The 72,089-nt window shown below is 36.1% G+C and overlaps 3 protein-coding genes across 3 annotated transcripts; 2 read left to right on the top strand and 1 right to left on the bottom strand.

Annotated features, from left to right (window-relative positions):
* Nucleotides 1–6,292: 6,292 nt before the first annotated feature.
* Nucleotides 6,293–8,438, bottom strand: LOC121297444 (D(1) dopamine receptor-like). Its single transcript, XM_041223769.1, has one exon. The coding sequence runs from the start codon at nucleotides 7,851–7,853 to the stop codon at nucleotides 6,456–6,458; it is 1,398 nt and encodes a 465-aa protein (XP_041079703.1). The 5' UTR covers nucleotides 7,854–8,438; the 3' UTR covers nucleotides 6,293–6,455.
* Nucleotides 8,439–31,099: 22,661 nt separating this feature from the next.
* LOC121297538 (sideroflexin-1-like) lies at nucleotides 31,100–42,231 on the top strand. The gene is made up of 11 exons (XM_041223892.1): nucleotides 31,100–31,215; nucleotides 35,594–35,765; nucleotides 36,152–36,322; nucleotides 36,690–36,788; nucleotides 36,908–37,026; nucleotides 37,568–37,616; nucleotides 38,210–38,337; nucleotides 38,967–39,016; nucleotides 39,235–39,284; nucleotides 39,630–39,677; nucleotides 40,122–42,231. Exons 2-11 carry the CDS (start codon nucleotides 35,602–35,604, stop codon nucleotides 40,216–40,218), a joined length of 975 nt encoding a protein of 324 aa, XP_041079826.1. The 5' UTR covers nucleotides 31,100–31,215; nucleotides 35,594–35,601; the 3' UTR covers nucleotides 40,219–42,231.
* Nucleotides 42,232–45,285: 3,054 nt separating this feature from the next.
* On the top strand, nucleotides 45,286–68,678 carry LOC121296862 (janus kinase and microtubule-interacting protein 2-like). Its single transcript, XM_041222735.1, has 22 exons — nucleotides 45,286–45,409; nucleotides 56,296–56,542; nucleotides 56,873–57,370; nucleotides 58,025–58,234; nucleotides 58,642–58,740; nucleotides 59,143–59,289; nucleotides 59,451–59,591; nucleotides 59,934–59,990; nucleotides 60,098–60,220; nucleotides 60,678–60,806; nucleotides 60,947–61,030; nucleotides 61,455–61,517; nucleotides 61,616–61,714; nucleotides 62,617–62,715; nucleotides 63,175–63,228; nucleotides 63,605–63,670; nucleotides 63,918–63,986; nucleotides 64,310–64,387; nucleotides 64,838–65,041; nucleotides 65,441–65,506; nucleotides 66,603–66,677; nucleotides 66,857–68,678. Exons 2-21 carry the CDS (start codon nucleotides 56,414–56,416, stop codon nucleotides 66,651–66,653), a joined length of 2,466 nt encoding a protein of 821 aa, XP_041078669.1. The 5' UTR covers nucleotides 45,286–45,409; nucleotides 56,296–56,413; the 3' UTR covers nucleotides 66,654–66,677; nucleotides 66,857–68,678.
* The last annotated feature ends 3,411 nt before the right edge of the window (nucleotides 68,679–72,089 follow it).

Here is a 72,089-nt window from a genome sequence, read left to right as displayed (position 1 = left end):
TTGTAAAGATTTAATATTTACATGTTTGATGCTTTTTTTGTTTTTGGTTATCACTTGAGCTTGCTCACAGACAGGAAGGTGAATATGGTAAATGGTTTAGAATAGCAATATAAAAGTTTAGTGCAGTATTGGTATACCCATAGAAAGAATAGTAAAACACAGCTGTAAAGATGGTACTGGAGACACAGTGCTTACCATGTTTACTGCTCCAAAGTTATCCTTTTCTCACGTGCAAAGCAAGGATGGTTGAAAACATGTTGAACAGATGCAGTAAACCACAGTGCAGCAAAGCATAGGTGTGTGAGGGAAGCTATTTAGACCCAATCGTGTCTTGTTTAACTATAGCTAAGCTCTTTATTACACCACTTAATTTGATAACCAGATCATATAAAGGAACATGGTGTTCATGAGGCCTGGGTGATTACTCAACACACTGCCTGAGGCGTCATTCTTACCAAGTTCAGCTGCAGTACATTTCACCACATTATTCTTGTATGCATTTCTAAACATTTACAGCATTCAACCATCTTATCTTATAAAAACAGCCATTCCAAATTTATCGGATTGTGTAACCCAATTAGGCACAGTGGTTAATAGTGCATTAAGAAAGGGTGTTTAGGTATGGATTAAGATGTTCAATAGATTATATGGTTCATTAGCAATTACAGTTAAATTTTGCGACACGATTTTTATATATATATATTATATTTATAACAATATATATCTCAATATATATGTATATATATTATATATATATATATATATATGTAGATCCTGTATATTATCTGCACCTTCATGCAACCAGATACATGACGTTAGTCAAGGATGCATTTGTTAAAATGTTGAAGTCAAATATCCTTCAAAATCTTATGCCAAAGCACTTGAAAGATTAGAATAAAGATTTAACTTTTTTGGAAATTGACCATGGGTGAGTTTAATGTCAAATATCTACAGCTATTTGAGGGGTAGTAGATGAGTAGTGTCCTACTGTAGCTTTCACAGCCCCTGAAATAAAAAGTGAGGGTGAGAAAGGACACGTAAAATAGCAATGTCCCTTTATGGAAAGGTGCACAAACTCTAGATTGTATATATGTACAGTGAGGATAATAATATGTACTGCTATACAGTATGGTATAAGTGGAGGTATTTAGACCTTACTCTGTTGATATTGAATAAGGTACAATATTAGCATTAAATAGTTCAAAGTTTTCTAAATTGCCAATAAATTTGGCTATAAGCACATACATTGATTAAATCAATTCATGTCATAGAATTCCACTTGATTCAAACTGCATTTGTTTGCATACAGTAAGCATGAAATAAAACCAGGATGTTTGTTTTTGTTTTTGTTCCATCTTCATGGAAAGATGTACATCCATGAGTTATCCTTTTAACTGGCCTGTTTGATTTCTTCTTCTTCTTCTTCTTCCTTCTCTTCTTCTTCTTCTTCTTCTTCTTCTTCTTCTTCTTCTTCTTGCAGAGAAACTAAATTGATGTCTTCAGTTTTCAGTTTATATTCTGGTTCTCTATTAAAAAAATGTATATCTTAAATAAAAATACCTTAATTTTAATACGACTACTATTTTTTGTTAAAACTTCATGATCTAAAATACACCATTCATAAGACCTATAAACAACCACTTGTATTAAAACAGTAGTCATTTTATAAATTCCTGAGGTTTTAACAACTAAGACCTTGTCAAAAGTACAAACCTTCAGTTCATTTTAAGGACAGGTCAATTCACCTATTTAAGACCATCTGAATCACCTCAATGAGCGCTGTGAATGGTTCTTGTATTACAATCTACGATAATACCCTCAAACTCCATTCAAATACATGTAAGAACTTGAAATGTGTGAATTAGCCCCGTAGCAATACTTCTCAAAGAATTTGTATAGGTTGAATAATGCCAATAATATTTGTTATCATTATTATTTCACCTGAAATGTAAACTGGATATTTAATTACCAAAAATGACCCCAGAACAAATGATGAGACAAGACCATGACTGTGAGCTCTGATCTGGTTGGTTTCCCTTCTTTTGACAGAGATGCTGAATTTGGCAAATGTTCCGAGGCGCTTTTGTTAAACTGTCTTTGCCAATTAAGTAACTTAATAGAGAACATACAATATGCCAAACATCAACAAGCACTGTAAGATGCGAGGCGGCGGGTTGGATACCGTATACAGTATGTTAGGAACCCAAGATTTAATGTGGCCCCATCAACTCGGGATTTGTTGTGGAATGACTCCATCAGCTTGAGGTTAAGGGGAGGGTTTGACCATTTTATTTATCCACTACCATATTTCTACTTCCAAAATATCCATTAATAAAGGCTCAGTGAATAGCAAATGATTGATCTATTGTATCCCACTCATATGATTATCTATCCAGGGATGCCAAAGTACTCAGAACACAAGGGACCTGACAGGGGTTAATGGACAACAAGTGTCCTCCCACCCCTAAATGCTCTGTATTCCTAGAATATGCATATTATTTCAGGGGATGATTTTTTAAAGAGGGAAAGAGTATCTATTGCCAACAATAAGCACTTGAAAGGTAAGCACTGAATCACAAAAGGACAGTACTGCATCTGCAGCCAAGCCCCACCCCTTGTTCGCTGTATTTTTCACATACCTCTTTATAGACATGCATACTGATAAATCCTCTCCTGATCACTCGTTTTATCACCAAACTCCTCAATAATGCAATCCAAATCATTATTTTATTACTATAACATCTCAAAAAGCTCTGCAAACGTCTGTGATATTCTTGGAGTGCTGGATGCAGAAGCAGCTATCTCCATTGTTTGTTTTCGTGTTATCTCTGTGGTGCATGGGGCTATTAGATACTCCCTTTTTTTCGGCTTCATTTGGCTCCTATCGGTCTCACTCAGCCTAGAGACCTGTGCTGTACATCTTTTTGATGATGTCGGACAGAGTCCGACATCTGACTGGAAAGGGTTAATCTAATCAGAAGTGTGATATTTAACTTAGAACAGAATATATTTCACCACATTGTTAATCGCAAAGGACAGAATGAGCCAGGAAAAGCCACTGACAGAAAAAAAATTTAAAGCAGCGATGTGAGTGTGTTTTTACTTGCGGTAATGTTATCCTGCCAAGCATGTTTCCAGCCTGCAAGGTTCTCTTTTTGCAATTACCCAAAATAGCATGTTGCAGTTAGTCTGTTTATTTTTTAAATCCTCATGTGTAGTAGTTGAGTTAATCGTCCCTTCCCCCTGTCAATCACACAAGGTCAATACTCTTGCTTCGGGTTCCGGTTCAAGAACACGGCGATCAGCATGTAAATAGTACCTTGTGTGTCTGTAATAAAAACCACCTTTCTCTACAAGATAAACGTCTGCTCCAAGTTATTACAACATGCTAAGCATTTGTTCTGGGGCAAAAACAAAAAACATTTGAATCAGTCTCAGTCCGTTACTGTCGAACAAATGATTTCAAAGAGATGGCATTCACTCCAATTGGATTGATATCTGTGCAACTGTTCTATTGTCAAACTTCATTGTGTGCATAAAAACAGGCTTCATAAAACTGATGAGGTAAAGCTTTGTGGATAGTTCCTTATTACATATCTCCATCTAGTTCCATTCTGACTTGTTTGAGCCATTGACTTGGAGTTCCTGGAGAGACCAAGATATATTGAGCAATAAATGAATCAATAAATCTTCATGTTTATGTGTTGTATATGATACTAGGTCACTTTCCACTGCTGCTATGGTAAAACCATACACAAGATGAGAGTCCACCAATCGGTTCTCCATGTAGAAATGCTGTGTTTTGCTGTCCATTCCAATTATGAAAGCCCTCCTCAAGATGAATGGTCTGACCATTATTAGGCACCTATTGCACCCCCTATCAGTCATGTTGACAGTGCTAGAACCTTGTTTAATATTGCTTGGTGACTCCAACTAGCAGACTTATTTGCTCCATGAATTGTTTTAACACAGCAGCAGAACAAAGTGGCCGATTGACTAAGTGGTTCCAATTCGGTGTGTTAGTTCTCAAGTAATTCCAAAGTTCCAGGTTTTCCACCCGTTTTCTTTTTGTTTCTTTTTCATTGTATAGCAGTCCGGTGATGAGCATAGACTCCAGAGCAATCAATATTAGAAACACGCTGTTTAAAGTATCAGAGGCTGTCTGTAATGGGCTGTCTAATGTGCCATGGAAAACAATGCATGTTTAAAACAAACATTTAGTTCCTGGTTGAAATAAAAACCCATACAGTTGGGAACCAGGGTTGAAAACTACTTGCTTTAGTTATATGGTTAACATTTGTTTCTTTTATAGAACCGTTTAACGTTCAACAGTAGGTTATTAGCAAATATCTAGTCTTTTCCAAATTTCTGAAAATGCAATTCTACCTTATTAATAGTAATTGTCAATTCCTTCATTTTACTTTTGAAATGTTAAATGAACCTTCCCCGATGTCATTGCAGATCAAATGTATATTGTTACCGATCACAGCGAGATCACTTGTAAAATGTGATATGGGCAGTGCTGTGTGGGTACACTGTCATTATGGTTTCTGTCCAGTTCCTTGTCAGTGAGATAAGATGAGGTTAAAAGCTTAAAAACCCAGGACACAAATGAGCCCGTCTCTTTTGCACTGTGGTTTAGACGCCAGTATGCACCCAGCCTCCACCTTTTTACAAATGCAATTCCTGTTTCGTATTTGTGTTTTTTGCAAAGGCTTCCAAATAAGATCGAATGCAGTGATCTACAATGAACATACATTTTTATTCTGTAAATCTGATAAGGGCACAGACATTGTGTTACAAACTGTAAACTGGGTAAGTCATAGTAACTTTGGATAAGATTTCCCAGTGCTTACCTTTTTCCAACACATATACTTTAGGCATTTTATTAAAGCCCTGATTGCTTCACAAGCCTACACTCCAAGACTGCACATACAGTTTGCTACAAACAGTGATGGAGCTTTTGACTCAGATGCAAAGCATTTGTGTTCACATCTACATTTTAACATCTACCAGTACTTTGCAAATATAAGTAACAGCAAAAAACATGTGGTTGATTGTTGAGGTAGGGGTGCCAACTTGGGCCGTCAAAATTAGTCAGCTAAACCTATCCACCTTTTAACTGTTAGAAACAACAACATATACTTCTTTCTAGCATTACAAAAGGTTGTCCCCATAAGAATGAAATAATTCCAAACTGGTAAAAGCCACAGTACTCATAAAAGCAACCACAGTCCTCCAACATTTTCTACTAGTCTTGACTCTAAGGATTTATATACTCCTCTTATTGTCAGATAAATGGGGTGCATTTTATTTTGGCCAATTTTGTTTTTCAGTACAGTAACAGATTGGATAATTGTTACTCAGTACTAGCAGATATCTAATTTTACTCTATGGGACCCTCTTTACTCCTTTCACACAACTTTAAGGACTATTTTAAGCAAGGTTTTATTGGGGAATGTTGTTTTAAAGGTAGTTTTGATTCATTAAATGTATATTGCCGATTGTGAAAAAGTGAAAAAGTATAATTTCATTATCACTTTTCAAATCACACTTTAACCAAATACAATTTTTATGAGCAATCTTTAAAAAAAACAGTCCAAAAAATTAACTTAAAAGAGTTGAATTTTATGAATAGAGCCCTATATATGTTACACTTTGTATATTAATATTCAAGTGTTACTTTTTAATAGCTCTGTGGAAGGTGGGGGTTATATGTCACATATTTAGGTAAATAATCTTTTTGGCCTTACAACAATAAAGTAGTTTATGCTTAATGAGAGAGGTTATGGTTAATTGACAATTATCATACGCCCCTGTTGACATCTATAGACTATCTCTAGCAAACAAGCAACTGTCATAACTATTAAATCATCTGTAATAAAAATAGAAATTAATATAAAAATAAATAGTAATACATATCACAATTCACTGCAAAATATTCCAATCCATTTAACCTAAAATAGGAAAAGTATTGAAAATATACTGTATATATTTAAATCACTGTTGACCTAGCTAACATGAAGTTTGCTAATTTGCTACTGTTTTGACACCCCCATGTTTTATGGACCAGTAATTGTATTTTAAATATCTCAACACATGCAAGTTTTTCTATTTATTTAATTATGTATTTTTTTTTTTACCACAAATTACATTTTACTGTATTGTGTTATTATTATTATTATTATTATATTATTATTATTATTATTATTATTTATTATTATTATTATTATTATTGTACAAATGTATAAAGTATTTTGCAGATTGTGTTTTGTTTTTGTTTTTCTGTCAGGATAAAGTGCTGTAGTTTTTTTAACATTCTGTGTACTCCAGAGTCTTTGTTATAAATCAGGGCTTAATTAAAAACTTCAGTTAGGCTTTAATGCAATAGCTGCATTCAGACTTTATTGTTGAAGTTGTTTAAAGATAATGTCCCATGTTAATGTGTTGCGGTCTCAAACGGCACTGTGTTGATTTTGTTCATGTTTTTGCTGTCCATTTTGAGTTATAGGGTTGATCTTTTCTAAAGAAACATCAATGTCACTGTCCAAGGTACCTGAAACAGCTGGAGACAATCTGTCCAGGGTCTTAATCCCAGAATTGTCCTCCTCTTTCCCTTCAGTTTTATCTTCCTGGCAAAGAATGGAGTGCGGGATCAAGTAGGTCACATTTTCTTCTTTAGGGATGAACCCTTTTGGTTGATAATGGAAAGACGATACAGCTGCCCCATTGTTGTTAATGCTCACAGTCTCTATGACGTTGCTTGTGGGGCACAGCCTGTGGCATCCCAAGAGAACAGAGAAAGCCTTGCGAAAATCCGCATTAAAAGCATAGATGATAGGGTTCAGCGAAGAGTTAGCCCATCCAAACCAGACAAATACATCAAAGGTGGTGGAACTGATGCAAGGAAAGTCTGCAACTCCACTTGGCAAAGTATGTTCACAAAAGGGCACCATGCAGTTCAGTATAAAAAACGGCAACCAGCAGCACACAAAGACCCCCATTATAACCGACAGTGTTTTTAAAACTTTGGTTTCTCTTTTGAACGACATTTTAAATGAGCTTTCTGAGTCCATAGTGCTGCTGTGGCGATTCTTGGCGTGTTCTGCAGCCCTCTCCAAAGCAGAGATCCGCCTGATTTGTTTCTGTGCAATTCTGTAAATCCGAGTATAGGTGACTAACATGATTGCAACTGGTATGTAAAAGCTAATCAAAGAAGAAGAGATGGCATAGGTTCGGTTCAGGCTTGAGTCACAGTTATCCATCAGCGAACCTTCATAGCTGACATTGAATGCCATAAAGCTGGTAACTTGAGCCTTGTGCCAGTTCAGTTGCACTGGAATGAAAGAGATCAGCACTGACAAGGTCCATGCAACACTTATCATGATAAAAGCCACTTTTTGGGTCATCTTTCTCTCGTATCTGAATGGGCTTGAGATAGCCCAATATCTGTCCACGCTGATGATACAAAGGTTTAAAATAGAGGCCGTGGAACACATTATATCAAATGCCACCCAGACGTTACAGAAGGAACCAAAGGGCCAAAACCCAGCTATTTCTGTCACAGCTTTCCAAGGCATCACCAAAATTGCAACTAACAAATCAGAAACAGCCAGGGATATTACAAAGAAGTTAGTTACTTTAGATCTTAAGTGGCGAAACTTTGTAACAGCAACACAGACCAAGGTGTTTCCCAGTAGAGTTGTCAGTATCAACAGTGACAGAAAGCAGCCAGTCAAAACTCGAACTGAGGAGTCTTTTTCTGCTATATCACTATCCGTGACTGCTGTGATGTTAAAACCCATAATTTCTCCTCCAAAAGCAGAAGTCATAACTCCCCTGATGCAATACATGTATTTACTGTATAATAATAATCAAGGACCATGTTGCGTAGCATGCGGATGCATCCTCTTCAGTGGGCAAAGTAGCATGATTTGCAGCTAGTTATTCCTCTCCATAAAAATTAAAATCCTAAATGAGCTCCAGTCAAGAAGCAAAAAAACACAAGAAGACAATGTCTACCTTGTTAAAGGAGTCGCTTTTATTTCGTGTATTTTCCGTTATCCAGTTGGATTTGTATAGGATCCAGCGCAGAATGTAAGCCAGTCTTCTCTACATATGCCCAAACCTACTTAATCAGCAAACAGTGGCTTAGGCAGTCATTAGCCTTATATATGATGTTACTGAAATAGACTATCGATCATATTTGCACTGCGTTTATCTGATTTATTCTTGTTCGCTGAGGCGTGTCTGGGTTGATCAGTTTGACCATGTTTATCTGCTCCCGTGGTGCAGCCTGTGCCGTTCGAAGAGGTAGCCGGTCTGTTTTCAAACTGGACATGGTGTATTCGCTTCTATGTCACTAATGGGAACCAATCTGTTTTCACAGAAAACCAGGAAACGTATTATTTATTTACGAATTTATGTGCTTATTTGTTTAAACCTGTAGTACTCTCTCTCTCTCTCTCTCTCTCTCTCTCTCTCTCTCTCTCTCTCTCTCTCTCTCTCTCTCTCTCTCTCTCTCTCTCTTTTTAAAACTGTGATTAAGCTTAAACAGTCTCAGATATAGTCAAATGTCTCTTTTTTTCTCCAGTAGGATAGTTCAATACATAACACCGACTGTGGCTGTTTTTCGTATAAATTGCACTTTTGATCAGGGAGTCGTGTATTAAAATAACAATGAATGCATGCTTTTTAGTTTCCCTTGTTTTGGATGGAAAAAAAAAACAACAACACAATAACTAAAATGAGAAAGTGCATTGTTGAATAAAGAAAACAGTCTTCTTCCATAAAATGCGTTTTCAATCCTTGTTATCAAATGCCACAACCAAGTTAGTGATGAGGAAGAATGTCCAACAATGTCATTTTCAAATATGTTTGTGTTTTCCTTTGTCTTTATTTGATTCCAGACGTAAAGTTCACAACTCTTACCTGCAGAGTTGTATTGAGATGTCACGTTTCAGTGGAGCGGTGTTCAGCTTGATTGATATGTTAAAATCCAGTCCTGGCTCTCATCATAGCGGTTTGAAGTTTGCATTTGGCTTGCACAGAAAGATTGGAGAACCCCGCTAGCGGGAGGAAAGGCAGTGCAGTAAATTAAAGGTAACCTAGCAAATTATTTTAAATAAATACTACTGCTATATAAATCCAAGAAAGCCCCAAACATCCGCGCCACAGTACCAGAGATCTTCTACCTAAGGGCTCACAGCTCATTTCTGTTCAGTGCTCTCTAAGTTACAATACAGCAACATCTGCCGGAGTAGCCTGCTGCCCCGTTCACACTTCAATTCTGACGCCTCTTCAGAGAATTTTTTTTTTTTTTTAAGAGTAGAAAGAAAGGCAGTTTAGAAATAATGAGCTGCAATATTCAGATAAAAGGCACGGTTCAAATAGAAACAGAACAGAAACGATAGCACTGAATTTGAAGAAGAAAAAATATATTGTTATGCATGTGCAGCAATGTGAATTTAAGCAAATGCAAACGAATAAGACGCTATTAAAAAAAATAAATAAATAAAAAAAAAAAAGCTGCTGCATGTTTTTTGTTTTGTGTTTTCTTCTGGAAAACAACATATATAAAGTGCAATATATACAGTGATCTACTGTACCTAACAATGTAATGTACAGCGGTTTTCATAGGCTTCTAAACAAGCAGGTGTACCAGCATTGATAAACGAGTACATTTAATGTTTTGCTATTAAAATACAAAACACAGAAGCGTTACTTACAAATAACCTATTTAGATGAAGGATTATTTATATGTACACAAACTGCACCTTTGAGCTTTGAGTTATTTTCGCCGTGAGTATACTGTAGTTGAATGAGGCCATCTAATGGGCAACGATGAAATCTATTGAAACCAATGGAAACCCCATAAATAGCAAAGCAAGGTCAATCATTTAATTCCTAACTCATTACTCATTTGAACAGGTTCATAAATAATAATACTATTTTTATTTATATTTGTGTTAGTTTATAGGGAAATATAGAGGTTTGAAGTTATATACAATAAACAGGTACACTAGCCTAACAAACACAAAAGACGTCATAACCTTCTACAAATGAAAGCATAATATAAGTATGATTAAAATATATTTGAGATAATTATTATTATTATTATTATTATTGTAGTGAACCCTCGCTCCCGCAGGCAGGTGCATCATACAGGGCGGGCGCGAACCCGGGATCACGCGCACTAAAGCATAACGCCGATACCACTGTACAAAAGAGCCAGCTCACCTACCAGCCCTGCTGCTGCCTACCCCCGTGCACGCTGTATTGCTGCCTACCTACCCCCGTGCATATATTATAATAATAATATAATAATAATATTATTAATTATATTATAATGATTATTCTATTTAATAATAATAATAATAATAATAATAATAATAATAATAATAATAATAAATCCTCAAATTTTCCAATAATTTCTCCCTGCCTTACTCTCATTAACTACAATGCCCACAATACCATAAACAGCATTTCTACTTTAAACATGCTGTATTCAAACAATTCTTTATTAAACAGGTACCACAAGCTCATGTTTTTCTTTGACAGCTCCTCCTAACACCTTGACACCACCTTTGGCAGGCCATCCGAGCTCAAGCTGAGAGCCACCAGCAGTGCTGCTTGTTCTCAAATCTGTTGACTTTTTTTTTTTTTTTTTTTCCCTGAGCTTTTCTTATTTGCGGTGTGTTTGTTCTAACTTCCACTGCTTTTGATCATTTCAAAGCGGATGGAGTGGGTTGTCCTATATTTCGGCATGAGTGCATAGTCCCACTTATATTCAAACAGCCCCCCTTGTCTTTTTGAACTTTCACATATAATTTTGAAACTATATTGGAACCCATTTACTGTACAGTAAGTAGGCTGCATGAAACTGATGTAGTCATTTGTTTAGAAATGAGTGTGCAATGATTTAATCAGTTGAAAAGTGCATTGGTAATCGTAAAAAACACAAAGGAGGTATTTGATTAACAATTCAGCATAAGTTAGTCTTCTTTTCTTTCTGCTTTATGCTTTACATTGACGATATACACTCTATATATATATATATATATATATATATATATATATATATATATATATATATATATATATATATGTGTGTGTGTGTGTGTGTGTGTGTGTGTGTGTGTGTGTGTGTCTCTATTTTCTTGCTTCTGTTTTCACTTCATCCTATTAGATTTCATGCACACTCTAAAAGATAAATAACATGAGCTGAAAATACAGTTCTATTTATACACTGAAAACCCCCGCTTGCCAGCATCTTTGAAAAAGTTATACATTGTGCGATGAATGCATCTGTGAAAGCCTGCAGTATCGTTCGTGGGTCACTGAATTCTCCATTAGCCTTCCTTTTCTATGAGCCTAACAAGCAAAGAAGCTTTGCTTGTAAAATTCAAAGAATTTTTGTTAATGTACAATATTTGAAGTACACACCTGTTTGTTAATGCACAGTATTTGAAGCACAGATGTTTGTTATGTACAATATTTGAAGCACACATGTTTGTTATGTACAGTATTTGAAGCACACATTTTTGTTAATGCACAGTATTTGAAACTAGTTTAGAAACTAAAAAGTAAAAGCCTAAGTATAATGAAAATGTTAGACAAACTCCAGTAATGGTAGTAGTATTCACACTATATATCATAATGTATAAAGTCGCTTGGCTTAGGGTATATCCACACATACTGGATGTGCTGACGTTTGCTACAGGCAGGGAACGAGACATGGGGAACACAATAGGGCAATCACAAATGTTAATAGGAGGTGGTGTTAAAAGAGGATTAGGTAGCTAACTGACAGACACGTCTAATTGCTATTGAATGAAGCTCCTAGGGTTGCAAACTTAATTAAAACAGAGGACGTATTGATACAATATGGCTCGGTTTATTACAGAAACCTATAATTTCCCAAGAGGCCTTTTTTACTAACAGAAACAAAATGAATCAAATCGTACCCTAAAACCAAACCTTACTCTTAAACACTACTAACAGTCTTATTCAAGTTGCATGGCAATAAAATAATAGAAGAAAACAGTATTTATTTGATCTAGTAACTGTAATTCTGTGATGCCATATTAAGCATACATGATTAGTAATATATATATATATATATATAACTCCCATGGGTCCTGCTAATGATACCTCCTGCATGATACAGTCCAATCTATAGATTCATAGTTGCTACAGAAATACTGTGTGGGACACCCCCCCCCCCCTCATATGCGACTTCTAATGAATCCGTTATTAAAATTATATACTATTCAAATTAGTCTTAACTGGCTGCAAACTCATGGGGAAGAACAATTATCTAAACAATTTGTGTTTCAAAGCAACTTAGTTAATTAGGAATAGGCAAGGACCTGTGCAATTAGTTTCTCGTGTGAGAAGAAGACTGAATAATTACACACTGACTCTGGATAAGAAACATGGCCAGCGACCAGCTTCATGAAATGTGCTTTACAGCTGCCAATTAATTACAGGGAGGTGACATAACAGGGTTTTGTTTACCAAACTAGGGGCTAGGCTGTGTGTTTGCTAGAAACAACATGTGTGTGATGTCTGTGTGCAAGTACAGTGACTACTTATGAAACACTTGATTAATCCAAATATTGTTTGTGGCATACAGCCCATACACTAAACAAATACACCCAGCTGTGTAGTACATGCTTGAGACAATGTGGCTAGAGGTAACTGAGAAAATAAAAGGCAAACATATGGGGAAAGAGAGGATTCTACCCCTGCAAACTATCGATTATTAAATACAGTTGACTCTTAATGAAAAGAGTCTAATTCTGATCAGAGGTAGTAATTTCGAAGGATAGTAAAACCCACACAAGTGTGAGCTCAATTGTTTAAGAGGTTAAGGAAATCCTATTTAAATTGAATTTGTGGAAATTAAAAGATATTGTGCTGATGAGCTTGTGTCATAAGCAGTATTGATATTTTACCTAATCATTGATGTCTCCGTTTTTGTTTTTAAGAGAAAGGGTAGCTGTGCAGTTATCTGCATTGGCACCGCACTGACAGTAACGTACTGTATCACAGTAGATGCATAACAGTGTTTAAAAATGAATAGATGACCTCATTCCTGAGCGGAACGAGCTGCAGATTACTACAAATAAATAGTATTAATGAATCAAAGGCAGGAAAGGCAGCTTCTGAGGCAGAATTAAAAAGACATCTCCTATTTAAAAGAAAATTGCATTTTGATTACGGTTCCTTTTTGTCTATTTCATGAGAATATATTAAGCACTTATGAGACACTGATCCATGTCTTATTATCCTGACGGCATTTCTCTGTATTTGAAGTATTATGGATTTTCTTGTTGTGACTGCATCTTGTAAAACGCTTTGTGATGGTGGTCCACTATGAAAGGCGCTATAGAAAATAAAGGTTGATTGATTGATTGACTGTGGGGAAATGACAAGTGTCTGGTCCATCTCTCTTGTACTGTATCTGATTGTGTGAGTTGCTCTATTCAGCTATTAGAGTAAAGAGATTTGAATATGCAAGCTGAAGATGTGGCGGCACATAGTTTTATAGTGTAGCGACAGTGTGGGGACTATGTGTGTTTAAGATATTACATTTGGCATTGTGCATCTTGATCTGGTACAATCATTTTGACCCTGACTGAAATCATATACAAATCCTTGCTGTGTCACCTTGAGCTGGATAGCAATATGAGTTCCACAAGCTAAACACCACCACCTCTTTGATGTGAGTAGTGCCACTCACTCTTAGCTCTGCAGATTCAATTAATCTTATCTCTTAACCAGACAGATTTGTATTCTCCATAGTCATTGTGATACTTCTGAAGTGTCTGCAATTTGGCAGCAGTTTACAGTGGGGCTCCTCAAGTTTACTTACTAGAACCGTGGTTGTTTGTCTAATTACAGAGAGCCATAACCTTTAACAATCCAGGGATTAGTGTGACTTTTAGCTGGATTGATTTGCAATCAGTTCCTGAAGAATAAAGGCTGCAATATAGACAGCACAACCGCTAATTATGCAACGCCGTCAAAATAAAACAGAAGCATCAACATTGTGAACAGCAGCTCAGAACACTGAAAGATGAAATCATTAGGCTGTGTGGGGCCAGGTGTGCTGTAGCTTATCATTCAGATATTCACACCATCCATCACTACAGCCACAGTCTTTAATTATGTTCTTACTGTATATCCCTCTTGGATTCAATGCACACACTTCTTCAATGTTTGAGATTCTATCAAGGTGAACAGGAATGTGTTTTAAATGAAGGGCATGTTCTGTCCATTTCTATTAAATAGCTTTTGAATAGCACCATAGAACAATAATTAGGGTCATAATGTAGTATCTATTTTTTGATTGAACCTACCATTTACCTTGGGATTTAATTTTAATAAATGGCACCATTATCGTCCTTGTAGTAACACAGATTATAGCAGTGATAAAGGTAATTGGTGTTTTTTTTCTTTTCTTTTTATCGTATCCAATGCAAGCAATAAATAATTACACACTGCTATACACTGTTATTTTATACGTTTTAAAAGTCATTGTGAGACTAGCCATGCCATAACTAAAATTTAAACCTGGCGTTAGTGTGATGAAACACTGGAGTATCTATTGTAAATGCCTTTTCCATAGTCTATTTCTTCAGTCATTTACATCTTTTAAATATATGGAGTGTTATTCTTTTTTTTTTCCTAGAGCTAACACAAAATGGATTATCGCAATGACTTTGTGTTATTTATATAGTGAAGCTGGATTAATGATTTGGAGTCACATATTTTATTTGAATACCGAAACGCTTTCTTTTTTGTATTGCTAGTTACTTTACTAAATAGAACAACATTATTTTATTAGGATCTGAAGACAGGTGATTTACACATCTATTTGCCAGTAGTAAAATTCACTATTTTACCAATCTATGTGATGAACATTTATGAATTTCAATACTATGAAATTGTCACTTAAAATGAAGGGATACTTGGCAATAGGCAATATAGGAATATATTGTATATGCCACCAGCTAACCAGGATTGATGTGCAGTATAAAGTATACAGGTATCCTGGTTAAAATTCAAACAATACCTAGTGCTGATCTCCAGAAAAGAGAAATTCGATTTCTGACATTGGCAAAGCAGTGGGCGCTTACGTTTTACATCTCAAAGAATGCTAGCTGGTTTATTTTCAAGGTATCCTCGAACATGCTGAAATTGGTCTTTTGTGTTTTGTCTGTCTCTCTGCATCTTATAATCATCTAGCAGGGGGTGAAATATCGCTCTCTTATCCTGATTAAACAGATTTGGTCCAAATCTTGAGATAATCTGTTAAACCAAAATCATTCAGTTTACTGTGTCTGTATGTATGTTACATAACCTCCCCCCCCCCAAAAAAAAAACAACGATGACACCGGTAAAGGCTGCTGGTCAAATTTATTTAATTTTTTTTACAAAATTAGTGTTCATCCAAACACTTTCCCATTTTCCAATTTCATGTTTACTTTCAACTGCCTATACAACGCATTGTCATCACATTCCTCTAAATGAAGTTAGTGTGTGTCGATCACATATTATTAAGGTCATGTGGATAGGGTATATAGAGTAGCAATCAAAGGGGGTTATGATAGGGTTTCAATGCTGGTCACCACATTAGAGCAAAGCAAACAGATTAATGCCAGGTCTTAAAGCAATCAGCTATGGAGCAAAGGAACTGCCTTTCTTAAGCCTGCAATACAATGAAGTAGGGGTGACTTGACTGAAATCTTTAAAATCTTAAAAGGAGTTGGCAAAATGAACCCTGACCTAAGTCTAGGACAGAAACCAGTACAAGTGAACAGACTTGGAAATGAAGTGGAGGCAGACTCAGAACAGAGGCGTTTACACAGAGGGGTGAGGGTATGGAATGGGTTACCCAGCTGTGTTGTTGAAGCTGAATTGTTCGGATCTTTTAATCAGTAGGTAGGAACCAAACTAGGATTGATGGGCCACCCATTCTTCCTACTGATTTAGACATGTGGTTAAATTCATGATATAGTCATGTTTTCTTAAATGTCACATAGAATTCCATTTACAGAGAAAACAGTGGCAAATGTTATCTACTGAATTATTGAGATGGTTACGATTATTATTATTTTTTTACATGCATGATTAATTGAGTTCATTTATTCAAATGTGAAATAATGTTACAAAAACCTGCAACAAATTACAGATGGTAAAAGATGAAAAACATTAAGCTTTGAGAAAGCAATGCCATGTATGTTTGTGTCATCTTTAATGGCATGCAATAGATAGAAACAGAAGCTTAATCAATCAGTCATCAATGTAAAAGTTTGCCAGTTTGATTAAATGTAAACACATACATATTAAAACATTCAAATGACTGAACATGCTTTTGGTTTTGCAGTGTGTTTATTTGCTATGGTCAAGGGTTAATCTCCAATTTCACTATGGATTTATATTAGTTTTTATAGAGATACTAAAAATAGTAGGTAGCTTATTAATAATTTCGAGTGAGCCTGACCAGGCTTAGCCTCTTCGTGATCAGGAATCCAGGTAGGGCAAAGATCACTTCAGCAATATCGCATTTCTATTTGAGGATTTAAAAGTGGCTACTGCCAGACATATGCAGTAATGAAGAATGCACCCTTCATTCAGTGCTGGTTGCAGAAGCCATTTTAAAATTATTGTGCAAGAACCACACCAGATATGAGGCTCAGTGAGATCCAATTGGAGATCCACGTGGATTAGGAGCAGAAAATGCATTTTATACATGCAGTGACTGAAATCAGTTCTTTTTAAAAAGTGTCAGTAATTCAAAATAGTATGCTATATAAACTAGCATAACCTGAACAATACAATTATATGTAATTACATTAGTCTTAGTAAAAAACTAAAATCTAAAGGTTGGAAAATTTTCATTTCAATCTGTCTGTCTGCAGTAGATGACTTTGACTAAATAAACTTGTGTTCATTAGCATCGCTAATACATGCCTAAGTGTAATATTATATTATATATATAAGTATATACATACATAACATTTTATATATATATTGACAAGTATACATATATGTATATATATAATATACATCATATATATATATATATATATATATATATAGAGAGAGAGAGAGAGAGAGAGAGAGAGAGAGAGAGAGAGAGATATAGATATAGATATATATATATATATATATATATATAGATATACATAGATATATATACAGCATTTATTTAGGAGACGATGAATGAAAAGTCAATTAAATTAACAGTAACAGTAAGATCCTCATTCTACTGTTGTTAGATCACAGAAAGTAAGTCAGATTGTGTCTGATCTGCAGATGGATACTACAGTATTAAAATAACAGTTGGTGGTTCAGTTGGTATTACTCTTCTGTCTGAGCCAGAACTCCACCAATATCTCAGCATTACATTCTGGCCTGCCTGAATAACCCGTCTAACTTGATACATTTTGCATTGATGGCTTTTTATTAATGGCTTGGAAAATGCTATAACTGGAAATGTATAGTATTAGGTCATGTTGTCTATGGGTTAAAGCAGGAGTCTCCAAGACTGGTCCTGGAAAGCTACAGGGTCTTCTGGTTTCCGTTTCAATAGCTGGCTTAATTAGTTAAGATTAACAGGTGCCTTTAACCACTGATGATGTGAAGACACCTAGAAAACCTGCAGGATTGGGGCACTCCAGGACCAGGGTTGGAGACCCCTGATATAAAGTGTGCATACTTCAAGATGCCACTGGCCTATCTCAAGGCATATGCACATTTCATTTAAGAAGGAACTGGCAACTGCAAAGGTCAAAGTAAATTTAGTGGTGGTAACTGCAAGGTGAACACAGTAATATGAACAGACCACCAGGTATTCTAGCAAGAACACAAAAATTGAGTACAGTAGTGTATTAAAACCCTTTAGAAACCAGGAGAGAATGAAGGGTACAAAAGACCTGTGTATGTATATTTATAATATATTACAATATGATGATAACTTTTGAAATATACCTTAGACATGAAATGTATCTCACTGCAGTAGTTTCATATACTGGTATACTAGTCAACAAAGCATTATTCTTCTAGTTTAGTCTGAAGTGCCTTGAAAACAATAGCCACAGTAAATCACGCCAAGCGCGTCTTTGTAGCTTGTCTGCTTGTGTTGTTTACAGTGAGGTAAGCTCTCTTATGATTGGCTATGGGAGCATATGATAGATGCTGTCTATCATATGGGCTTGGAAGGTCCTTGTCTTGTTATTGGATGCAACACATCACATAGCTGAATGGGAATCTCAGATTCTATGCACAGGGTGTCAGTTGCAGTTTATGTTGATCCTTGAATTTGCATAGTATAGTAGTGTTTTAACCTCATTAAAGTCTTCAGCAACAATGCAACACACCTCAGTGCCTTTTTAAATTACAGAGTAACACTCACACATTTACATAAATAAAACTGTGCAGCATTTTAAATGTCATGTTATTTTATCCTTCAAAAGAAAAGCTCTTGCTTAAATTTGACATGAAAGGGGACTTTTTGGTCTACATAGATTTTCTAATTCTGAACCTTGGGAAATTTTAGAAGGAATCTCAAGCACAACTTTACAGGATTATCTTCAATGTGTATTCAGTATTTTAATCTTATAGACCCCAAATCCTTAAATAGAATGGACAAAATAATGCCGAATGCATAAAAATGCATTTGGAATTTAGAACACTTTTTTTTTTTTCCCCTCACTTTCAAACCTGTTTCACAGCACATCTCACTTAGCTTTTGTCATAAAGAGACCTTGTGATTCTTTATAGTGCTTTGAATTGCAAACTACGATAATTATTCACTAATACATTTCATAATTGAGTGGAAAGACGGTGTCACAAGCAATTTAAGAAAACAAATAAAACATATTCAGCCATGCAGGGGTTGTATAATTAAAGGGCCCAATATTTAACCCCTTGTTGACCCTCTTTATGCAGTTAGTTTGCACAGAGGTGTCTAATTAAATGTGCCAAAAGCCAGGATGAGGTTGCTAGGGCCTTGATTAAAAAAACTTGTGAAGTGCAGTGGATTTGTCACTAGAGTCTGAAAGCATATTTTTTAAAGTAGATTTTCTTTCATTCTTTGTAAGACCCAGAGTTCAAAATCTAATTCCATCATATATATGAAGGCTTTAGGATGCTGTGGGGTCCAGCGTTTAAAGAAACAGGCTTGTAACCAGAAGATCCCCAGTTCAAATCCCAGCTCAGCCACTAACTCATTGTGTGACCTTGAGCAAGTCACTTAACCTTCTTGTGCTCTTTCTTTTGGGTGAGATGTTGTTGTAAGTGACTCTGCAACTAATGTATAGTTCACACACCCTGCTTTGTGATGGTGGTCCACTCTGAAAGGTGCTATCTAAAAATAAAGATTACTATTATATATGTTTATTTTCTTAAGTAAAATAGCAAGTCATTGTATGCCTGGATGTATTTGGTATAGTGGCACTAGTATCATTGCGCTACTGCGGTTGGATTAAGAGCCGAGTGTTATCTTGTGAGTACCAGTGTAGGGAGAAATGAATATATTGTGTTGTGGTTTATAATCTATAATGATTCCTTTATTTAATTCCAATATTACACATATATTATTGAAACATTATCTGTATACAAAATAATGTAGCACAAGTTATTACAGAAGTAAAAAGTAGAGCTCTATTACCTATCCTTCTAGGTGCGCGTCAGCAAGCATCTTCAAGGTCACCGGGAGTACTCCAAGAGGGTCACAAAAAGTGCTTGTGTGTACTCTCAATTTATGCAGACAGATAAACACGCTTAAGTGCTGTGCTAAAATGACCTCTTATGTATACATTGTACTTGAGTTCAACTAAAGGGCACCCAGTTTAGATATACTTTCACTTCTCTTTCAAGCTGCAACTTAGCTCTTCATATAAACCCTTTCTTAGTTGATTTCTAACCGTACAATTGGCTTAAAAGCAACTGCATACAGAAGCCATTGAAATCATGTCAGTAAGGACACCATTGTTAATAATAATAATCTTTATATAGCGCCTTTCATAGTGCACCACCATCACAAAGCACTTTACAAGATACGAGGCAAGGGTGTGTGTACTGTGCATCTGCTGCAGAGTCACTTACAAGAATGTCTCACCCAAAAGACAGAGCATAAGGAGGTTAAGTGACAAGCTTTGGGCCACACAATGAGTCAGTGGCTAAGCTGGTATTTGAACCGGGTACCTGCTGGTTATAAGCATGTTTCGTTAACTACTGGACCACACAGCCAACTATGTTGCTGTGTGGTGTTCTTAGCTGTTGGGGTAATATCTTCATTTAGGTTCTTTTCCAAACCCATTTGGTCCTACATTATTGTAAATCACATGCATCCAGTTAGGGGTGTATAAAACACAGGATCTTTATTAGAGCTAAGCAGTTTGCAGAACGAGTAGGATGGGTCGTTTCTGCTTGTTTAACCCCAATCAGACCCCTCTCTCTAACTATCTCGGAATCACTGTGTAGATAGTTTACCACTGCTTTATTTCAATGAACAAGACATTCACATAAGACCCCATCCATTTCTTGACCAAACTATAGATACAGTTTTAATACATGAGATATGGATATCTGCACCTACATTTTGTCTTATTAATTCTATTCAAGCTGTGCAACAGAGTAAAAGTAAATCTATTGAAATTCCGATAGCTAATTTAATTGCATCAGCAATCAACCTGACACTAACTGCATTACAAACAGATGGAGGATTATAAATACATGAGGATAACAATAAGGGGCCTGAAACACACTCAGGTGGCACTTCAGATCATACAGGAAGACGTGGGGAGGCCCTGCAATGATGCCAACTGTCGCTTTTGCAAGTAAAGTAAAAACCCAAATGACACCATGCTATTAAGCCCAATTCCATGGAGTTCGTTTCGCTATTGTACAGTCGTTGAAGATATAGACATTGATATAATATATATTTTTTCTGAGCATTTGCATCTTTGTGGTATTGGCTATATTATACTTGAAGAGTGAGTTCTGTATATTTCTTTGATTTCATCCTTTTCAGTAATTAGTCAACCTAAGTAACTTTCCAATTAGATTGGATTTCTGTTGAGAGCTCAACCATATTGCAACAGCTGCTGGGTATTCTTTACATATCATATGCTTTCTTGAAGATAACTCCAAAAACGTAAAAGTGAAGACAGGCACAGGGACAGAGTCTCGAGTTGTTTGTGCAGTGTATTATTTTTACAGTTCTACAAAGCAAAATGACACCTTCTAACCTCTCAGCCACACAATTCAGCGTCTGGTTCAGGCAATTGAAACTATGTTAAATGTCATACTGATGCAAATGCCGCTGTGCAGAATACTGCTCCTTTGTGAAGGTTTTTAAATCACGGTTTCTGCATTTTGATTAGAAGGGGCATTGAAGAGTAAAATGGCTTGCTTTTTTTCTTTTTCTTCTGCTGCTGGATGCATACCGAGAGCTCATCCTAACGTATACAGCACACATCACTGACCTGAAAGATTGCAGCCCTGGTTTCTGTATTGATAATATATTACACTGAAAGCATTGACACATGCTGCCATATAGCCTCTTAGTTTATATATGTATTGATAATATATAGCATATGTGCCTATAAAATTCTATAGTATATATATTTTATTATATATATATATATATATATATATATATGTGTGTGTGTGTGTGTGTGTGTGTGTATATAGTACAAGTTCTTCTGCCTTAATTTATCAGGTATTACCATTTTGTTTTCAGTTTGTTTTACACAGCCATGGGTCTTACACCTCAGTTCTCAGTAGATATTCATTTAAAATACACTTAATCTATTACTTTCAATAATATATTCTGTGCATTGTGAAAATCAATCAACAAAAGCCATAATCCCCTTGTGGAAGAACCAAATTTGAAGAAGAATGTCTTTTTTGCTTCATGTTAGAATGTATCGATTTGTCACCCAAAAACACAATTGCATGCCAAACTGAGGAAAGATTGTTTAATGCATCATTTACACAAGTACATACATCCTAGAAAAAGACTGTACCCCCAAATATTATGTAAGCAGTTGCCTATGTACCTATCCCCCTGGGAGTCCTGATCACCTGATCACAAAGCTGCTCTTTTAACCCTTGATTACCAGCACGGATAGTTAAAAGCCATGATGTTGCCGATCTTGTTTTCCAACACATCATGCAGGTAGTAATATTATTCTATATAATTTTCAGACACACACTGAGTAATTAATTAAAGCAGATACATTGTTCAGCTTTATATGTTAGCCAATTAAATGTCTGCTTGACTTCTTTACCTCATTTATGATTAACTGTTTGATGTTAATCAACGGAAATCCATATTATTTCTAATTGAACAGCTATTTTTAAGTGCACATACTGTTTTATTAGTGTTACTTCTGTGTAATAAGGTGTTAGAAAGTATTTTTCTTTTTTTTTAACCACATACAATATGTAATATAATAGTTTAATTAGGAATTCTTAAAAATAAGTATTATTGTTATGATATATATTGTTTTATTTTTTAGATCGTTTAATGACTTGTTTTAGATGCAAAAAGCATTATTCTGATTATAATGATAAACACCAGCCTGGTGATTCATTCTGCAAGCTTTTAAATCAGCTAGCAGCATCGTTTTGTCTCTTGTCTGTTCCCATGGCTATTCGAGGCAAGCTGACAGATAAACATCCTTTACAAATCTATTCTGTTGTTGAGGAAACTGGACTTAAATTGTGTTTGGTCTTTTTTCATTAGCATAGATCTGTAGCTTGACAAGAGGCTGCAATTACACACAATGCTGTAGTTACAGTGTACTATAATGTTAAAATCATAGTGTTATTAATCAGGCACATATAACTGTCATTACTTACACTACATTAATAAAATAACAATCTGTAATTCACAAGCTAGCAGTAAACAAATGGGGTCCATGTTAATGATCTACATGGAGATCTAAGAAACAACATTATGACTCGCTCGTTAAGATATGGTAATTTCCTTGTAATTACACAGTAGTAACAGCATGGATAAATGATAATGACCTGGTTATTACAATGTAATAACATGGTTACTCATGCATTGTAATCTAAAGTGCTTCCAGAGCACAAGATAAGTGCAAGAAGGAGGAAGCTTTATATACCTAAATAGTTTCCCTTGCTTCAAAGCATTGCAGAAGCAGGCTTATGTTTTAGTCTCAGTGGCTGTACAGATACACAAAAGACTTTATTATATTCCAGCTTTGTTTTTTTTTTGTTGCTTTTTTTTTTTTTTAATGTAGCTCTGTTTCTGATCTATTAGACAACCTCTATGCATTTGTCCAGCACTACTGTGAACTGAACTTCAAAAGCAGATTTGGGAGGACTTCTCTTGTCATCATATCGATAGAACAATAACCCTAAGTGTCTTACAACAGCTGTCACTGTGTAGAAGAAGAAAACAAATGGAAGGAAACACTTGAACAGTTTGAAGAAAGCAAATAAGAAGAATAACAGATCACAGCCAACATTATCTCCATGCCATAGTGTATTTCAATATGCATTCCTATGAATAACATTTACTGAGAAATCTCAACTGGAAGGATGCACGCCTGTGACGTGTGTGGTGGGTGGATAATACCTTGACCTGGGAGTTGGTTTCAGTTGGTAGATTTATGATTATGATAGATTGTCATCTCCTGTATAAATACAGACTTTTGAAATTCTTAAGATCATATACATGTTACATGAAAGTCATATTGAGTGCTATTTAAATAATGCAACTCAAGTGAAAGCCATCTACATGCATACATAATTTATTAGGCACTGGCACCAATAGAATGCTGATTCTGGAGTTGGGGGTCAGAGGATTACCCAAACATCCTCATCCAGCAATGATTATACCCCCAGATGATTGCTTTCACCTGTGCCCTGTGATAAGTCCAATATTAAATTACTAAACATTTTCCACCACTGAATTTCCATTTCATGAAAAGGAGTACATTTCATTTGGAAATATGCTTAGGTCCTCCCATTCAGATTTTTTAAATTGTGAAGTGTAGTGCAGTAGATCCTTTAAGTTTTATTATACATATACATTTTTTTTTGTTTGGTTTGTTTTTTAAGGACTGCCAACATAAATATTTAGTTCGCAGAAGGACTCAATATTTGTGTGAACCTGTTGGACATGTTAAGGGAAAACATGTTTGCTTTCCTGCCAATCTTCACAAATATCAGGAAAAAAATTACAAAAACCACTTTCAAAGGGTTGTTTGACATTTCATATATATATATTATATATATATATATATATATATATATATATATATATATATATATATATATATAATTAATTCATTATTTAAACAGTATGTTTATGTGAACTGTATGAGGTTCTTGAAGTTGCATTGCCAAGACTTGAAAACAATAATAACATTTGCATTATAAGGTATTAATTAATATGGTCCAACATACATAAGGTGACAAAAGAACCATTCCAGTAGACCAGATCTCAACACCAGTTTCTTCTCATGGTCCTATGGTTTCCATTACTCCGGAATGCCAGTGTAAAGGAGATGGATCGTCTCTGTGGACCTTCTCACTGTGAACAGTATGAAATAAATCAATCAATGGAGCTGGATTCCTGTTTGACACCCGTAATCAAGCAGTGATTAAATCTGCCTTGTTCAACCTTCACCTCAAGGTGATGCTTAGATGGCAATCCAGGCATCAGTGTCTCCTTTCATTGATTGTTTTGAGCAATTGTTTGTTAGGCTCCTCAAAGACCCTGCTCTCAGGAATTAGGTGGTGCTCAATTCTGCTGCCAAGCTACTGTTTCACAATATGCATTCAGGTCCCATAACATGCTCTGCTGCTCTGGTTGTCCACTACAGTGACCTCTGTATTTAATATCCTCTTTCTGACCGACAGTGCACTGGGTCCAAAACATTGAGTCTTTTTTGTATTTTATTTTTACAATAAACTCATTAGGACTGTTTCCCATGGCCTGGACAGTCTGTATGTATATGTGCTTAATATTAGTACACTGGGGTCATGTAACAACTCCCAGCAAAGACATTGATTCCACTGGGACTGGGATTTAGAACTGCTTCATACTTGTTTTTCCAAACTCTTACAAAACACAAGTTTGTCAAGGTGAAGATAAATATTCATTTTTCAGTCATTAAGAAATGAGTATCTCAGTGACAAGGCTGCCTAAACTATCAGAACTGGTTTGATTCATTGGCCAGATTCAAGTTTGATCCTAAATGGTTCAGCCAGTACATTTAATATAGATATCTCCAGCTCTGTCAATGAAGCAGCTTACTGTCTAAATACAGGTATTTCCATCTCTCAGTGGCTTACAGGAAAGCACCCGTCTGTCCCAAAAAGACATTGGAACAGATTTAATTTTGCAGAAAAAAAAATCTTTAAAAAAAATAACCTTCGAATACTTAAATTAACCTTCTGAGTTGTCTGTTACTAAGTTTTAGACCTTGACAAATCAGCCCCCTGTCCTGAAACATATGGCACGTTGTTATTCAGTCACCTGCCAACAATCGAATATCTTCCTCCATCATCAATCAGTTTTGACAAGTTTGTGAATAATCAGCTATGGTATCAGAGCAAAAGGATGTCACAAATGTTCCCTAATGGCTTCCTACTGGCTTGCTAAGCTTTTCATTTTTCGCAGTTACCATTTGTTCAGGTTTAGTCTGCATTCGAAAAATGGGGAACCTTATGCACTGATTGTGTTTGTCCATCTGTCTGTCGGTCTGTCAAGAAGTACATGGTGAACTCGATAACTGTCTTCACCAAACATATAGCATACACACCTAGCCTCCTATAGAAATGTTTTTTGTTCTTTTTCTGTTCTGACTCTATGTCAAATGTTAGATGACTTACAGTTTAGTTAATTTCATTATTTTTTATTATAGGTTTCAGCAAAGCCGAAACACTATAGATAACTATTTGCTATACTTTGCTGACAATCTGACTCATCAGTTGCTTGCAGAGATAGTAGGACTGCAGCTTTGGTGATCTTCAACCTAATGTACTATGTTTTAAAATAGTGTTTAATCCAAAGCATGGAAAGGAGATAGAAAAAGAACACTTTAAACAGCATTGTGTAAGTATATTATGTGACATTATGTCATGTTTAGCATGCATCTCCACTCTGCAGGAATGACCTTGATGCAGTATGACAAAAACTGTAGGCTGTTATGGTCGTTCTTGCTGTTTTACCCAGCACTGTACTGACAAGAATTCATAAGTGCATGGTTTGGAGTGTTTGAGAGCATTTTCAGGCAGCATTTATTAAGAAATAGAATGGCATTGTTAATTGAATCCATATGCATATTCACTGTATTCATTGCATGGATTTATAATGCCTTAAACCACTTTTCACTTAGTTTTTAAGCGTTAGAATAATGCCATTCTTAATATAATATCATCAGCTCATGAGTCACAATCACAGATATAAAGTTGCCATTATAGACGTGTTTTAGCGAAGTATTGTAATTTAAAATGAAGACAGACTTTCAAGTGCATAGAAATGGAGAAACATTGCCATCTAGCGATTAAAATGAGGAATTGCTAACAATCGAATCTACCCAAATGAAAAAAGTACACCGACAGGAAAAACGTTAGCTTTTTAAAATCATGTATCTACAGATGCAAAACGCTAGCAATGCACATGTCTGCGTCTGTATTCCCTTCTTCAAGTTCAGCCTATGAAAAACACCATTCCCTCTATATCTTATATTAATCCTAATATTAATAACAATGTATCCAAACTGTGTGATAATCAGATGTAGCAGTCTATTTAATTGATCTAGACAGTAACTTATCTAAAACTGCGGTTTAAATAATTAAAGCATGACCATCCCTGGCGGTTTATATATTTAAGAGACTTGCAAGCACGATTAAAAGTTTGATTTGCATAACATTGGCCTTATTTTAATGAAATAAATACTACTGGATGAGCCACTGTTTGCATCAACTGAAGAGACTCTATCCTGGGTCTGTACTCTGTTGCAACAACCCTCCCTTATTCCCAACAGTACAGGGGCATTTGCATCGTGTGTTACGGACATTTTAGCAATGTGCAGTGAGAGGGAACTACATAAGAACATAAGAACATAAGAAAGTTTACAAACGAGAGGAGGCCATTCGGCCCATCTTGCTCGTTTGGTTGTTAGTAGCTTATTGATCCCAAAATCTCATCAAGCAGCTTCTTGAAGGATCCCAGGGTGTCAGCTTCAACAACATTAATACCTAGGATCCTTTCCGAAGCTGTACTATCACTAACATATCCGTAGTGCTACGTCAAACAGAGGCATAGGCAGCAACTGTAATTCTCGAACTGGTTATTTGCAAACACATCGTATTGTGAATGACTTTTTGATGACAACTACTGTAGAGACAGTTACATTCGCATCGTGGCAACAATGTAGCGTAAAACACCGAAACCGAAATGCAACATCGATAATGGATAATTGCAAAGCATATGACATGGTTTATTTAGATTTCCAGAAAGCTTTTGACAAAGTCCCGCACAAAAGATTAATTCTCAAACTGAACGCAGTTGGGATTCAAGGAAACACATGTACATGGATTAGGGAGTGGTTAACATGTAGAAAACAGAAAGTACTGATTAGAGGAAAAACCTCAGAATGGAGTGTGGTAACCAGCGGTGTACCACAGGGATCAGTATTAGGTCCTCTGCTATTCCTAATCTACATTAATGATTTAGATTCTGGTATAGTAAGCAAACTTGTTAAATTTGCAGACGACACAAAAGTAGGAGGAGTGGCAAACACTGTTGCAGCAGCAAAGGTCATTCAAAATGATCTAGACAAGATTCAGAACTGGGCAGACACATGGCAAATGACATTTAATAGAGAAAAGTGTAAGGTACTGCACGCAGGAAATAAAAATGTACATTATAAATATCATATGGGAGATATTGAAATTGGAGAAGGAATCTATGAAAAAGACCTAGGAGTTTTTGTTGACTCAGAAATGTCTTCATCTAGACAATGTGGGGAAGCTATAAAAAAGGCTAACAAGATGCTCGGATACATTGTGAAAAGTGTTGAATTTAAATCAAGGGAAAAATGTTAAAACTGTATCTGCCACATTTTAAGACTTGTCATCGCTACACCTCATCTTGAATATTGTGTGCTTCTGGTCACCTCGCTATAAAAAAAGATAGAGCTGCTCTAGAAAGAGTGCAAAGAAGAGCGACCAGAATTATTCCGGGCTTAAAAGGCATGTCATATGCAGACAGGCTAAAAGAATTGAATCTGTTCAGTCTTGAACAAAGAAGACTACGTGGCGACCTAATTCAAGCATTCAAAATTCTAAAAGGTATTGACAGTGTCGACCCAAGGGACTTTTTCAGCCTGAAAAAAGAAACAAGGACCAGGGGTCACAAATGGAGTTTAGAAAAAGGGGCATTCAGAACAGAAAATAGGAGACACTTTTTTACACAGAGAATTGTGAGGGTGTGGAATCAACTCCCCAGTAATGTTGTTGAAGCTGACACCCTGGGATCCTTCAAGAAGCTGCTTGATGAGATTTTGGGATCAATAAGCTACTAACAACCAAACGAGCAAGATGGGCCGAATGGCCTCCTCTCGTTTGTAAACTTTCTTATGTTCTTATGTTCTTAAACGTACGCAATCTTGCTTTTTTTAAATATTTGCATAGGGTAGTCCTGTAGTGCCATCTAGTGGTTGTTGCGTTTAACAGATATGCTGGTTTACTGTGATGTAATAGTGAAATAGTACTCAATTTACAGAACAATGTAAAATGACATGCCATGTTCTGCCACATTTTCCGTTGTAATATTACTGCTTTACCAGAGCAGGGGTGGCAAACTCAATTCCTGGAGGGCCGCAGTGTCTTTTGGCTTTCGTTCAACCTGAGTCCTTGTTTGCTTAATTGGTCTGATTATCTGATTAATTGCATAACTTTAACACGACTCTCCAGGCCTCAAAATGTTTTGTAGGTCGTGTACCTTTAATCAAGTGCGTTTCTTCAATCATCAACTGTGAAAGTATTAAACATGCCCAATTGAATAATTACACATAATTACATTAATTGAGAGCTTAAGTTGGAATGAAAACCAGAAGACCCCGTGGCCCTCCATGAACTGCTTTTGACACCCCTGTGCTAGAGGGAGGACAGGAAACAAGAATCAAACCCTTGACCTTAACACTAAAACATCGGTCTTAGAGCTTTCTCTAAAGCAACAGTTGTGCTTACTCCAGCACACAACTGAATCCATATTAGGGTAAAAAATACCCATTCCTTTTTCTGGTAGTCAAAAACAAATACTCATGGCACTTTATAAAAAGGTTGCTCTGAAGCTATCTGAAACCCCTCAATGAAGGTCTCCGAAGCTTGTCAATGTAACAGACAGTGTTGTTTGATAAACTCCTGTTACTGACGCTACTTAACCCAGCATGTGAGACAAGGCAATGGGAAAAAAGCTAAAAAATGATGGAGTTGGAGTTGGGCCAGTTAGTAGCTGGCCTCCATCTCTTCCACATGCATGAAGAAAGACCTAACTGACATCTGCATCAAAGAGTAAACAGGTTCTTAAGCCTTTTCCTATTCGTGTTCTTGTCATTTGTCTTTAAAAAAAGAGAAATAAAAGCTTGACAGCAAAGAGAACACATGAATGCTGAACAATGGTAGGTTGAGTCTGTATTGTGACTTCTATTAATAATTCATTTTGTTTTATATTTGTGGTACTTATTCACACTCCTTGCGTCACAGAGTCCAGCCTGTGTTTCAGTAATGTTAGTCCATTATTCATGTCTATGACTTGGTTACAGCTCTGGAATGCTGTAGGAGTCTAAGCTACTTGTGATTCATGACGACGTTAGAAAACGTGGAAGCACCCGCAAAATTATACTGTGCGCTGGTTAAAATAAAATGTTTTAGAATGCTAACATCTATACTCAAAATATCAAAGACTCAGCTTTATAGTGTTGTTCTTTTTAAAATATAGACGCAATCAACATCTTATATAATTCTACTAGAAATGACAGATTAAACATGTTAGTATAGCAGAGCTCAAACAGTGGAGCAATTAAATAGGAGTTATATAGAGAAGAGATTCTGTGCAGTAACAGTCCATTTCACTTGACACAGGTCTTACTGCAGGCTGGGCAAGTGCTATTAAAAAGTTACAGAAACTTAGCGACCGTCCACAAAACCTGTCATAATGCTCTTGAGTAACCCTTTAATAATAAACCAGCCCTCAGTACTATTCAGTATTGGGCCTCTGTCTGTCCTCAGAGCAGTCAGTGCCGGTTGAGTTGTGATGGACTAATGGTACAGTCCCTAGGGGTTCATCTGGGAAAACCATTTGAACCCTTCTGCTTAATTGACCGAGCTACAAAACCTGAAACATTTAATTATGTAGGGAAGTAAAAATCTTATATTTGAAACCATTAGTTACAATTGTCTGGAAGATCACCCATGACAGCATGCCCTTAATGCTAAAATGCCTCGCTTGTATGCTTTCCTGCAGCTCTTCTGTAGCTCACTTCAAACCTGGCAAGGCAACCTGGCATTGATGGTATAGGAAAAGCAGCATGAGATTTGAAAATGCCCTTCAAGGATAACACAGGTGCTTTTCTTTTGTCAGCTGCCCTACTTCAGCACGAAGACCTACTGTTTTCATTCAGGAAGGACTGCATAGAACCTGCACCACTGTATGTTGTTTTCCCAATAAAAACAATGTTACCAAGTTTCAAGTGCAATGCTACAAAACTAAATAAATAAATGTAGACAAGCACCAAATGATTGTTTCTCATTTTAATGTCTGTCGCATGGTAATAATCAATCCACAAACGACGAATAACTCAGAAACTGCAAAAATAATGCATTATCATTGCAAAAACAGCGTTAAATGCTGTGTGTTTCAGTCCATGTTTGCCTGTCCCTATCCCATATGAAATGGCTTCTACCACTATACTCTACCACTATACCGATACCTATAGAGACATGCCTTGGTTACTGATTGTAATGAAAGTACAATATCACGGTACAGTTTACTGTGTGATGAGCTACGGACGCACTCTCTGCCTTCCGCCCTCCCTCTAGCGCGTAATCTCTTCCGGTTGAAAATCTGTAGCGCTGCTCCACTCACCAGCACCAGTGGCGGACTGTTAAAATTTAGAAAGCAGAACGACTGGAAAGCTGCACACAGTGAGTATTTTATAACAAAACAATGTACCTTCCCGCCCGTATTGACATTTAGGTAATAATTACATAGGTTGTGTGTTTATGAGCGTAATGCAGGAGGTGCTGTGCAAGCAGTGTGTGTCAGACTGGCAGTGGATAGGTGGCAATACGGCAAGCGAAACAGCTGGACTGATGCTTGCTGTATTACATTTTTTTAAATGCAAAATATACTTTGTGTTACTGTTTGAGAGAATAATTGTAGCCATTATTTAACATATCTTCCCTCTACTATATATGTATTATTGTATTAGTACTGTGCTGACATATTTTTAAATCACGAGGTGTGCCCGATTTAATGAATGAAGGTTTTATTTTTTAATGTTTTTTTTTTTTTTTTTTAAATTGCAGTTTAAAAAAAAAAAAAAAAAGTAGTGAAACGCCTCGAGCCATGCTCTACTTGATTGACAGCCTTTTCCACATTTTATAAAAGGAATTTAAAGTACAGTAGTGTGACTGCAGTCGTTAATTGTTGATCAGTTGTATTGGGCATGGTTGTATATTCTATTTTGAATCCAAATCCGTAATGGGTTTATTTCCATTTTGCTTAACTGTAACTGTTACCCATAGACAATAGATTTAGTGCAGACATTATGTAGATATTGAAGGTTAATGAACAGCAATGCAGCAACCAGCTTGTCGTTGTGTTGTAACTGACAAGAGACCAGAATAAAACAGTCCGGTATGGTCAAGGTCCATTATTCATTAATTATTTAACCGGTCTTGCCGAGTAGCTACACAGTATGATGTGTCTGACCTTTACACTTTCATTAGGGTATGATGTATAAATCACATAAATACAGTGAATAATAATTACATTTTGGAAATAATACGCGGATTAATGCGTGCCATATTCTGTGCTTTTTGTAGACAAGTCCTGACAGGAAGAGGTAGGCAGAGCCTGGGTTTCTATGAATGTGAAATTAGGTTCATACTCTATGACCACATTGAATATCATTGCTGATGCAGTGCAGTTTCAGATCGGCAAAGATTACGCAATGCACGGAGTAAAATAACTGAATGTGTGGATTTAATTTACATTAATGAAATTAGTTTCCTGAAATATAGGCTGTTTATTATATGCAGCTGTGATAAACGATGCAAGGGCATTGCATGCGGTATGATGACATATCTGGGTAAATTACACTAGGAAAGATGGCTGCAGGAAAGATTCTGTGAAGGGCGACAACAGCAGCTTGCAATGAACAATAGCTTTCTGCAATTACAGTTAGAATTGGGTTGGAATATGTGTTTTTATAATGGGCAGGCATTGTTTATAACAGCAATTTAAATCGAATTACTTTTGGGATTAAAACTCACGGAAAGTAGAAGGCGTTCACTACTACCGCTCACCGTTCACTCATCAAGCCTTGCTTCTCAAATGTAAGGTTGTACTGTATTTCAAGTCTAATAGGCATTATACATTAACTTTTAATAAACACTAGATAAGCTTTTTAGACTTTGTTACTCGATGCTAACTGACATTTGAACTTCAGATAGCATTCAACATTTGCTATTGTGCCAGTAAATTCTACTGTAACACTTCAATCAGACAAAACATGGATGAACATGTGTTACAGCATGTGGTTTACTCCAAATATTAATTTTTTTTTTTATCACAAGTAATTATTACTGTGATTGAAGTATTCCTACATGCAGTGAAGCCCACATTGCTCACCATGTACTGAATGTCAGGAAAGCAGAATGCTTCACTTGCTGTTTCCCAGTGTTGCCATACCGTTTGTGGCTATAGTGAATAAGCACACTGTTAGTGACCTCCATTAGGCGCTGTTGGTGTGGGGAGACAGAATGTGCAGTATTAGGGAGAACCCTGTCTTACCAGTAAACCCATTAAATCAGTCAAGGATGGGCAGCTGCAGAATCAGTATTTATATTACAAGGAGTTAATCTTGCATGCAGGGTTGCCTCTTGTATTGATCCAGACAGTGCTTTCAGTTTGCAACTCCCTTCAGGCAGATGCATTGAAAGCAAAAGCAAAAAGTAGCACAGATTATGTATGCCTTGTGATGTATTGGAACTGAAACACCCCTGGCTCTGCCTCTGTTCCAATGATAACACCAACAGATAGCTGAGCCAGCACTGGTAGGAATATTTTAAAGGAAGTAAGGCAATCATATTCTGTAAAGTATGGGTGAGGAAGAAAATGTAGCTTTTAGCATTGTTAGCCAATATCAGGAACCAGTTGTTGTCCTTATTGTGGGTACAAGAACTGTAAATGTCATAATATGTTGGACTGCATTGAAAAGCTGCAGTGTTCAATATTGTGCATTGTACTGCAATTTGTTGGTGGTGGATATTTTAGAAGGGGTTGTAAGTTTAGAGCCTACACTGTTTTAATGGTTTAAACGAATGGCATACATGTCCAGTTGTTCTGTGTTGTATTACCTGCAGTGACAGACGTAAGCAGTTGGCATTTCACTAAGTTCTGTTTTGCTGACCCAAAGGCTTTTTGAGATGTAGGCATGTTGCACCAAGGAAAAATGTGAACCAATATTTAACTTCAAATTAAGTGAACAGCAAGGCTGTAGAGATTAAGGCATAGAGCTTCTTTTGCTGCCTTTGAATGCCTGCCTTATTGAGTCATTTGAGGAGAGTCTGAGAGGTTCATTTCGATAGCACAAAATCCACAATCTCCCGAGGACAGATATGAATTCAGTATGTCAGATAACGACACTGACAGCGACTGCTCATTTAAAAAGGGATTGATGGATTGATTCAATGAGCCAGTGAAACAGGCAGCATAATAAGAAGCCAGGAGCTGGAAGACCTGGAACCAGACCATTCACCTCTATAAATAGACCCCGAACAGGAAATCACTGATTCCTGCTGCAGATTGAAAGCGCTGCTGTACAGTGAAGACTCTCTGCTGCAGATTCACATCTGTTTTCAAAACCCAAATAATTGCTTTGCTGTAATTATCCCTTGCATTGTTCTGTCAAAGTGGCTCTATTTGTTTGTTCGGGTAATGAGCTGCTATAATTTTGTGTTCAGTAAAATAACTAAAATAGCAGCATGTAAAAACATGGAAAATATTTGCAAAGCACATTAATAGTTTTGTATATTTGCGCACCATCACTGATAATAACCATCCTGTGATAATACCTTGAAAAACAATTAAAAATGTGTTTATAATCTTATACATATTCCGAGTTAAGCTTAATCAGCAACATCAAAACTTTCCAATACAAAGTAAGCTGTCCAATATGCATTTTATTTAGTCTACTTACTTGTTTAGTTTAGAAACAACATATCAGTTAGTAAAAAAATAAAGGAACCAAAAATAATTGTATTAATGAAAAGCTTACTGTTTAAAGTAGGTCAACTGGTCTGCAAGCAGATACTTCACAGTTTTACCTGGTTATAAATAACTGATTTCCAAAGCAAGGGACACACACACACAATAGGAGTGTTTTCCACCCTGGGATGGTGTGATTAAAAGACAGTACTGTGAAATACAGTCTAAAGAGATTGCCATGCAACTGTTTATGTATGAAGGTCAAGGACACCCTCCAGTCCCAGCTTGCAATGCTTCCTGTCTAAGTGCTTTTAAACAGCATGTGTTAATACTAAAAGGACCCTTTTTTGTTCATCACTGTAAGCTTGGCATTTCAACCTCTTCAGCTGATCTGTAAAAACCTCCCCGGGGCTTTACACTTCCACTAATTCAGGTACATTTTTCAATATTTTTCAGTTATCATCTGTATGCCTAGGGTACTGCACTTGTCTACCTGTGTTTTGGAGGAGATAAGGACAGAAAATAAGCATATTAGCATTGGGCTTTGTACTGAACCCTATACTGTAGTTAAAGCATAGTGAATGGACGCCTTACTTCTACACAATCTTTTTTGCTGGAGTAGTTAATAAGCGTGGCAGATATAAATAGTCATCTAAGCAGAAAAAATGCAAAGAATTATACTAAACACATCTAAAAGGATATTGAATAGATACGAAATAAATATTAGGACTTTATTTAAATATTAGGACCTTGCATTTAAAAGATCAGCTTTTGAATGTAGCATAAACAGTATTGTAAAGCTACACAATTGAAAATAGTAAACTACAGTTTATGGATAAGCCTGTCCTTACTGTACAAGTGATCTGGTACTTTCTAAGCTTGAGTAGCTGCTTAACTATTTAAGTTATTTAGATAATAGCATGAACTCTCGTTACACTTCAGTTTTAGAAGTCAATAGCAATAATTTATACTGTTTGTCATATTTTTCCAGCTCTTAATGTGTAATGATCACCCTCAAAAGTGTTTCCTAAGGATAATATTTCAATCATTTTCTAACTAAATATTTCATTTATTTATTTTTTCCTTTAGAGATCAACATGCCTGCCGAACTACCTAAAAATATTAATGTCAAGGAGCCGCGCTGGGACCAGGAGACGATGTCTGGAAGAGCGAAGCACTTTTTTACTGTAACAGACCCCAGGAACATTCTGTTAACCAACGAACAGCTGGACAATGCGAAAAAAATAATACACGATTACAGGTACGAAGTCCATTTGTGTACTGCATCAGACACTGCATGGGCAAACAAGAAATGGATGTTTAGCTTTTAAGCAGTTTATTAACTTAAATCTGCCCAAATCTATAAACCTGCAATATTGCCACCCTTCATTTTCCTCTGTATTTTTTTGTTAAGTCACCACTGGCAGAAAACACTGTAAGGATTTAGATCTTTCACTGTTCATTGTTCACTCTTCATTAGACTTGGCTTCATAAGAGCTGCATTCTTAATCAAAGCAAGTTGTGGGCTCTGTTTATTTTAAAAACTCCAGATTATTGGAGCAGCTGTTAGCAGTAAAGGTGGCTGATGTGGTATCACAGAACTGTTCCCTGCGCGACTAAGAAGTGGATTTGTTTTATTTTCTTGAGGCAAGGTTCTGTGTCACCAGGCCTGACAGAAGATGAGCTCTGGAGGGCGAAGTACATCTACGACTCTGCCTTCCACCCGGATACCGGGGAAAAGATGATTCTGATTGGCAGAATGTCTGCCCAGGTGCCAATGAACATGACCATCACAGGGTGTATGATGACCTTCTATAAGTGAGTATTAAACATGGGACATGGCCAAGGTAATGCAGTCCCTTCCATGAAACACAATCCTTTCCCCAGAACTGGCTTCTCAAACATGACTCTCCAGTTACGGACCGTAAAATCATGTGAATAGCCACATGAAATTAAGTTTGGATATGTGATTTTTCTGTGTGAATGCAATTACTACTTAGATTGCATATAACTGCAACTTGCCTATATCCAAGCATAATTATGGGACAATTTTGTATGTAGTGTATGATTTCTAGGACTAGCTCTGAATACATTATCCACCAGTTGTAAGTAACATTATGGTTTGGTCTTGAGTTGTCACAGAAAAAAATGTATGTCTGTCTTATATATATATTATGTCCTTTAGGACAACCCCAGCTGTTATTTTTTGGCAGTGGATTAACCAGTCTTTCAACGCAATAGTAAATTACACCAACAGGAGTGGAGATGCACCCCTTACTGTAAGGTAGGTTGACTTGTAGTCATGCAATTCACCATTTCTGTCTCACATTCTGTTTACTATTAACTTACCACCATGGAGTTGTGTGTGCACGTATCAATTTCATTTTAATCTTTTAATTGCAGTCAGCTTGGTACAGCCTATGTGTCTGCCACCACTGGTGCCGTTGCTACTGCTTTAGGACTTAATGCACTAACAAAGGTATTGATCCATGTAACTACTTTAGGTTTTGTTTGTTTGTTTGTTTTAAATCGAGGGCTATTATGGTTTTATTTATTTACCTGGTACCGACCCTACAGTAGTTAAAGATCTCAAATAATCACTTTTATTTACACTGGTGTAGCAAAGTAAACATGTGACAATGTATAGCACAGTAATGTTAACAATAACAGACTAATATCTTTAGAGCTGTGCTAATACATTTTATCATCATATTTTAATCCTGCCCAAAATATTGGTCTGACGTTAATTTTATAAAGTGTTGCATTACACATACTCATCGAACTACTGTTCAAGAATACTGATCATTGTGTGAGGATGATGATGATATTCAGGCAGATATTTTATATATATTACATATTATATATATATATATATATATATGAATATATATATATATATTATATATATATATATATAATAACGTGGGTTACAAAAAAAAAATCGTTCTGTTTAGCGAAAAATGCTTTGTAGTGATTTCAAGAAGTTTCTATGTGAACGGTAACTGCTCAAAGTTGCAATAACCCGCAGTTCAAGGGATTGCGGCGACCTGTTCCGACGATTGACCGCTGTAGCTGATGCTAACTGTATCAATATTCACACTAATCAGCAAAGGTAAACGGTGTGTAACAGTATTAAGGTAAGGTGTGTAACAGTATTAAACATATTTTGTTAAACGAGCAAACATGATATAATCACTTTTAAAACAATATAGTAAAAATAAACTGATCTATTGTTACATATTCAAGCATTATGCTTTGTCTGTTTTTAATTCAAAATTTAATTTTGAAAACTCTGTATTTTCCTTAGCCTGTTGTTGGTTAACACCAAATTAGGTATACATTTTTGTTATTTCATTTTGTAGTGTTTTAATAAGGATAGTTACATTTAAGAAACTGTGCTGTTGGTGTTCTCCCTTATACAGTATTAGCAATGCAAGGGCTGGTCAAATGGCTCTGTGGAGACAGCAGGTGTCATGACCGTATCTCGTTAAAACCACTTTATAAATGGGATTAACAAGGGAACCCTGTGACTTGAAGTGCCTTTGCTAGTAGTGTCCCAATATATATATATATATATATATATATATATATATATATATATATATATATATATATATATATATATATATAATATATATATTCATCTCTGTATTTGCATGGGCTTGTTGTGGACACTTGACTAAATCTCTTCCTTTGATATGTCAGGGAGTTGAAATACGGTATTCCAGTCACGGATGAAAACGATAACCGGTTAGGAGAATCAACAAAAGCGGCCCAGCAAGCCATAACACAGGTGGTCATCTCCAGGATCCTCATGGCTGCTCCTGGCATGGGTCAGTATTGTGTCTTGATGTGTACCTGAAGTTAATAAGATTTAATAATTGTCTGAAACCTACCGTACAGAAGGCACATGTGTATTGCAAGCGTTTTAGTGGTCTTAATAAAGACATGCTTGAACTCTACAATAAACCTGATGCTGTTTCTCCCAGTGGTTATTAATTGACAACGTTATTATGATCACTAAATATAGTAAAAAAAAATAAAAAATACTGTGACAACAATTTCTGTGATAGAAACACGGCACTGTATTTTAGGATTGTGGTTTTATAGCTCACAAAATAATTCCATAAATCTTACCCATGTTGCACATAATGTACATTAGCTACATGGGCAGTTTTAAATTAACACATTATAGCAAACATGTATTCTCTATTTTCTAAACAGACATCTGGTACTGCACTAGGTTAATGAACGTTCCAAATTAATTAATGGATGTTCATGTCAGAGAAAACGTATAAGCCTATTTTTGTTCGCTGCAGTTACTTTAAAATAGACTGTAATTTCATGTTTGTGTAATCCTGCCATCTTGATTCTTTTGTAGGTTATTTTATAGTACTGTATAAACAGTATGCGTCAACAAACTTGAATAACCCTTTCATAATGTATTTCCCCTTCCTTCTAGCTATCCCACCTTTCATTATGAACACTTTGGAAAAGAGAGCCTTTTTAAAGGTACATTAATTGGAGTTTTTTTTTTTTTTTATAAAGATCACCCTATATATAATACATTTGTAGTGCAGAATGGGCTTTCAGTTAAAAAGGGAAGTTAAAATGTGAAACTTTTATGTTTTAATGATGTATTCAAGAAACGAGTGACGGCCTGGGGTCTAACACCTTTACACCCCTTCACTAGATTAAGAATGTGTCATTGTTTCTCTTAATGCTCACAGAGATTTCCGTGGATGAATGCCCCTATCCAGGTGGGATTGGTTGGGTTCTGGTGAGTAACTGTTCCTTATGTCTTGTACTGTATTAGATTGAAGTAGACTGTATGCATGGTTTGGTTTAACTTGGTTAGAATGTGAATTATATACTGCCTGTAACCCGTGGGACAACCTCTAAAACAAGATGTTTTGTTTAAAACATCCATCCTGCACCATTAACAAATACTGTATATGAATAGATTCAACAACAAGGACCCTTGCCTTGTGTTTATGTCAAGAATGCAAAATTTTGCCCAACTTGGCTATCTTTTCTTCCTTTATTTATTTTATTCTATGTTCTTAAGAGTAGGATTTTCATCAGAGTTGGTGTAATTTTGTCACATGTATTATATTTTTTTTAGTTTGGTGTTCGCAACTCCCCTGTGCTGTGCGTTGTTTCCACAAAAGAGGTATGTGAATTTTGTCCTTTTGTGAAATGAAACCATGAATTAACATGTATGTAAAAGAAAATTGCACATTTCTAATAAGGTAAATTGTTGAGTGTACTTTGGAGACCACATTGAAGATGACTTACATGCCAGAAAAATGAACACAAAGCACGCAGAATCACTTACTTATTTGCATGTGGCTGTTGTAAATAAACTACAACGATATTACAGTGACTCTACAGATTATAAATATTAACAATATAATTGTGTATTTATTATTTTAGGCACTATACCTTAACTGTGCTACAGTAAATGATTTCCAATAACTTTTGCTACCGTTTTGTCGGATCCCTTATAAGTGGTCTTTAATCCAGGTTGAAATAAATAATTTATCATTATTTTTTTATCATCAAAAAGTTCTAATTGATGATAAAGTGCTAAATTGTATTCTTTGGATTTACGCAGCTCCATATCAGTGACCCGCTTGGAGCCTGAACTACAGGAGAAGATCCGAGAGACAAACCCTGGTGTGGAACGTGTCTACTTCAACAAAGGACTGTAAACACAAAGCCATTTCAGTCTCCACAAACTACATGCAAAGAATGCAGGTTGTTAGGAATTTTCAGTTTGTGTGCCAAAGTTTGATTATCATTAGTTTTCCTTAAAGGTTTTACCCAGTGTTTTTTAATGCCTTCACTGTTTTAAAACATTTGATGCATGTCAGACCCATGAAGGTTTAAATTGTTTAGCAATGACAAAGAACTGAAGTTAGACCCACTGTATTATCATTCATTGTTTACTAATATCTTACTTGCCAAAAAGAAACCATGAAACTGAAAGGTCCTTTAGTTTTATATTTAACTAACCTATTGCTGCCAAAAAAAAAAAAAAAAAGGATTTTATTACAAAATGCTTTATTTCAGAATCTTTCTTTGTGAATTTGTTTTAGAAGTACAGATTTGTTAAATAAACTAATTGCCAATGAATCCAAATCTAAACACAGCCCTTTAGTAAAAGATTAAAAAATTGAATAAATGATTAAATTACCTCATAATTGTACTGCGTTTTGGGGGGTGACAAAATTTGTGTTTAATCTTAGTGATGGACAACAATTTATAACGTCTGTGGTCAGAAATGCTGACAATTATTAAAGGAAGAGAGTCATACGTGTAGATGGCAAGTTACTTTATTCTTAACTGGCAATTGCACTGACTATCATAGCATCAACTGATACAATGCAAAGCAATGACCTACATTCCTCCTCAAATGATTGTTTTATGTGTACATTCCTTTGGTTTCACTGCAATGATATTGCCTATATTTAACCGTGTTAAAACAATAAAAAAGCGTGTGGTGACTGTATAATATATCGACAGGTAGAACAAAAAAAAAAAGTGTCAAGAGATAGTAATATTAAATAGCTGTACAGTAAATGTGGTGTGACTGTGCTCTGACTGAATTTTAAACAGTTCGGGGGCTGTTAATATCTAAAAGATTAAGGTCTAAAGCTAGGTTTTTAAAGCGTGATTACTTTTTTTTGTCATTTTTTAGCCACACTGTAGTATAAATCTAATCCTTGTTTACACAGGCAAAAAAAAAAAAGTTCAGTTGTGATTCTGTGCAATAAGGAGCACATTTTGAAACCAGATCATTTGAAACATATTTGATTTGGTTCCATATCCTGAACTATTTGGATAAGTATTGACTCTTTGGGGCAGCTACCCAAAAATAGAAACCAGATTTAAAAATGAACAGTGGCTAGTTAGAGATTTTAATAACTTCTGTACCTTTTTTGGTAAATGGTAAATGAGCATTCTGGTACTGTGCTGATGTATTGTGGTACTATAGTTATCAACTGCAGCACAAACACCATTTGCCATTTTTGTCAGTTATCATATGTACCTTCGTGCCAGTGGTATACTGATTATAACAAAATTATTAAGCACAAGCAACAATGCATGCAATGCACACACAAACTACCGATGGCACTGAGTACCAGTCTTTTTTTTAAATTATTATTATTATTATTATTATTATTATTATTATTATTATTAATAAGGTGCTGAAAAGTTTATGATTTAGCCAAAATGGTTTCTAAAATGGTAAGACTTGGCCTGCCTTCTCGTGTTGCATCTCTAATTTCACTGCCTAAAAGAAGGGGAAAAGAAATGACATGTGCCAGTCCACTCTTCAAGAGTCAAACAGATTGTTTCACGTCAAAATCAATGACAAGTTTCTTAGACCGAAGCATTTGACCTTTTGCTTTCAACAGCCCTAAATGATGCCAGTTTCACTGTAATAGAACAGTTATCAAGATCAAAATAATTGGTGTGACAACAGCTGCAACATATTTCAGGAGATTTTTTTTTTTTTTTAATTTGCCAGGGTGTGCAATAATAGATACAAATCTAGAAAAATAAATGGTTCTATTTAAATACGGTTTACGATAAATGTGTGATGTAGAGACTTAAATAGAGGGTTTAATTTGGTAACGGAATGTCTTGACAGTGTTTTGTTGTTATTGGAGGTGTTGTGTAGATTAACTGGAAGAAATAAAGGTACATTTCAACTGGGATCATTTTTGTTTTGGTATTATTTCACATTCACTGCCTTGTCTTACATTGTACAATGTCTGTAATAATGCACCATTACACCTTATATTAAACAGAATACAGTAATTTATTCTACAAATACAGATTGACAGATGCTATAAGATAACTGGCTACACTATTCAGCTCTATACAGAACTGGAGCATTTAATAAAGTGACAAGCAGCTGGTTTCACAGACTTGTGTTAGCACTAGTCTTGGACTTCCTTAGCTAAAGTAACAAAGCAATCCAAGGTTAGTGCTAATTGGGGTCTGATTCTGGTCAATAGTGTATTGAATACAAAGTCTTACTGCAAGTAAATAAACACTTTTTTGTGTTTTTAATTATTGTTTTTAATTTTTAATAGTTTGGTTTCCGTTTTTACAGTCAAATCCAATCTAATCGTATGTATTTAGCGCCTTTCATAGAAAGTAGTACACTGTACAATACAAAGAAAATCACAATAAAATAAGTGTGTATAGGAGCCCATGGCGTGTCACATAAAAAAAAAACTGCCAACAATTAGATTAAATGAAAAACAGTAATAAAGAATATGTTGAAAACCGCAATTAAAAAAGAGATTTTGAAAATGTGCTTTTATGTCCCAAGCTGGCTTCATTTTGGGCATCTATTTTTATTTTGCTGTCTCACATTTTTTAAACACAGCCCTTTGCTCAGTGAATCAGAGATGTTATGCAACATCTTCAACTAGAAAAAATAAAATGCACAATTAGAGGTTCAGTTGATACATTTTATATAGCTTGGCAACCGTTCCAAAACTACTATGAGGAATTCAAACTCTCCTCTTACCCTTAACCTCTATTAATCATCCTCTCTAAATTCTTACATAAACAACTAGCTGACCTAGAAGAGACCACTATCACTTGTTTGTGTGATATAAGTAGCACGTCAAGACAGCAAAATAAATACATACATAAATAAAGCACTAATCCTCAATATTACTGTTATTTAGCTTAATATTTTGTATCGCTTTAGAGAATTAGTTGCTTGTGGTTAATTCTATACGCTCAGGATACAGCAGAACTGAAACCTGGTACGTCTCTATATGCACTATCTTGAGGTGAAAGCCAGGACAAAATGGCTTCAGTCAATATTCTACTGGTATAAATTCCCAAATGAATAATGGAAATTACATGTAACTGCCACCAGAGGGAGACGTCTTTGTATCTGTTTTGTGAAGTCGTGTTGATGTTAAATCCACCGCACCACTTATCCTCTCACATCAGCTAAGAGAGATGAAAATGTGCTGACTCAACTGTTATTCTACAATCCGGTTCAGTGTTTAGGTAGCCAAGCTTCTTCATGAACAAAAAAGGGATTGCCCTTTCCCATACGATTTGTGATCTTATGGTAATGTACTTATCTTTTTTAACAGTATAGAGGTGGGTTGTATGCTTGAACCGATTTATGCTTAATACGAATGTTGTGTTTCAAGGTACCAGGGGACAAAGTATCGAAGTGCGAGTGACCGTGAGACGGCAGCTCTGCCCTCGAGCAAACGTTCAGTCCTTACCGACATGTTATGGCTGTACAATATCGGTAAAGTAAACCAGAGGGGATCCAGACTAGACCTGTTACCATATTTTCTTAATCAGACAAATTAGTAGAGCTTTTTTTAAAAAAAAAAGATAATTAAAAACCTATTATGATTATGATGGATAAAATCAGAAGCAGTCACATAAACGAAGAATGTCTACGTAGTTTCTTGCCTATACAAAATCTTTGGAGGACATGTTAATAGAAACCTCCTGTCAGTGAGTTCCAGGATTGGGTTTTCGTTTCCCTAACTTGGATTACGGAATTGGAGTAATTACTGCCTTAGACAGAAACAGGGAGTCTGAGATTCCCTCATACTCTAAAAGCAACCCTGTGGTGTTTACTCCTCTAATTGCAGGTGAGTCTGCGTGACCTCCAGGCACCACCTTCTGTTATTTAATTTAATAACTTGAAACGCAGTCATAATCACAATCACAATAGATTGTAACCACTGGCTACAGGAGCTGTGGATTGAAAGGCAAGGGCGGTCTGCACTACACAAAGAAGGACAGAGGGTTTAACCCTTCACCTCCATCCATCACATATATATATATATATATATATATATATATATATATATATATATATATACCATGGAGGGGTTATACTACCATAGAATCAACCCGCGCCATCTACAGAATGTCACGTCACTTATACATTTTAAAGAAAAAAAGAAAAACGTCCCCATCCCCAGTTGAGAACCACTGGGTAAATGTGATTGATTAGCTACTACACTTCATATTAGCTGCTCATCTACTATACTTTGAGTTGTTGTGAGCATACGTATTTGAAGATTCTGATCAATCTGAACTAAAGATTGCAAAATGACAAGCTTGGTTTCTTCTCAGCCAGACTAAGCTGTATTAATAACAGTGAAAGTTGTTAAAGTAGTGGAAAACACTAGTGGAGGCTTTGAGTAAATTGTTGATGCTCATAACATCCATATATATTGTAACTCCTGAATGTGTCTATGTATATGCAGCTATGGGTAAGAAAGCAGCCTACTGCTATATTTGATTATGTAACATTAAAAAAAAAAAAAAAAAAAAATGAATGGGAAACTCCCCTAACATTTATATTATTATTATTATTATTATTATTATTATTATTATTATTATTATTATTATACATTTTATCACCCTGCATGTGTTGTGTTATCAGAGATGTAAAATGCTTGTGCTTTTGTTGCATATGGAGGTATAATAAAATAGGTGTTGTTCTTTCACACTAGTACAGTACCGTATCGCTTTAAAACCCGCTGCCATGTGCTGGAGTATAAAAGCAGCGGGTTTGCCTGCCTGTGCTTCGGCTCGGGCTCCTTTTGTCTGTGGACTGATATAGCGACACTACAGCTCTGGAGGAAGGAGAGGTAGGGAGGACGGGGAGGGAGTAGGACGAGGGGGCTGTCATAGAGGCAGACTGCAGCTCCACCCTATCGCAATGAGCTCATTTTCTGTGGAGGAGAAGGAGGGCGGGTCCACAGCATCACTGTACAGAACGCGCACAGCCCGGCTGCTGATGCTGAACAGCAGGGGAAAAAAAAGCAAAGCCATGGGTTTAGATTTGAGGATTCCGGGCCTTCATACATTCTGGAGAGTGTTCTTATGGTAAGGGTTTTGATGTTGTTGTTGTTTTAAATAATATATTCACCTTTTCGCAACTGATAAAAAAAAAAAAAAAAAAAAAAAAAAAACACATTTGATTGAAAGAAAATGGTCTGGAATGAATTGGTGTGACATTGTGTAGTGGTAATGTTAAGGGATGATAACATAACCGTTTATTATTATACATTTTGAAGTGAATTCATCTTTGCATCTGTGCTGGCAAGGGGATGGGTCTTTGTTTTCTTTTAAGTGGCTAGGTGTCATTTTGGTTCCGCAAAGGGACCATCAGAATCTATTTGATTGTTCTGCCATTGCTTTCATATGTTTTGAAGAGATAGCTGTTTCCTCTGCTGGGCTTGGCCTCTGTGGTGCTATAGTCAGGCTGTGCAGCATCTGTGTAGAATGGCAAGTGCATTGCTGAGGCATGGCAGCTACCTTTACAGAGTTATTCACAGACCAGTGATACGATGCTGTATGTTCCAAAATCAATTTCAGACAGAGATAGATTCTGTTTAGACAGTCAAACGACCTCAATTGTGTTCTGAAAAGGTGAAGTTATTTAGGCAGCCAGATGTGTGCGTGATAGTGTTGTTATTTATACACTCCATTTGGTGCATCTGTAGCTCGGCCCATAGATGGCTATTCATTTCAATTAGTGTACACTGATTTGTATCTAAATAAAGCATGAAATCTAATTGTTTCCACTCCTTGACAGTTTTTTTTTCTGTAAATATTTTATTTCTATTTATTTCTATTTACTTCTCGTGTTCTATTTTTAGATGCACATATAGTAAGAATAGATGCCTTAAGACAGCTCTTGGCTTTTACATGCAGGCATTTCTAAACCTGTTCTAACGCAAATGGATTTTGTTTGCTGAATTGTTTCCCTTTGCTTCTCTGGGATGCCCTTGTAAATCAATGGTTTTATTTCTTCAAGCAATGCAACTGCATAGGTATGCACAGCCAAAGTCAAATGACAAGGAAGAAGCCAACAGCAGCCCTTGCAATTGTTACATGAAATACTAGACGTCTTATTGGGGAAATGTGGCAGCTTTAGAAGCTATGTGTGCGCTTATGTCTCTACTCTTCAGACCTATTATAAATACAGTGATGAGGGAACACCATTACATGCAATAGTTATCTGGGTACCAAGTGAACTTTATACTAAAATTAGCCATTGCAGAAATGCAGTCTATTGTTATTCTTTTCTCTCAATGTTCAAGACCCTTTCTCATTTATCCTAATGAAAGTCAAGGATATTGACCTGTATTAATGCTTTATTTTAGATATATATTCACACAGTGAACACTGAACACTTTGGCAGTGATTTATTTTCATATAGAGTGAACACAGAGTTGGGGGTATGACTTATTTCCCCTTCAGTTGCATCTCTACCCACAATTGAAGTCTATGTGCTGTTGACAAACAACGTTTAAGATAAAGTGATATTCCCGGTTACAGAGTTCATGGAGTAGATCGGTCGCCACGATTACATTGTGAAATGTGTCATGGAAAGTTGCATTAACATTCAGTAATTCACAGAGATTCAAAGCCATGGGTTTAGATTTGAGGATTTGTGCCATTCAGGATTTACACTTACATTATATTATTTTACATTTAGGCACATTTTTGAGAGGGATGAGTTTAGAGTTTACAAATACTGAACTCAATTACTGTGTCATCCAGGATGTCCCTCAGTGCAATGCAGTAGAGATAATTTAAAATAATTTTTAATAAAATGCGCATAGATCTAATGGGAAATTATGTAGGATACAACAGAGTTCAAAACTTTTAACAATACAAAAAGAAAACAATAAAGGTAATTCAGTAACATTTTAGCTTTAATTACATTGTAATTACACCATGTTTATAGTTACTATGCCTGTACATTACAATACAACATATATCACAACACGTGTGTGCATTCCTATCAACTATACAGTACATCACATTTGTTCATCATTCAAGAACCATTCGTTGTGTTGCACTTTTACATGTACAATTAACTAAATTTGCTCTATAAAGTCGAACGAAACATGCTGAATAATATTACGATAGACATGGAAATATCAATTTTCAAACCTGAAGCTTAAATAATGTGCTTTAACAATGCCAGTCTGATTTCTCATACCACATGACCTGTCTAGTAATTCATCACAGTGGGCGTGGGTATTAAATGACTTTTTAGCATTGCTGTGTCTTGATCCTTTCCAGTCCTGTGGCTGCTGGGGTCAAATTGCATGGCTGCCATAGCCTTATCCATTCAGTCCTCTAGGCTAGAGACTGTGGTTCATATCACTCTGGTTGTAGAATAGTTCATCGTAGCTATGGAAATAACAACCACTGGGGAGTATGACCATCCTGACACCTGCACAGCCAGACTAGGTCTGTCTATTGTTGATCAGGATTGACATGAAAGCAACAGTGAATGGTTGGGTCATATACTGCAGCTACTATAGAAGGATGAGAATTCCCATGTTGGTTCATGTGGGACCCATTGTAGAATAACAATGCATTATTGCAATATCTTATTAAACAATGTTGTGTTATGATTTTTTGCAAGTCAAGCACCACATTCAGAAACTATTCAGACACCACTGGTGTACACCTGCACCATCTTTTTACAGGGATTGGAGCCAATTACAAAAAAACTTGTCCCTATGTATCTGAATCATACAATGTTACACAAGGTACTAGGAGCTAGTAGCAGTGGTATCCTTTCCTCAAATATTGCTTTTATTACAGATTGTATGACTGTAAGCTCCTGCAGTCATAACCCAACAATGCTTTGATTTCATATTGACTTTTTATGCACTAACAATTACTCAGTACTTCACAACCCCGAGCAATGAGGTCTAGTCAATAGGACTGCATGGTTTTTAGCAGATGATTTATGGTTTAACACAGTATGTCAGGGTTCCCATTATAAATAAATAAATAAATAAATAAATAAAAACCCTCTGTATTCTGAGTTGACTTTAAAATAATGGCTACAAATTCATAAAAATAACTAAATTAATGTGCAATGGAAAACAAAACAAACAAAAAAAAAACTGCCATCCTGTTGTAATCAAAATGGATGTGAGATCCGGTATTTTCAACTGTTACCTCTGATATTATGGGTATTCATCAGTGAAGTTCAGGATTATGATACCCTTTGCATCCTTTTACCCAGCTCTGCAATTTAGACTTGATCAGGGACTTTGAGATTTAACTTGTGTCCTTTGGAAGTCACATGATTTTGTTTCAGTGACACTAGCAGTATAGCACAGTATACTTTTCACACCCACTGTTTTTCTTCCACTGCCATCCATAAAATATTATATATTAAAAACAAAAACAAAAAACAGTTGGGATGACCACTGCATTTTGAGTGCTAATAACAGGATAGCAGCAGTTAAATATGAATACTGTATGAATCAGTATTTTTATATGGATTCCACATGCTAAAAAACACAATTGTATTTTATACTGCCATTAGATACTGTGTTTAATGGTTGTATTTACTTAACAAATACATAGTACTTAGTACATACTGGCATCATGTAGTATAATACACAGTTCATAAAATCTTGTGGTTGTTTCAGGCGTGTGTCAGTCATTTAACCTAAGTAGGGTTTTGCCCCTGATTTTGAAATGCCTATGAATTGTAAAAACCTTACTTCCAGGACTGGCTCAGTGAGATACTGCTTGCGGGTTTAACTGAATGATTTGTACAGGCTAGCTCAATTTCCCAGAAAGTGTTTTAAAAAAATAAAAAATTGCATGTTTGAAAAAACAAAGAGTCTAATCCGCACTGGCCTGGACAGTGTTAGAGGTTCAGATTAAAATTGCCTCTGTCTGGGCACAATAGCACGTGGGTATTGCTTTGTACTGTAGCTCCAATATATTTCCTACTGTTATTCTTTGCAATTTATTGGGAGACAATTTTCCTATTAAATGTTTGTTAAATGCATTTGGGATGTCGTCTTTCATTTGACTCTCAGAGAGTGGTGAGGGTGTGGAATTGGTTACCTAGTAATGTTGTTGATGCTCAATCACTTAGATCCTTTGAGACCCAACTTGGGTGAATGGCCTTATATTATATTCTAGTTTATATTCTAATTTAGAGTTTTCATAGAGATTCAGTTTTCAGTGCAATCTAGTAATTATGTAAATGTTATAATTTTTTCAATGCCATATGTGAAAAATGTCTTCATGAACTGCTTTAAAGTAATATTTCATATAATCTGTTTTCCTAATGTGTAATGGCTTACTTAAATAATTACACCATGTAACATTTTTTTTTTTTTGTTTGTTCCTGGGTAGTAAGTGTTATTTCCTAATTGCTTATGCCTCAAAAGTATAGAAAATGGCTATTATTCCCCACAAACTTTGCTTTTGTGACCAGGACAGTGATGTTTCAAAATATCACTATTTCCAATGGGAAAACAAGCAAATGTGTGTCTTTTCGTTCACATAAAGTCAGAATCCAAATTTGAATCCAAATTAACATGTATTTATACTAAAGTAATACAAAAATGACTAAAAAAGATTTAGCAGTGAGTAGTTTTTCGAGATTTACGATTATACTGTAAATACATCCCGTAAATCTCGAAAAACTACTCACTTCTAAATCTTTTGTAGTCATCTTTGTATTACTTTAGTATAAATACATGTTAATTTGGATTCATATGTTGTTTTTTTCTGACTTTATGTGAACGAAAAGACACACATTTGCCTGTTTTCCCACTGGAAATAGTGATATTTTGAAATATCACTGTCCTGGTCACAAAAGCAAAGTTTGTGGGGAATAATAGACATTTTCTATACTTTTGAGGCATAAGCAATTAGGAAATCACACTTACTACCCAGGAACAAAAATTGTGTTACATAGTGTTATTTGCCATGCTAGTATTTAAAAAATACATACCAATGTTGTCTTACATTTGGAGGTGTTTGGGCCTGTTGATCTGTAAAAGGTAAAAACATGAAATACCCCCGCAGTTCTTTGTATAACTTAAGCTGTGTATCTATCCTCTGTGCCTAACAACCATAATCCCCATACATTTAGGATAATAATTCTGGTTTTAAAGTGGCGACTGTACAGGGATTACATGCAGGCAGATGTTAATGGCTGGATGGTCTGCCTTTGGGAATATATGCCCTTGAAAGAGGTGTCCCATGCTGGTATATGCAGAAAAGAGATAAAACAGTGTTCCATGCAGGACCGTAAACTGGAAACATATTGCATTTAGCTATGAATCCTCCCCCAGCAATGCTTTTTCTAAAATCTGAGGAACAAAAAAGGAGCCTCAACCTCGCCCGATTCCACTGTAATTAGACATGGGATTTGCACAATGAACAAGAACAAGGAATGCTTCAAGCAGACACAAAATTGTACTCTAGTGTGACATGGTGTCAGCACAATGTATTCAAAGTCCAAAACCTGGGAACAGTAGGTGATAGTGCTAACAGCAGAGATTTAGCTTCTTTGTCACTTATTGGTGTCTTAAAAGGTCATGGTTTATAACTGGAAGATAATTACACGGTTTAACAAATCAGAATGTTTATTGTTTCCTAGCTAATACAAAGTACAACACAATGTAAATGACTCATATGGGTCAGTGTTTATAACCTTTCAATACAGAAGTTTTTAATGAATTAGAGAGCAAGCTGTTTGAAACCTTGTTAAGGGTTCTGCCCCCTTCTAACAAATACTCCAGTTTTATTCTAAAAAATTCCTTTTGATTTGATAGCCTTTTATGTGTGGAAGACCATTTTAGAAACGTGGTAGTGAGCCAGCATTAAAGCCGTACTGTCTTATGCTGGCTGTAATTGTATGCTTTCATGCTAAAAATGGAATTTAACAAATTTCCCTCGTGTGCATCATCATCTAAGGCAGTATAAGAAGAGCTTTGCTACCGTTGCCAATCAAAGTTGATAGTTATCGTTGGTGAAGTTTTCTTTTTTTTCTTGAACTGTATTCACAGAACAGACCCATCGTGCCCATGCCTGAGATTTTATTTTTCACATAGCACATTTAAGCAAAATCTTCAAACGAATTGCAACAGAAATAAAATTACATGTATTTTCATTTGAAATTAAATCATTTATAAGGGAAATCATCTTTAAATAGGTCATTAGCTGACCAGATCCTTTTCACTTGACCTCAACCGTTAAGCCCTGCATTACTTTTAAGGTGTAATGAGACCCGATTGGGCTTAATGAGGCCAGGCACCGCAGTCTTTAAACAAAACACTATCTTATGGGGTTGGTAAAGACAATTATTTGTTGTGGGCTATGAAGTTTACAGGACAGTTAACAGTAGCTGGCCACTGAGTAGTTTTCTCCTGTGGCTGTTCTGACCTCCGTGTAAAATTTATGAAGGTGATTATTTAAAGTTTCCTTAGTGTCATTATGCCACTCAACAGTGATGTCATTGTGCCCTGCCCACTTGGTGTTTTTTTGTGTGTTTATTTCCTCACTCTCCGTTTCTATCTGGTCAAGCTTCCTGTCATCTAGTGTTACTAATCTTTGCTTACAGTTTGTTCAGATTTGTTTTTTTCTTCCATGGGTCTGTCTCAAGGTCAAAAGGGACTGCTGGTTTGGGTCGGCAGTTGATACAGAGGTTCATCCTCTAGATCTGAAGAAGAAGTATAGATCAGATAAACTCAAGTGTTCAAACGAAGAGGCTATTACTGCTAGGCTGCTCCAGGAAAGTTGAATGCTCACCGTAGATAGCAACTATTTTGAGTGCAACAATCTATCCATTCTCTGTATTTAGGCCATCAGATTACAATTCACTCTGATGCCTGCAAGTGCAACCTTATCAAAGAAAAAAACAAGTCTGAGCTATAGCAACATCAGAAAAGCAATTACAAAAAAACAAAACAAAACAAAAAACACATGTGTTTGACTGAAACTATGTAGAGCTTTATTACGATTTGTTTTGTGAAAGAGCAGCGTCTGAAGTGGTGCTCGGGGTGCTGTTTTTAGTTCGATTCGGTTTCCAGGCCATGGGAAATTGATTTGTTTTACTGAAACACCATAACCTTTGAGGCGGATACTGGGAATTGTGGGTGTAAGCTGTTTTTAATGAACAGTTTTTCTGAGAAAAGATGGGTTAACTCTTTAGAGTTACAAAATCTGGTAACCTTGGCTCTATAGTAGTAGCCCAGTGTTAAATTCATCAACACTATTCATTCTTTGCATGGGTGAACAAATCATTAAGTTATTATTATTATTATTATTATTATTATTATTATTATTATTATTATTATTATTATTATTATTAGTAGTAGTAGTAGTAGTAGTAGTATGTACTGCCCTTGAACCTTTATTTTTAGCAGCTTTGTATTTATTTTTTTTGTAAGCAGCACATTTCAAGATGGTTTCTTTCTCTTGCTCTGTAGTTTTTAAACAATTGGCACACTGTCTTCTTGAGTTTGTGGAAGTTACTTTATGTCAACAAGCAAAGAATCTTATGATATAGAGCCTTACTATTTACATAGCTGTGCATCAAATAATTGTAGAACAGGAATATATTCATAAGTCATGTTTACAACTACTGTAATATTGCATTACTAGAGACATCACTTGCTCTTACAGTTCACTAGAAATATTGTGCAGTATTTAAATGCAAAAAAAGCTTTCACACATTTGGGCTCATTTAACTTTTCTAGTTAAACATTTATATTGAATGCACATTTCATCAATTGTAAATATATTTGTCATGTAGCATCCTTCACATGCACCTTTTAATAGTATGGCATGTTCACTTTCATCATTATATTGCTAATTAATATATGCATGCAACAGTACAGATAAGACATTGAGTACTATTAAATCACCTTCTTATTAAATATTAAGGACTGGACTGGCCTTTGGAAACAGAGGCTGCTAGTAGGAGGAATTATTCGATCTCTGTCACAGTTACCTATATCCTTGGAGAGGATGTGAACAGTTCCTTGTAATTAAGATTGGTCTTTTCAAAGTTATTTCCAAAAAAAAAATCTTTGAAAGCATTATTAAAGAGGCTGTATTTGAAATTATAATTGGAATTTACACGTACATGTGGCAGCTCTTGTTACCCGTGAAATACTGTTAAAATTGAAGTGCTTTTGCCCAAGTACTCTAATGAATAGTGATGAGATGAGAGAGATTATAGATATTGTTAAATATGCATCATTTTCCTAGTGAGGGAATGTAGATTCCACAGCTGAGGTGCTGTGGATAATCCAATTATCACTGTTAATCGCATCCTCCTTTTCTTACCAAAGATTAGCTCCCCACAATGATCCACTACTGCACCTCAATCCTGCCATGCAATACATCCCAAGCAGTAAACTGAGAATTATGTATGTTATCATATTTTTCAGATTATTCCCTGTTTGTATCTGTTGTGTCAATTGAGTCATATTTTTACAATAATCAAGCTCACACTCAGAAGGCACAGTTTCTTAAGCTATTTCTCATGTGCTTCAAATCCTGCAATGATTGCATGATATATACAACTTTGTCAATTATAATATTGCAATAACCTAGTTTGTGTCAATAATACTCTGATGAAGGCACTAGCCCAAAATTTTTGTTTGCCTTTAGTGACTTAATTTGCAGACAGGGTCGTATCTTTCATGTGTTACAGTGACCTGTAATTTTAAGGTTTTTTTTTTCTTTCAGGACCTATATTATTATTATTAATGCTGAGTACTGCATGTAACCCTTTCAAAGTTTTAACAGACAAAGCCATTCTTTATTTACCTATTGTATAGCACCTGGTTAGGGTTCAGAGCTAATGTGCTGGCCTGAGTTGGAGAAACTGTTCCTTTAGCTCAAGGGTCTTGTTTTGGTGCAGAATGTGCTGTGGTACATCTTCACTTAGGTAGAGAACCACTGGTGGTTGCCAGTGGTGGTATTGCTTGTTGTGTTTGCATTGCGAGCAGTGATTTGAAGTTCATGGGATGGCTTTCGACGTCACTAACCCTCTGGTTTTGTTTTCATAACTTTTGGAGATTTACTGTGACTGAGGCGGGCCTTGTCCTCCTGTATCTTGTTAACGCGGAAATTTTAGAATTGATGTCAGCTCACGTTTCTGTGAACTGTACTTCAATCAGCCGGAAGAAATAAAATGTATTGAACATCACCTGCTGATAGCTTTCTGGAAGTCTTCCCTCCAATTGTGTATTAAGTCTCAGCTTTATACTAATAGCCTGGTTTGATCCACAATCAGTATACACACCAGCACCAATCTCCAGTCCTTAATGGTGCTTTGTTTGAGTCAGCTGCTACTGTGTTTGATTCTTTGGGGAAATCACATGCAGTCACTTTCAACTGCTACTATTCAAATTTCAAATAAATATGTTAATTTAGATTTTTTTTTTTCTTTTTTTTAATGAGATAAAAATAAGAATATATTGTGTATCGATGCAAATCATATTCATAGTCTCAAATAACCAGGATCTAACTTAAAATAGGCCAAAAATTGTACACCAATATTTTGCACAGTAGATTCTGTTAACTGAGTGAAATTTGCATAGCTTTGTTTTCATTTCCGGTATTTTAAAATCTTGACACTTTTTGTAGCATGATGTCTCAAAAGCATTATGCATTTTAAAAGATTAGCTAAGAATGGATAGCACGGCTGTTACAACACCACATGTATAATGTAGAGGACCCGGAAGCCTGGGTTTGATAATCTTTTAATTATCACTATATTACCCTTTGTCCCTTCTGTGTATTCTTTGCAAGGGGATGTTAGGTTATGTTGGCTATAGTGACAGCGACTGCAGATAAATCAAGGGAGATCTTAGGCTCAGAATAACAATAGTCTATTTGTGGTGCAATATGGTATGATGAAATACTGTATGGACATGTGCAGTTTAACAGCAACCATCACCCTACGCAAATGGAAGGCAGAGATAATTCATCCTGCCTGCTGTCTTGCTGAAGGATTTTTCATTTTCCATTCTACAGTGCATGTGTTGTACAAGGCTCTGCCATAATGTAAATCTATAGGCCTGGAGTCACTCATGCATGCAGTACGTTGTGCACCATCATGATATTTGCATTAGCCAATCAAAACAGTAAATCCTACAGTGTCAGATCACCTGATGTTGAACAGGGTCCTTAAATCTACAGTAGCAGCTGCTGCTGTGCTACTGTCATCACAGAGGCTTTGGAAGAATACATCTTGCTATACCAGCAATATAACAAATACAAATAATGTTAATTTTAAACATAAACACCATTGTTGAAGGCAGAGTGAAAGCATTTACAGAGTTAACAATAACATTCACTTACTATACCCAAGGGAGATTTTTTTTTTTTTTCTTTTTTTCCTGCATTTGCATTTGCACTTTCTGAGAATCGGGGAGTTCCCTTTTGATTGACAAATGACAGTAAAATCTGTAATTACTGTTTTAAAATGTTATAGTAGGCATTATCCAGAAACAACGCGCAGGTTTCAAAGCTAGTTTCAATAGATGATTCCCTAGTGTTTTGTCTTTCCAATCCTTTCAGGAACCAAAGCATCTGTCTGGAGAAGAAGCTTTAGGCTACCGTAGCAGGCACAGAATGATATGGGTCTACTGATGTTGCTTCTTTTTGTACTAGATAGGATATCTTTGTATAAACTGCAGTAGCATTGTTATTACATAAATAAATAGAATGAATAGAGCCGTGCATATTTTTATTTTCTATTGAAATGAACACGTCAATGCGTTAGTGACACAACGTGCTCAGGTTATTTGGCTGTCTTCTCAGTAAGTCACTTTTCTGTAACAAACCAGCAAATGTGGATCCAGTGGATAATCAGAGCATGGATTTGCTAAACATTTTTTAAACTCTATGGTTGGTGATGAGATAAGAGTAGAAATGGGGTTCAATATGTATGTGTCTTGTCTTAACAGGTCTTCCACGTCCCGGAGATAATGGGGAAGAAACAAGAAGTGAAACACAGAAGGATTTCTAATGAAAAGATGAATATCCCTTAATGAAAATATTCAAGGCACCGTATTATTTGCAAAAATGGCAAAGAAAGGGCGTTCAAAGGGCGAAAAGCCTGAAGCTCTGGTTTCTTCCCTGCAGGCTGCCAACGAAGATCTCAGGTCAAAACTGACAGATATTCAAATAGAATTACATCAGGAGAAATGCAAGGTAAGTGTGTGTACAGGTGTCATGTTGTAATCGTCAATTATCCCAGTGTTTCCCCTTAAAGCTAAAATACTCCCACTTGGTGTTTATGTTATTATATATTTTAGTTGTACAAATAAGGAGTATGCAAAATAATATACCTATATATATATTATATATATATATATATATATATATATATATATATATATATTATATGTTGTAATATATATATATATATATTATATATAGTATATATATAGTATAATATATAATATATATATATATATATTATATATACACAATTTTAAAAATAATAATTAGATATATTATTTTTTATTTATTTTTATTTAGGTAAGCAAACTTGAGCGAGAAAAGGTTCAAGAAGGAAAACGAATCCGCGAGCAGGAGCAACATAAACACACAGTGACCCTAACGGAGCTCAAAGCCAAACTCCACGAGGACAAAATGAAAGAGCTGCAGGCTCTCCGTGAGAACCTAGTCAAACAGCACGAGCAGGAAATGGCGAGGACAATAAAAATCAAAGACGGGGAGAACCAGCGGCTCAAGGCAGTGCTCAGCTCCTTGCGGGACGGGAGCAGTGATAAAGTAAGGACAGCGTTGACGCTTGAGGCCAGAGAGGAGGCCAGGAGATTCTTTGACTCTGAACGCCTCAAACTGCTGCAGGAAATTACAGAATTGAAATTGGCCAAAAAACAAGTGGACGAGGCCCTTAATAACACGATTCAGGCGGATAAAATGAAAGCTGGAGACCTGAGAAGCGAACATCACTTACATCAGGAGCATATATCCAAGATCAAGTGGGAAAGTGAGAGAGACATCCGGAGGCTGGTGAGTAAATCAGATTAATAAATCACTTGACCACTTATTGAACTGCGTTTTTTTTTTTTAAAAAAAGGACAACTTCTTTCCTTTATGTATTAATCCATTCCATAAACTCACCACTCTCTGTGTAATAAACAGGAGAGCCCACTTAGATCTAATTTCCAAGGTGCATACTTCATGAATAATATGTATATCTTAATTTATAACGGCCCATAGTAAACAGATAATAGTGTCATCCTTCTGGGCAGGGATTTGAAGAGAACTGCCCTTTGCTCCTGGGCAGGGTTATTTAATAAGTCACTCTGACAAGTCAATAGAAGACTGGTGTTCCAACACCTTTCAAAAGTATGGGCCATAGATCAGTGAAACTTAGAATGTATCTAAAGGAGATCTCACAAGGAAGAAGGGCTTATGGTCAGAGCAGCTGTTGGCACACTGGACATGAATAGAGAGACAATAACAGCAATCTTATGATACAGGGTGACATCCTTCTCCTTATGGTGCACTTTCTAGAAGCTACGTACCATTCTTCCTGTCGACAGACTTTTTCCTATGAAGAAGGGATTTTTGTACCACTGTCAGTGTTACCTGCCTGCTTACAACAAGACATCATCATGTCATAATTTTCTAGACAAGCTTTTTTTGTTTGTAATGCCGCAGGTAGACGAGATTAAATCAAAAGACAGGACAGTTTTCGCTCTGGAGAAGGAGCTGGAGAGTCAGACCAGCTTCATTCAGAAGCTCCAGTTGCAGAAGGATGCCCTCGACGAGCAGCTGTTTCTGGTGAAAGAGGCCGAGTGTAACATTGGCAGTCCCAAACGAGAGATTCCTGGAAGGGCAGGAGATGGGGCAGAACATTGTGGCAGCCCAGTAAGTCAGACCCAATTATTAAAATCTGCTTTCATTAACTAGGGTTTAGGAAGTTAAGGACTGATTGCAACAATGTACTAGATTGAAAAGGACTGAAAATATAAACAGTGAATGCCACTGCTGTAAGCCGTTATACCTTGCTAACAGTTAATCGTTACAGTACATTATTTATTAATACCCTGTTATCCATTTGCAATCATAGTAAAATAAGTATGTTTATTTCAGGTCTAACATAGTTAATATTAATATAAGCAATAGTTATAAAGTCAAATAATGTAACAGTGATCTTTTTATCATGAGAAAGAAGTAATGTATCAGGTTATCCAAAGTATGCTGTTTACAATGCTGTTTACTCTTCCATGTTAAAAATACGTCTTGTGACACTGACCCAAAGCTTATTTTTTCAGGATTTGCGGAGGAACCACAGAAGGGTTGCCGAATTAAATTCCACAATCCGCAAACTGGAGGACAGAAACACCTTGCTGGTGGATGAAAGGAATGAACTGGTATGGATTTTGTTAAACATGATTCTGATCTATGATATTGATCATAGATCAGAATCATGAAATAAATTAAATATTACTTAATTGGCACTGTCATTTTAATGAAGTACAATTCTACTCATACAAATGCTAAAAAGAACAATAGCATATTGCTTTTTTTTCCCGCTTTGAATCAGTATTTCCGAACACCTCAAATAAAACCTGCTTGAAATAAAACACATCAAAAGTAAAACTGTGCTTTACAGAGATTTTAACTGTATTTTCATTCAATGACTGAATTACAGTATTACAGTACTGTTCCATCAATATGCTTGTCTGTTTGTATTGGAAGCAAACACAATGCCCTCATGCAACGCAGCAGTAATGCACAACACGAACAACATTTTCTGTTTGATTTTTGAACAGCTGAAGCGAGTCCGAGAATCTGAAAAACAGTGCAAACCGATGCTTGAGAAGAACAAGTGCCTCACTAAACGAAATGATGAACTCACCCAGTCGCTACAGCGCTTGGAAGACAAGATAAAAGCATTAACTAAAGAAAACCTAGAAATGGTATGTATGCATAACATCAAGGTTCGACGTCAAATTGCTTTTGGAATATTCCAGGTAAACAACAACACATTGAAATGGAAGTGCTTTGCAACTCGTTGCATATTGTAGCGCTGTAGATTACTCCCTCTTGCTGAAAGCCTTGTGTGTGTCTTTATCCACAGAAAGAAAAAATCAGTTCTCATCCACCTCTGAAGAAACTGAAATCTTTGAACGATCTGGATCAAGCTCAGGATGATCAAGAAATAGAATTTTTAAAACTTCAGGTTCTAGAACAGCAGAACATGATAGATGACTTAACAAGGGTAAGCTGTAGACACGCTTGTACATTATTAGAGTATTACATCGAGCACACTGGCTAGTCACAAAGTGGACCAAAAGCCTGTTATTTTCTTCATTTTATGTTTCTCTGTATGGGCATTATTACATTTTTGTTTATCATGCTTTGCGCTCCAACCTTTAAATACTTTAGTTTTTAACAAAGTTACTCTTTTTGCACACACAGCATGCAACGTGACTTAAAATAAAGGAAGAAAAAAGTACTTTTCATGAACGATTTCTTATTTCTTGAACTGGTAGATCTAAATGTAATTTCTAATTATATACGTAGTCAATGTAATTGCCCATTGTCCACATATTGTTTTCAGGATAGAGAAAAATTGCTGCGTAAGAAGCGGCATAAACGAAGTTCAAAAGCCCACAAGGTAAGTAGTGCTTACTACAAAACAGCACACTTATCAATGACCAATTTTTATTTTAGAGTACCATATGTATCTGCAACGCAAAATATCATTTTTCCTTTCTGTTGAAGCGGCCTATATTGGTGGACACCTTTTTTGGGTACGATGATGAATCAATGGATTCTGAAACCTCTTCGGTGGCCTCGTTTCGCACTGACCGAACACCAGCCACACCTGATGAGGACCTGGATGATGTAGGTTGAACATGGATCAGTTTGAACAGATCTTAAAGGGCAATTGGAGACATTTTCTAATAGTGTAGTAGAGTGGCATTTGTCCAGATTTTAGAGATAGCACATTTATGGCAAACGTGAATTTTGATAAATAACAATAAGGTGTTAATTATGCATTTTATCCAGCTCATTTTAAAGGAAAGAATATTTGTTTCAATTATTATATTTCAACATGAAAAAAAAACAATGTTTGCCCTATCACTGCTGTAAAAAATAATAATGAGACCTGGGGTTGTTTTTCAATGAGCTGGTAAGGGGTGTGTTGTAGAATAGCAACATTGTACATTTGAATTTAACATTACAGATTTGGAGAGAAACTCTAGTTAACATTGAAAAAACAGGTCCCAGTATAGAATAGGAATCGTGACTCCAGGTTTGCACACTTGAATTTATTGATGTGGTCTGTGTTTCCATGAAGGGTATGGCAGCAGAGGAGTCTGAGTTGAGATTCCGCCAGATGACCAGGGAATATCAAGCCCTTCAACGAGCCTATGCTCTGTTACAGGAACACACGGGAGGCCTTATAGATGCTGAGAGAGAATCGAAGGTGAAAATCAGCCCTGAAGCAAAAGCACTCGAATTCCAGCCGTTTTGGGACCAGTTTTGTTAAAGTTTTTTTTTTTTTTTTTTTTTTCTTTAACTAGCAATATGGATGCATGTTTTATTTATTTTTTGTTTGTTTTTCAGGCCCAAGAACAACTTCAAGCTGAAGTACTCAGGTATAAAGCTAAAATTGAGGATCTAGAGAAGGAACTTGCTCAGAAAGGACAGGTAAGGAAATCTACATGTAAACAGTGTGTATTAATCATTACAAAGGCAAAACACCATTTTAATTCTGTGCATAGCGTTGTAGAGATCCGCACATGCCCCTGCAATAACAGGTTCTTCGCAAAATTTTGTAGATAATTGAAAAAGTCTTGTTAGTCATTCCCATGTCTGTTAACAAGTTAGTGAAAACAACCGTTACATTAACATTTTGCATGGTGGCACGGAGGCTTTGGAGAAACTATTCACTATTCATTTGTTTTACCTGCAGTTTTCACTATTCATTTGTTTTACCTGCAGTTTTCACTATTCATTTGTTTTACCTGCAGTTTTCACTATTCATTTGTTTTACCTGCAGTTTTAGGGTTTGCCAATTCTTACTGTACGTGCCATTGTTCTGAATCTCAAACCTGCTCATTTCTTGTCATAGGATTCAAAATGGGTCGAAGACAAGCAACTATTTCTTAAAAGAAATCAAGAACTTATTGAAAAGGTATGTTGAGGCTTTAACTACAGACAAGAGGTATATAAACTACAACACCTTTGCAAATGATGTCTTTTCACTCCCATAAATATATATTTTTTTTTTAGATAGACACCCTTGAGGCAGAAATGAGTCATCTTCAAGAAGAACTTCAAGACTCCAAGGACCAGAACGAACTGCTAGAATTTCGTATCTTGGAATTAGAGGTGATGCCATTTAGATTTTATACCGTATGTACATTTCTTAAACAAGCATGAGAGTTACACAAAGATGTTACATTTTAGAAAATAATAATAATAATTTAAAAGTATTTCTCCAGGAAAAACTCAATGAGATGCAGCATCTCTGTTACAAGAGTGGCCTGGATGAATAGCAGGCAGTGGCACAAAGTCATTCATAATTACACTCTAAACACACAGGGATTCTTTTGAATTGTCCTAATATAATGCTAAAGTGTGCTTCTAATAGATTTGTTATCGTTTTTTTAAGCAAGATTTCTGTAAGATCAGAAAATCAAAACACAAAGTTGTTTTTTTAGTTGTTTTAAGTTTCATCAGATACAGCTTTATTTGAAAAATTGTCAGTCAATTCCCCTTTTTTTTCTGGTAATAAATCAAATGTTCGATTCAGAACCATACAGCTGAACTGCCAAACAGACGGGTGGAGAACACCCCCTAAGGCCAGCCTTTGAAACAAATTGAAATTCACACACCATCTCACACAGTTAAGTTCTTCTGGTGCATACCTAATTGATTGGCTAGCTCAGGCTTGTCATGGGGAGCAAGCAGCAAATAAAAGCCAGATAGGTCTTAACAGTTTAAATGCAGACTGCTGCCACCCAGTGACCAAAACAGCAACATACAATACTCTAGCCCTGTTGTTCTATGGTCCTGATTATAATGACGTGAGTGCTATACAGTACTGTGTGTTTTTTAGAAATACTGTAGTAGGCTATGTAGTCTCTTTTATCCCCTGAACCTGTAACAGTATCTACAGCCCATAGCTCTGTCCAGATCCTAGAAACTACAGGCTATTACTAGTGTAGGAGACACACTGAAGGCAGATACAGTAAAGAAAAGGATTAACATGTTATTGTTAATGTTTACAGGAGCGTGAAAGGCGATCCCCTCCTTTCAATCTCCAGATCCACCCCTTCTCGGATGGAGTCAGTGCTCTTCAGATCTACTGTATGAAGGAAGGGGTCAAAGTATGTCTAAGCATTTTTATTATAATTATCTACTCCATAACCACCCGGAACTGTATTGCACACACACTGTAATTTTTTTATTTTTTTTTAAAAGTGGGATGCAAGGTTTTACACACACATGCAGACCATTTCATATAGTGTAACCCTTAGATAGAGGTTATATTTGAACGCTTAGAGCAGAGGTGTTGATTGGGTCATAACGTTACATTATATTATTGTTTATCATATGACCAGTGGCCATTCACTTTCATTGGAGATTTCAAATCCTATTATGGATAAACAAACATCACATAAGCAGCATGTTGCCAAGTTGAAGGACTGATTCTACCCCTGTGTAGTAAGGGCCTGTACAGCAAGCACAGTGAGATTACCAGTTCAGAGTGCTTTTTTGTAATTGCTAAATTGAAATTCGTAGCACTTTTCTTGTTAATGTTATTTCCATTGTTTGTTTCTTTTTAGGATGTATGTATTCCTGATCTGATAAAGCTGTTGGACATTCTGGGAGACAATGGTGTAGGTATTCCAGTTCTATGTCAACTTCATTGTTCTGTTTGTTGTTTTTCTTGATGTGTGGTCATTTTCCATTATGGGGATAACAAATCCCTTTATGCACTGTACTTTACATATGACTTGTCAGTGTATTCTGGAGTAGTGTGAGTCCTGTGTGTGTGTGTGTGTGTGTGTGTGTGTGTGTGTGTGTCTATGGAATGGGATGTCATAATTACAATACATTATTTTCAATGACTTATGATTTACATAACTTTCAACCTTTTATTGCAAAAATGACTGTATGAGAGGCATGATTTTTTAAAAAATATTTAGGTTTTTTGTTTCACACAATATTTGATTCCCCTCTTGAATTACTTTATTTGTATTTTTTGTTTTGCAGAATTTAAGAAATGAAGAGCAAGTGGCCATCATACAAGCAAGCACTGTATTGTCACTTGCAGAAAAGGTAATTTAAGACAAGGTTAAACTACTTCGTCCATGATAGGGATTTTAGATTGTGATCTTAAATCTGGATATTTTATAATATTAACATAGGATGACTTTCTCAGAAAATGTTTATCTACCAAATATTAAGTTTTGTTATGAAACATGTTTTCATGTATTCTGTGTTGCTGTATTGTTTTTTTGATGATCATTTAGTACAGTACTGTGCCTTTTTAATGGATTTTCTTATTGTGTCTTATGCCACCTAGTGGATACAACAGATTGAAGGCACTGAAGCTGCTCTGCATCAAAAAATGCTGGACTTAGAAATGGAAATGGTAAGAAAATCAGAAATCAGCATTCTGGAAAAAAGAAAATCAATGTAGCTGTATGGTCCTGTTGAGGCTCACTCTTATATAGTACTGTAAGATCAGGATATACAGAAAGTTATTTGCAGAGGCACCCATAGTAACATCCAGCTGTTTGGGGGTATGCAGAGGAACCTGTCGGTCCGTCTAAGTTCATAAGTAAAGTTTGAGAGGAGGGTCATACACCAGTCTCCGCGTCACCAAATTGAATCATTCAATTTACACATTAGCTAATTAAGATTGTTAGCACTACAAATAACCTTTAATCTCTGTATATTGTGTTAAATTTGCAGGATATGTTTTGTAAGCAGAAAGGCTATTTGGAGGAGGAACTCGATTATAGGAAACAAGCCTTGGACCAGGCATACATGGTAAACAGACTCACTAAGTGTACTTGTGATGGGTCCTGTGAGGTTGCTATTGGGCATCCAGTGTTCAAAGTGTAAATGCAAGTGTTTTGCTTTCTGCAAAACTAAATTACAATAACCAACTGTTCAACCCTCTCTTGACATAGAAGATTGTAGCCTGATTAGGGGTTCAACATTGCTTCTTACATTGGCATCCTCAATGATGCCAAATCAAAAGGATCTGTCACACACTTCTGCAGCTGTTAACATATTTGTGACCCACACTAAAACCCCACAATTCTATCTTAAGTCCCCAGCTGCTCTCATATGTAAGACTTCCTGCACTTTCATTGTTATCTGGTACACCAGGAACTGATCTCATATGGAACATTTCAGTAATGACATTTAGAGCCAGGGGGATATCAGAGTATTTTAATCACTGATTTACAACCATTTCAAAAAATCCTTTCACAGCAAATCCAAGATCTGGAAGCCACCCTGTATAACGCCTTGCAGCAGGACACAGTGATCAAATTTGGAGAGTCTCTGAACGAGAAGCAGAAGGACGAGCTGAGATCAGCCGTGGAGAAACTGAGGCGTCAGATGCTGAGAAAGAGCAGGGAGTTTGACTGCCAGATTCTGCAGGAGAGAATGGAGATGCTGCAGCAAGCTCACCAGGTACTGTAGGCATTTCATTAAAGCTTAAAGTGAAAAGCACACTGGACTCGTGATAAGATAGCACACAAGCTTTCAGACGGCATTAGATCTGAAAGTGAATGCATACAATTGAATGGTTGTGGATAGTGCAGCACTGCAATTTGATATACTTCATTCATACAGCAGGTGGCAGCTTTGAGCAGCAGCTCTCCCCTTTGGTTTAAAATACTCTTCCGGTTCAGTCTATTGATAAGAAATGACAATTTCCCTAAAATATTGGCTGTAATTCTGCTTGCTAATTAGCTGTAATGTCTTTAATAGCTAAAATATTCTAAAATGTTTTATCAAATTATACTTTAATTATGATTGACAGCTCACAGTTTTGCTTAAAAAAAATAAAATAAATTTATAACCCTTTAGAGAATTCGAGATCTGGAGGATAAAACGGATATTCAGAAGAGACAAATCAAAGACCTGGAAGAAAAGGTAAGATCTGCTTCTCTTACATGTCATTATTATGCAGGTGAAGATTTGATATCCATGAAACATATAATGGTCCTGATGGATTATTTGTGACACATAATAAGAATTGTGTTGTTAAAGTACCATTATACATACCCTTCTTATCATACTATGTATAATTTACCTATAGAGATCAAACCCTTTGCAGTTTGCAGTGCCCATGCCCACTGATCTTCATAAAGACTGCACCAAAAAGTGAAAGCTAATTGGTTGTATGACATGCATACTTATCATCTTGAAAGTGAGCTGAGATAATTGGAATGTATTTCACAAAACCTTTCAAGGAAAAAGGAGGCGCACAATACTGCATCAGCATGCTGCAAGAGTGTATTGCAGGCTGTACATTTAAATGTATTGCCTTCTTTAAGCAGTGTTATCAGGCTCACTCTCATCGTCGGGTTGTTATTGAAGAAGACTATAGAGTGGAAAGCTAGATTACTAAGCTTGCTGGGACTAAAAAGGTACAAAGATCTGCGGACGTTTAAAAAGGCTTACTTGTCGATGGTGAATTGCTCACTCCTAGAGCTTTGTCTCTCTACTATAGCTTTCTGGCACTTTTGACCTATGTAACAGTTCTTCCTTGACTACTGCTAGCTTGTTAGCATAAGTAGCCATTCATCTTCCAGGTTCCTTTGTCTAAAGTGGGATGGTACTTAGCTTTAAAAAAAAAAAAAGCCGTGCAATGTATAAATCTGTTTTACAATGTAAACTGTAGAACCGTGCAGTTTTATCAATGAAGTTGATGAAACAAAGGTTCAGATCTTCAGTAGTTTCCAGCTTTCACAACACTACTCAGACTCAAGCATCTCGTCACATAACCCCTTCTCAAGATAAGCGTATTTTGCATGCTGTATATTGGGACATATTTTCAAAGAGTTAGGGTTAGGGTTAGTGTGAGTTTTGTGCACTGCTGTTGAAATGCCTTGAGAGATGCCATGCTCTGGATGTGTCTTCCTGTTCATTCATTTTTTCAAAGGTGCTCCCTCTCTTGAGACTCTTGTGCTTTAACCTTTTACTAACACTATGTTTTGTCTTTTCTGCTTTTTTTTCTCCTCTGCAGTTTTTATTTCTGTTCTTATTCTTTTCTCTTGCCTTTATCCTTTGGCCTTGATGTCTTTGACACCTCCCGACTGAGGTAAGTGTGTGTCTTGTTCAACGACTAGTTAAGTGGTCTCTTTTCATAAATATCTGTGTGAGTTGGTCAACAGTAACAAGGAATCAGATTGCAACCTTAAATAAGCTCTACCAATTGAAGAAGAGTTTTAATGGTACTGTGCATCATTGAGTTATAGTTGTCTTTCTTTCTCTTTGCAGTCTTTATGGAAGTTCAGAAAATGTACAGAACAATGGTTTCAATCTATTAATGAACAGAACCTGGTTTACAGCAATCTTATTTATGTAGTCAAGGCTACCCTTACATATTTTATATAAGCCATTTGCAAGATTGGTTGCTTGGCGGTTTCTACGAGATCCAATCTGATACAGTATATGCTGCATTGAACTGAACATGTGTGAAACATGTCGAGTAAAACTATACTTGATTGAGAGCAAGGCAGAAATGTTCACATAAGTTCAAATACACATGTCTCCAGCAAACCAAAGTCAGGAAGATCATATCCCTGCCGTGCAGGGTACCTCTTAAAACCATCACATCACTGGATTCACGAGTTGGAAACGGAAGAAATAAGTCCCCAAAAGGAATTTCTTTCTTCCACAAAACCACGTAATGAGTGGAAAATCACGATCGACCAGGACGGAACGACTGTCCTTTATTACACAGAGATTGTGAGTACTCACTCAGGTGACCAAGGTGACCCACTGTAACAAAGCACCGGAAACAGGAAACCATTCAGGAACTGACTGTAAATGGATGTCCCTGTGAGATAGAGCGTACCACACAGAATGGTCACTAGAGGGCATTCACTGAAGAAGGAAGCTGTTTGGTTGATATCCTGTTGGAAGAATGATCTGAACACATGATATCGTTATTAAAAAAGGACACAAGTAAATTATTCACTTACTAGTTTTTTTTTGTTTTGTTTTGTTTTTTTTTGTTTTTTGTTTTTTGTAAAATGTTCTATCAGTATAGAAATGTACAGGCTTTTACCTTACCAGAAACTGTTCCTTTGAATGTACCGGTTTACATTTGTGTATATGTACATGACTGTGGCTGTTTGTTTATTATCTTATTGTTAATAGTGACTCATAAGTTAACATCCATACTTGGTATTTGCGGCTTGAACAAGAGTATCACACAACCATTTGTGTGTTAATGTACAGTATAAAATACCTATTGTGGTGACAGCAGAACCTTTTTTTCCATAAAAGTACAATAGATATTGCAAAGTTTTAAGGCTGTTGCATTTTTCTCTTTGGGAATATTACATCTATGGTCATGTAATTTCTTTATTTAGTTATCTCAAGGATTACTGCTTTGTTTCTATGCAGCACAACATTCTTACTTTAGCGATCCCATCGAACTGCAATAGGAGACTTTGTAATGGAGAAAGTTTGTGTAATTGATATAGCGGTTGTGTCTTTTGTTTTGCCATGGTTGAGACAAAAGCTTTTAGTTTGCAGATGAAAAGTCTACATTGTTGAGCAAAGAGCACCCCCAACCACCAACTACTAATAATTCAAGAATACAAACTAACCGGAACTCGTAGTGCACATGCCTTAAATGTTCTTCCTTTTTCTAACTGATGCAAAACAAAAGCAAGTTACTATCCTTATCTTTCTGATCCTGTTGCGTGACTAGCAGATCAACATTTCTAATAGTCACTGACTCCTATATCTTTATTGGTTTAGCTAGGCAGGGCTTATTGAAATTTGATTTACAATAACATAAGTCTTCCAAAAGAAATTCCATTACAGATTCTAAACTCTTTCCACACCTATTAAAATACCTACTTTGTGTCACTGTACATTTGTTTACTATATAAAGGATTGAAAAGGCTTTATGGAGATGTTATTACCTAACATCGGTCATACTTTACTTTCACAAAAAACAACAGCTTTTGGATTGAAATAAGTCCGGCCCAAGGTGTCTTAGCAAAATACATACTTTTGGTTACTAAGAGGACTGGCCAGTGCTAAATAGGAAAAATTCAATTTTCTCATTTGTATATTAAATAGATTTTTTAAAATTAATTAATTACTGGTATCCCTGTTCAGTTATCCCTGAGAAACTAATTGCATGTGTAACGTAACGTTGCCAACCCTTCCCTCAAAAGTGTTTATGTTGCCTGCATGTTAATTGGACAAGCACTTTTGGAATTGCTTGCTTCGGTGACCTTGCTAAACAAGGGATGGGTGTGAGCAGTGTTAGTACTCATGCGCTGCTACCACGTGCCATGGCTGGCTTTGGTGGACATGAACATTTGTCAGATTTCTGAGGATTAAATACTGTGCATGTCCTTCTGCACGAACAAACAATGAACTTAAAGAAAATAAAAATGCGGTCAATGCAAGAACAGAGCTAACTCTTTTTATTATTGTTTTCAGTAATGATGAACATATTCATATTTGTTTTATCTTATAGAATGTCATTCTGGGTAAATAAAGGGCAGGAAATAAATAAAACAAAAATGTAAATGCTCATTGGATCTCCATCAAAACCCATCAAACATGGAATGTGTTGGACCTGGTTTGGCCTTATTACAGGATAATATGATATAGCAGTACTTATTCAATCTAAAACCTGTTTTAAGGTTTCAGTGTTTCTTCAAAAAATATATGTATACAATATTTCAAAATAATATCACAATACCATAATTGCATCATGTGCTTTAATGGAGGGATGTTAAAGTAATCATGAGCAAGTTTATGCTAGAATAATAGAGACAAGTTTCTGGACTGTTTTAAAGACAGGTCTACTGCTATTCACAGACTTTTTCCTCCCTTAATATATACTTTTATATAAATGTAAACCTTAGTGTATCCCTCTTGGAAGGTTTAAAAGAACTTTCCAGTTGTAAAATAGTGAAGAGCTGCAATTAGTTGAAATTATCTTGAGGAGAAAAGTCTAGTTTGGCTGAAGACACTGTTTCAGTCTGATTGCATTTCTTAAATGGCTCATGCCTTTTAGGATGGGCTTAGGCTAGACTACATAAAATAATAATCAGACAGTAGAAATCAAAATGATATGTCCACATTTTATGCAGTTTAGATAAGATCATAGTACTGTACTTACAGTAGGGTTTTGCATGAACGTCAATGATGCTGCAACAATTTAAATCATTGCTCTTTTCCTGTTTGTGCAAAAAGCAGAAGAGCGGATTGAGTTGTGTTATGGCATTTTATACAGGTCATTTAATAAACATCATCTGAAGACGAGCCCTTAATCTAAAGACGGCAGATCAAAACATTCTTTCAATTGCCTCCTACACAGTGATATAATAATGGCAAATAGTGTAGCTCAATAAGTACTAAGATATACACAGTATTACATTTAAAAGAAAAGCATTTAAATTAGGTTCCAGTATATACAGTAACATCCCTAAGTACAGCGTACTCCATTCTCCATTTGACTTTAGTTTACATTTAATCTTTCACGTTTATTCACTCTTCCCAATAAAAGGGCAATGACAGAATTGATTGCACTTTTAAAATTGAACACTGTAGGCTATACCCAGCATTTACCACTGTGTTAATTAAACACCAATTAGTTAAAAAATGGTATGTTGAGAATCTTCCTTTTACAAACAATGGTGCAAACTTAGCATGGTGATAACTCTATGTGAATATGGCCCAATATGTTTCCTTGTTCTCAAAAAGGCTTTTCTACTGTAGGTCCTTGCTCCTGGAAATCTATTAGCTGCAATTAAGAATTATTTTTAATCACTGTGTTCCCTCTTCCCCATCACTGATCTGCCATGTGTGTTAATAGCAAATGTACAAAGATATGCGTAGTGAACCTCTTGACTCAATCTGTAGAGGAAAATGAATGCTAATGTAAAGTTTTCTGAAGTTATTTTTTAATTTATTATAGGAGTTTATTAAACCGGTATTTGAGTTTGTAAAAAAAAAAATTAAATAAACACTTGCTTTTCTCAAACACCTGCTTCTTTAACTTTGCACATTTTACACCCATCCACAGCTTAAACAATCTGCCATTACGTAACTAGCAAAGAATGGAACTGGAAACATGTTCAAAACTCTAGGCTTCTTTTACAATTATTTAATAAAAACACTACAATGATCTATGTTTAGATATTTAGAAAAGTCAGCCTGTATGTTATGGCCTGCAAATCTCTGGAATGTGTGAAAGACAGTTGTCAGAAATGCACATCTAACAATAATATTTTGTACACAATAGAGGTTGCATGGCAACAGGGTGATGGATCAAGGAAAAAAAAAAATCTGAAATGCAGTTGGAAGAAGTGCTATAACAGAGGTAAGATTTGCCTTTATGCATAGCTGTAAATCCAGCGACCACCGCCCGTTACAGACAGTAAAACACCAAGCAACAACAACAGCTGTCATTAATATACATAGTCTACTGCATCGATCAACCAAGTTCTGTACCAGACAGCAGTTAAACATGTGAGGGCTGAGACAGTACATTCTCAGAGATACTGCACAAGACTGCAGAGACATTAAACCTGCCAATAAATGAATGCAATTCTTATAGCATGCATACTTCTAAAACACTTTAGAAAGACATTCATGCTAGAGTAGTCATGGTTTTACTCAGTTGTGTTTGAACTCTGTTCGGGGTGGATAACTGTTCCTTCTGAAACAGGAAAGTGGTCTTGGCATATTTGAGAGTAAAAGAACAGCAAACATTTTTCACCAAGAAGAGTTAAGTTGCTGTTTCCCTGCCTAGATACAGTATTTCCTTGGTTACAGTATTTCCATGGATAGGATATTTCCTTATTATCTTGGATAGCGACGAGCCTGGTTCCACAGCAGAAAAGTATCTGTGCATTGTTCTGCCAAAAACGTTCTAATCATTGCAATGCCTTTAGGTCAAACTCAGCGATGGGCTGTGACAAAACTAGTGGAGCTGACAACTTCAAGAGCTGTACTGTATATAGGAGTAGCCCTGTGAAATCATTAATATCAGCGCTAAGATGGCTTGAAACAGAATGAAAACAAAATATCCACAACAACTTTGTCAATTAATGACCCAACATCTCATCCTCATACACCTAAGGCTGCACATCATGGGAAATGTTACCGATCAGGTTTAACCCAATACAAGCCCATCCAGGCATAAGCCTGCCAGTGTTACTTCGGTAACCAGAGCACAATGCAGGAAAGGAGCTTTTAATGATGCTAGAATTATTAATTTAATTTTGCATCCTCTCTGTTACCTGCTGTTGCTGCTGTAAAAAAACAGAACAGGAAATGATTATCTTGTCCTGACTGTGACCAGTCACCATCACTAAATCTCTCTCTCTCTCTCTCTCTCTCTCTCTCTCTCTCTCTCTCTCTCTCTCTCTCTCTCTCTCTCTCTCATTGCAGGCTACTGTTAATCTGTAGTGCTCCTAGTTTAAACATTGCTTTCAGTGCGGGACAGAAGTAATGTTGTTTTTTAAACAAA

This window comes from Polyodon spathula, chromosome 22 (assembly GCF_017654505.1).
Source record: "Polyodon spathula isolate WHYD16114869_AA chromosome 22, ASM1765450v1, whole genome shotgun sequence".
NCBI classification, from domain to species: Eukaryota; Metazoa; Chordata; class Actinopteri; order Acipenseriformes; family Polyodontidae; genus Polyodon; species Polyodon spathula.
The sequence above is the reverse complement of the archived record's forward strand: the minus strand, read 5'-3'. Positions and strand labels throughout refer to the sequence as shown.

Coding starts and splice junctions, on each gene's coding strand:
- LOC121297444 (XM_041223769.1), bottom strand. CDS start 7,853: ATGTATTGCATCAGGGGAGTTATGACTTCTGCTTTTGGAGGAGAAATT.
- LOC121296862 (XM_041222735.1), top strand. CDS start 56,414: ATGGCAAAGAAAGGGCGTTCAAAGGGCGAAAAGCCTGAAGCTCTGGTT. Junction 58,741..59,142: donor TGGATGAAAGGAATGAACTG/GTATGGATTTTG, acceptor ATTTTTGAACAG/CTGAAGCGAGTCCGAGAATC. Junction 59,290..59,450: donor CTAAAGAAAACCTAGAAATG/GTATGTATGCAT, acceptor CTTTATCCACAG/AAAGAAAAAATCAGTTCTCA.
- LOC121297538 (XM_041223892.1), top strand. CDS start 35,602: ATGCCTGCCGAACTACCTAAAAATATTAATGTCAAGGAGCCGCGCTGG. Junction 37,617..38,209: donor ATTCACACTAATCAGCAAAG/GTAAACGGTGTG, acceptor TTGATATGTCAG/GGAGTTGAAATACGGTATTC. Junction 38,338..38,966: donor CATGGCTGCTCCTGGCATGG/GTCAGTATTGTG, acceptor CCTTCCTTCTAG/CTATCCCACCTTTCATTATG.